Raw genomic sequence first — 72,089 nt, forward strand, 5'->3', positions numbered from 1 at the left:
GAGTCTTAACATTTTTGATTACTGGTCTGGAGTATCTTTTCTACATGTGCTAAAATTGTGTTTGCTCAGTAAACTTGCATGCCCATCCTCTCTAGACTTTAAAGGAAATAGAACAATACTTGGAGCTGCCTCTGCTCCACCCTTAATTCTGACATAGCAAAAGACATCACAAGGAGTCCCTAGGAATCATCATAGGGTGAAAAGGATTCAGTTGGAAGGTATTCCAAATTCCAACTTTGTTTTTCAGCAAATAAATAGATTGTTGAAGGGGAGTGTTGCCAACAAATCCTGCTAGCAAAAAAGAAGTATAAAATAAGGTGTTCTGTTTAAGAAAAAAAAAAGTGCCCATAACAGGCAAATTATTATGTGTCCTACACAGTGGAAATGGGACCCAAAAAATTATTAAGAATGTATCTGAAATTCAGATTAAATTGAACATCCAGTGTTTTAATTTGCTTAATCAGCTCTATGTTCATTTTAAGAAAGTGCTATTTTCCTGATCACAAATAAGCATAAAATATGTGATTTCTGATGGTAATAGAAATTATCCTATCAGGTGTTTTGTACCAATTCAAAGTTACTCTGTGTTTCTTGAGTTATTCAGCAGTGATAATCTGACTATGCTAAAGGATTATGTATAGAATTACATTGTTTTATATGAAATTGATGGAGGATAATTTTTATTTTAATTTATTAAAATAAAATAAAAATTATCGCTATACATGTCTCACCAGTGAGCTTCCATTATTGCTAAAGAAAGTTGATGTGAGCTCAGGTAAATAGCCACTATGACACGTATGTCAGTCACTTAGGCTCATAGCCTTCACTGCTGCACTTGATAAGACACTGAGCCACACTGGAAGCTTTCTGGCAGAGCATTGTATGTGGTGATGAGACACGCACACCAGCTTTTTGTGTTTGGGATGTCCTGTACAGAGGACTTCTGAATGAGACACCAATCTAGTTCATATATTACATTAAAATGTCAAAGCCATATTATTTCTTTAAAAAAGCAGTGAGGGATGTATTGGAAGATAATACATTTTTGACATTATGGGAACTTCTAGAATCCTGGGTTTTTCAAAATTACTGGATGACAATCATCTTTATAATTTTCTTAGTAATCATTTTTGAGATGATATTTGTAAAAATTCATGCATACGTTCAGAAGAAGACTGCACTTCCAGAAAAAGGTAGTTCTTACACCAAGAAGGTATGCAGAAATGGTTGACTTCCCTATTTTTCAAAATCTTACCTGAGAATTATTTGTAAAAGTTCTGAACTTTGATATTTGGATTACTTCTCTAATGTTTTGTTTTCCCTCTTGAAATAGAATGAAGACAGTAGCCTAAGGCACATGAAGCATGGTAAATAATACATATATATATGATTTCATGTTTTCATTTAAGACTTGTTCAGCCTGATCTTCCATTGATACTGTGACTTTTTAATTCTCATTTAGCTCTAAGGAACCATCCAGTTATTCATCCATCTTCAGCAGAAAGGTAAGTGATATATTTTGGAATTAAATGAAATAGTTCTTTGTGTTCTTTTAAAAAAGGCATTGCTTTTGAATTTCAGAGAATGATTTCCTGTATGTATAATAGTCCACAGCTGTTCACCAGCAATCCAGGAGCATGTGTAGTTCTTAGTCTTAGAGGCCAGTCTCACTTCCCTGGTATGGAGAGGCCAAAGGATATTTCACAAATAGGGCAACATGCCTGGTGTTTAAGAAGGAGCTGTTTGCCTTGCTGTAATCAACTCCCTTCTATTTCTGCCTCCAAACTTCACTAAACTCAACCCCATTCATGAGTGTTTGTATTTGATTGATTTAAATTTATTTTATTTTTATTTATTTGAAAAGGAGAAAGACAGAAAGAGCTCCCAAATAAAAATGAAATAACTTTAATGAGCAAAGAGATACTTGATAAGAAGAAAGAAAGAGCTCCCATCATTTGCCCACAATGGCCAATCAGGGTAGGCTGGACCAAAGGTGGAAGCTGGGCATTCAATCCAGGTTTCCCACATGAGTGGCAAGAACCCAATTACTTGAGCCATTAACCATTGCCTTCTAAGGCCCACATTAGCAGGAAGCTGGATTCAATAACTCCAGATATTGAACCCCAGTACTCCAGGTATGGGGGACATGAGTGTGTTAATTGTAAGGCCAAATACCTGCCCTTGTATGAGAAATTTTCTTTCCTCCCTGAAGTTGAGTAAAGGGTTGAGTTTTTGTCTGGGTGAGCTTGTTGGCAGATGAAGGTTAGCGATCAGAAACCCAGAAGTGGATATGATCATTCAGCAAATATTTACTGAGCGCCTACTCTGTGCCCAGCATGGTTCCAGGTCCTTGGGATATACCAGTGAATAAAGCAAATATTCCTGCCTTGTGTTTGGGGAGGGAGGTTTGTAATAAATAATGACAGAATAAATAAATTATATATATCAGTAGGTGACATGAAATATAAGAGAACCGTGTTAGCCAGGCAGAATTTCAGTGAGCAAAGAAAACTTGTTCTTACATTAAACTGGAAGGAATGGTCTGTATCACAGTTTCCTTATGCTAGAATTAGATCACGTCCATTCCTAACCTAATCTCTTGGAAATGGAATTACTGTATTACACTAATCCGAATCATCTGAGGTAGAATAGGGTGTTGGGGAATACACATGATTATTATTGCTACCCCAAACTTTGTCTTAGTTGTAAGGACAAGACTTGCTACCAAAGATTTACCAAAGTAAAGGCTAGATAATACTAACCAAGACTGGAATCAACCTAGTCAAGAACAAAGATTACATTTGTTTGGGGATAATAGGATTGCAACTTGGGAAAACACAAACTCCAGCAGCCTGGAAAATGCTAAAAGATTTTACAAAGTGGTGGTTAATTTAAAGCTTAAAATTGCAAAGTGGTGGTAGCTATAGCATTGGCTTGCCAGAAATTATTGGTACTAACAAAGAGTCAAGCTATTTTGTAAAAAAGGGATGAGATGTTGACTCAATCTGTAGTTAATTTAGGAGACACAGAGGATTTTACAAATGGTTAATAAAAGCTGGTGAATTCTAGTTTACCCACATCAAGGGTAAATGTGCACCCAGGTACTTTCAAGCAGCCTAGTTCAACGGTTGAGTGTGAACATGTCTGAAACCTGATTTAACATAGCCTCTTGACTTCATTTTAAGTGCCCCAAAGCAATGCCATTCCATTTTTTATTTTCTTCCTAGACAATAATAAAAATGTGTACATAGTGTGTGTTAATTTGAACCGGCCATCATAGCACAGGACCACAGACTGAATGGCGTAAACAGCAGAAGTTTGTTTTCTCATAGTTCTGGAGAATCAAAGTCCAGGAGTAAGGTGTCAGCAGGTTTGGTTTCTCCTGAGTGCTCTTTCCTTGACTTGCAGATGGCCACTTTCTGTGTCCTCACATGGCCTTTGCTCAGTGCATGTCCCTGATGTCTCTGTGCGTATCTCTTCTTCTTAGAAGGCATTAATCATATTGGAAAGGAACCTCCATCCTAAAGTTATCAGTTTAACTTAATCACCCTTTGAAGGCCTTGTCTTCCAATACAGTTGTATGGATTAGGGCCCACTCATATGACCTCATTTAACGTTAATCACCCATTTTAAAGTCCCTCTGTTCAAATATGGTCACATTTCTGAGGTCATGGGGGTTAGGAATTGCAGATGTGAATTTCAGGCAAACACAATTCAGCCCAGACACAGCCTATAATTTTTTTATTATAAGGAGAATGGATTTCATGTATTTCATACACACAATTCTAAGAACATAATGAAACTTCCCTCTTTCTCGCCTTCTCTCTCTTCTTCCTTCCTTTTTTTCTTTTAATTTTTATGGTAATATATGTTTAATTTATTTTATAATCACAGGTTTAATGCTTAATTAAATATAGTTTTCAACAAGTAAAAAGTGGAAAGACCACTGTTCCACAGAAATATAGACAAGGGCTATAAACAATAATCAAGGATGTCATTTTCACTTTTATGCATTCAGGTTTGTAGATTTTTTTAAAAGATTATTTTATTTATTTGAAATGCAGAGTTATAGAGAGGTAAGGGGAGAAGCAGAGAGGGAGAAAGAGATAAACAGAAAGAGAGATTTGCTGATTCCCTTCCCAGATGGTCACAATGGCCATGGTTCGGCCAGCCAAAGCCAGAAGCCAGGAGCTTTTCTCCTGGGTCTCCCACATGGGTGTAGGAGCCCAAGCATCCTCTGCTGCTTTTCTCACACCATTAGCAGGGATCTAGAAGGGACATGGAGTAGCCAGGACTCAAACTGATACCCACATGGGATGCCAGCATCGCAGGCAGCAGCAGCTTAATGAGCTACGTCACAATGCCGGCCACCATTCATGGTTTTTTTGTACTCTATATATATTAGCTATCACAAATCAGAGAAAATACATGATATTTGTCTTTTTGGGTCTGGCTTATTTCACTAACATAATGGTCTCCAGCTGCATCCATTTTGTTGGGAAAGACAGGATTTCATTCCTTTTTATAGCTGAGTAGTATTCCATTGTGTACATGTAAGCCACATTTTCTTTATCCAGTCATCTGGATAAATTTATCCAATCATCTGGATTGATTTGTTATCTTAGATACTGGGAATTGAGCTACTTTAAACTTTGGGGTACAGATAACTCTTTCATGTACTGATTTCATTTCCTTTGGATAAATTCCTAGGAGTTTAATGACTGGGTCATATGATAGATTTATGTTCAGAATCTCCATACTGTCTTCCACAATGGTTGTACTAGTTTACATTCCCATCAATAGTATATTAGGGTACATTTTTCTCAACATTCTGGGTAGCATTTGCTATTTTTTGATTTTTGGATGGTAGTCATTCTAACTGGAATGAGGTGAAACCTCATTGTGGTTTTTATTTGCATTTTTCTGATGGCTAGTGATCCTGAGCATCTTTTCATGTGTCTGCTGGCCATTTGTATTTCATTCTTTAAAAAGTACTTGGCCATGTCCTTTGCCCATTTCTTAACTGGATTATTTGTTTTGTTGTTATTGAGTTTCTTGAGCCCCTCATATATTCTGGATGTTCATCCTTTATCAAATGCACAGTTTGCAAATATCTTCTCCCATTCTGCTGGTTGCCTCTTTTCAGTTTATTTCGTGTTTGCTGTGCAGAAGCTTCTTTTTAAATTTTTATTAATATAAATAGAGCAGATTTCATGTATTTCGGAAGTATAGTTCTAAGAAGTTAATCGTTCTTCCATCCTTCCTCCTATCCCTCCCTCAACCTCCCTCCTTTCTTCCTTTTAAAAAATTTTTGCAAAAAACATAATTTCAGTTCACTGTATTATCACGGGCTTAGTTCACCACTAATCATAATATTCAACAAGTAAAAAGTAGGAAGACCATAGTTCAGAAGCTTCTGATGCAATCCCATTTGTCTATTTTTTGCTTTTATTGCCTGTGCTTCTGAGGTTTTATCAAAGAAATCTTTGCCTATTTGATGCCTTCTATGTTTCCCTATGTTTTCCTGTAGTAATTTGATGGTTACAAGTGTTAGGTTTAGCACTTTGATCCATTGTGAGTTGAATTTTGTAGAGGTGTAAGGTAGGGGTCTTGTTTCATATTTCTGAATGCAAAGATCTAATTTTCCCAACACCATTTGTTGAAAAGACTGTCCTTTATCTAGGGAGTGATTTCAGCTTGAAGTCAAAGATTGGTTGGTTGTAGATGTGTGGATTGTTTTCTGGGATTTCTATTCTGTTCCACTGGTCCATGTGTCTGTTTTTGTGCCAGTTCCAGACTGCATTGATTATAACTGCCCTGTAGTATGCCTTGAAATATCTAGTATTATGATGCCTCTAGCTTTGCTTTTATTGTTTAATATTGCTTTAGCTATATTTTGTTTCCATATGGATTTTAGGATCTTTTTTTCTAGATCTGAGAAGAATGTCCTTGGTATTTTGATTGGGATAGCATTGAATCTGTAAATTGCTTTAGGTAATATGGACATTTTGTTGATGTTAATTCTTACGAGATCAGACGAGATCAGGTGCGTTCAGGGTGGTGTGGCCGTAGACGTTGATGTTAATTCTTTCAATCCACAAACATGGAAGATTTTCTCATTTTTGTATGTGTGTTCTATTTCTTTCCTTAATGTTTTATAATTTTTCATTCCAGAGATCTTTTACATCCTTGATTAGATTTATCTCAAGGTATTTAAAATGTTTGTAGTTATTTTGAATGGGACTGCTTTGACAAGTTCTTTCTCATCTATAGCATTGTCTGTGTATTCAAATGCTTTTGATTTTTGTGTGTTGATTTTGTATCCTGCAACTTTACCAACTCTCTTATGAGGTCGAATAGTCTCTTAATAGAGTCTTTTGGTTCCTCTTTCTACATATATAGGATCATGTCATCTGCAAACAGGGACAATGTGACTTCTTCTTTTCCCATCCCCTTGATTTTTTTTTTTTTTTTGGCCTAGTGGCTCTGACACAGACTATATTAGAGGCTAATGAATACTCTCACAAGAGAAGTTGGAAACTGGCAAATTTTATTCACCTAATATTTTGTTATCTATAAAAATGTAACCATAATATAGTCTAAAATACCCCAGATTCTTTCTCTCTGTCTCTCTCTCTCTCACTATCCACTCTGCCTGTCAAAAAAAAAAATACGCCGGCGCCGTGGCTCAACAGGCTAATCCTCCGCCTTGCGGCGCCGGCACACCGGGTTCTAGTCCCGGTCGGGGCACCGATCCTGTCCCGGTTGCCCCTCTTCCAGGCCAGCTCTCTGCTGTGGCCAGGGAGTGCAGTGGAGGATGGCCCAAGTGTTTGGGCCCTGCACCCCAGGGGAGACCAGGATAAGCACCTGGCTCCTGCCATCGGAACAGCGCGGTGCGCCGGCCGCAGCGCGCTACCGCGGCGGCCATTGGAGGGTGAACCAACGGCAAAAGGAAGACCTTTCTCTCTGTCTCTCTCTCTCACTGTCCACTCTGCCTGTCAAAAAAAAAAAAATACCCCAGATTCTTTTTTTTTTAAAGATTTATTTATTTATTTGAAAGTCAGAGTTACACAGAGAGAGAAGTTGAGGCAGAGAGATAGAGAGAGAGAGAGGTCTTCCATTCGCTGGTTCACTCCCCAGTTGGCCACAGTGGCTGGAACTGTGCCGATCCGAAGTCAGGAGCTGGGAACTTCTCCTGAGTCTCCCACGCAGGTGCATGGGCCCAAGGACTTGGGCCATCTTCTGCTGCTCTCCCAGGCGATAGCAGAGAGTGGGATCGGAAGTGAAGCATCCGGGATTCGAACTGGCACCTATAGGAAATGCCGGCACTGCAGGCAGCTACTTTACCAGCTATGCTACAGCAGTGGCTCCACCCCAGATTCTAATTAGACAAATCCAAATTAAGGAGATTTGCAATGTGTCTATTTAACACAAGGTTGGCTGGATCATGATGATTTCATGGACTACCTTCACTGCTGTGTTTGACTGAGGGTTGTTTAAAAGTAAGATCACACTTCCAGGAAAGTGTGAGATAACCTGTATTATCACAGATAGCTAGTAAGATGCTAGTTTACCTGAGTTTCAATGTTTTATTTTAGAAAATCCCTTCCATAAAAAGAGTGATTCTTAAAACTTATCATGTATCAGGGTCCATCTGGTGAATGAGTAGTACAGTGGTTACAGTGTTGCTTGGGATACTTAGTCCCGTATCTGAGTAACTCTTGGTTGAAATCCAGCTTCTCCACTTCTAATCCAGCTTTTTGCTAATGTGCCCTGTGAGAGCACATGACGGCTCAAGAATTTGGGTCTCTGCCCCTCACATGGGAGACCTGAATAGAGTTTGGGGCTCCTGGCTTCGGCCTGCTGCAGCCCTGGGTGTTAAAGACATTTGGGGAGTCAACCAGGAGATGGAAGATCTGTGTCTCTCTGTATCTTTGTCACTCTGTCTTTTCCTGTTACTCTGCCTTTCAAATAAGATGAAAATAAATAATTTTTAAGAGATTTATTTGAAAAGCAGAATGACAGAGAGAGAGGGGGAGAGAGAGAGAGAGAGAGAGAGAGAGAGAGATCTTCCATTCACTGTTTCACCCCCAAATGGCCTCAATTCTGGACCATGCTAAAGCCAGAAGCCAGAAACTCCATCCAGTTCTCCCATGTGGTTGACAGGGTCTCAAGCACTTGAGCCCTCTTCAGAAACAGAGCAGCAAGGACTCCCAACTGGTACTCCATCAAGGGAAGCCAGTAATAGGTGTAATCCTCTGAACCACATGCCAGCCCTCCAAATAAATAATGTTTTAAAGAACTCTTAAATTTCTGGGTCCTACCCACAGAGCTTCTGATTTAAGGGGGTTAGGGTGTGGCCTGAGAATTTTCATTTAATGTCTAACAAGTTTCTAGGCATACTAGATTTTTCCAAAGAAACACAATGATTGAGTGAAAGAAATATTGAGTGAGTGAGTGAGTGAGATTTTAAATTAGCTCATACAGTTATAGTGATTAGCAAGTCCAAAATGTGCATTTTAAATCCAAAAGCAATCTGTTGGCAGAATTCCCTTACTCTGGGGTGGTCAGACTTTTGTTTTATTTAGACCTTTAACTAACTAGGTGAGACCCACTCAAGTTATGGAAACTAATCTGCTTTACTCAGAGCTAACTGATTTAAATATTAATTTCATCCAAAGCATCTTCATAGAAACATCCCAGATAATGGTTGGCTGCATTTCTGGGCATCATGGCCCAAACTGACATAAAGTTCATCATTGTGGGGCCGGCATTTGGCCTAGCTCTTAAGATGCCCACATGCCGTACTGGAGTGCATAGGTTCGGTTTCCCACCCCAGCTTCTGATTCCAACTTCCTGTGCATGGAGACCCTGGAAGGCAGCAGATGATGGCTCAAGTAGTTGAGTCCCTGCCACCCACATGGGAGTACAGAGTTCCTGACTCCCAATTTTGTCCTGGCCCAGTCCTGCCCCTTGAGGGCATTTTGGGAGGGGAAGTAATCCAGCAGTTGGGAGTCTCTCTCTCTCTCTCTTTTTTCTCTTCCTCTCCCTTTCTCTCTCTCACCCATCTTCCCTCCCTCCCATTCCCCCCTACCCTCAAAATTTTTTTTAAAAAATCACAGCAGTAGTGCTGATGCTGTTGATCTGAGTAGTTATTAGACTGAAACTTATCATGGGAGGTAGACAGGTGGATATTGGCAAGCTCACTTCTATGATCGTTACTCTAACTCAAAATTGTGCTTAGAAACACTTGTCTAAAATGTAGACTTTTCTGCTCACCACAAACAGCTGTTAAGATCATCTGAACTTATCTACAGAAAACTGCAGTTTATACTATTGTACATTCTTCTGTTATTCCTACTAAATTTCCCCAGGAATTTTTCTTATAAAAATTTTCATACGAAGAACAGAAATAAACTCCATTGCTCATAAAGGAATGTAATTTTATTCTGCAACTTTGACTCATTGCTGTCAAGAATAGTCTTTTAGAGAAGTTGATGTATCTCATTCTCTAAGATATATAAATTATTAATTTCACTTTGTTTTGATCAGTACATTAAGTGAAAGGAACTAGATAATGAATTACTTTGTAATGTGGATAATTACTTTCCACTGTATATTGACCTGTTTTCATTTACTATGTTGCTTCCTTAAATGAAAAAGAGAGCCTTGTAAGAGATATATCCCAAATGACAGTTCATTTGCACAATTTTCTTATATTTTAGAGATGACATCTTTTCAGAAAGAACAACTACATCATTACTTACACCTGAAAGAAATGATGGTAGCTTCGAAGATGAAGTTTTATTGTCAGGTGAACTAAACCGGGCAGGCACCAATGAAAGCCAATATCATGTAAGTCACATTTGCAGAAGTCATGTGACATCTTCAAGTGAGACCAGCTCATCTTTGTCATTGTTTCACTCAGAAGTAAAGGAAATTTTTCTAAGGAACAGACAGCATCCAGAAAATGAATATGAAACAATACAAATTTCTTCAAAAAAATTATTTTCAATAATGAAAACCAACAAAAATAAAAATTCAGGGTTTTCTTCTGATGCTAGTTTTTCAAAAACATCTAAATTCTCTATAGAGAATGAAAATCTAGATGTGACACCATGCCCTCCTGCCCATTTATTTCTTTCTAGAGACCAAGTTAGACTTCTGGAAGAAACTGTGAGAAATCAAATTCCTTTACATCACAATGCTACACTAGAGAGTGAAGCTATTTATCTATGCTCGAGATCTAGAGAGTCCTTGGTTCAGAACCAACATTCTGTTGGGATGGTTATTCTTGCCCAAGCACAAGATTCTTCTCCAGGACAAAATGCTATTCAGAATCAAAGTTTTTATGAAACTCGATTCCCTAGTCAAGACCAACAGTTTATTCACAATCAAGAATCAATCAACAACCAGCCTGATATCGGTGCTACTAGTTATTTAGCTCTGCCTCAAGACTTGATGAAAAAACCATTTTCCACAAGCACACGAGACTCTCTCCTGGCCCGCAATGTAGATACAAGCCAAAATTTCATCCCAGTCCAATATACTGTGGAAACACAAGAAGATTTTATCAAAGGCAAAGGTTCTGATATACACTTAGGTGAAAACCAGTATCCTGTTTCTTTTGAAGAGTCAAACAAAATTAAATATTTTATCAACAGGAAAGATACTGTTTTTAAAAGTGCAGAATTTCTGGGTCTAACTCTAAGTCCAAATTCAGTTACTGAAGATATGCCACAACTAAAGAGTGTAAAGTCAAAAGACAAGCAACAAATGGCTTCGTCAGAATTAACCCAGTATTCTCTACATAGTTCAATGCCTCTTTCACCTACCATGAAAGGGCAGAAAGACAAAAGAAAAACACTTGACAATAAAAGCAAACTCAATCTTAACATTCCATCTCTAAAAACAAAGAAAACAACCTCATGGGTATTTCAAACCACAGGATTTCACACTTCAAAAAACAGGAATGAACTGGCATGTAAGAATAACTCTCTGAAGAAAGAATTGCATCAAAGGAAAGGTCTCTTAGGTATAGCTTTGCAGCTTATTTCTGTTCCCACGCTTATTCCTCCATACATTAAAAAGTATTCTAGGAAAAAACTAATGGAAGTCATGCAAGGCTTAATCAAATGCAGACATTTTCTGCAGAAGCAGAATGAATTACCAGATACACAGGAAATTGATCATGTAGGTTCTGCTGAGGAGAGAGGTCTCTCAGGCATTACTGAAAGTGCACAGCAGCATGAGAAAGAAAATATAGGAATAGAAGATGTTTTGCTAAGAACGTCACCTCAGCTAGAACAGTCTTTCGTGGTTAACACTGATCAACTAAAAGTACCTTGTTCATTAACAGAAGCAACCAGGAAAAGCCAACAATCTCCTGAAGACCCAATTAAACAAGCAAAAGAAATTAGTATTACAGAATTGCATGCCCCAGTGGACAAAAAAGCAGTTGACCTGCATATTCCAAACGATGAGGCACCTTCAGAAGCAGCTATATCAGAACCTTTGCCCAAACTGGTTTCCTCTCCCAAAATGGAATCGAACAGAAGAATAGAAACACAAGAGGACCTACAAAGTAGAGATAATTCCCATCTTCAGCTTTCAAATGGACAGGAGTTACTAACTAGTTTGCCAAAAATACAGAAGCATTTTTCAAAGGAAAATACACAGAACCCAAAAGACTTTCTGGAAATTGTTCTGGAATTGTCCAATCCTAATTTGCCCATTTCCCTAGGACTCAGAAAGCATGAAAACAGAGAACAATTTGAAGGCCTAAAAGTTCAAGTAAATCTGAAGGAAAATAAACAATTAATATTTAATATTACAGAATGTGGCAGTGTAAGGGAAATTGAGGAACTGGAATGCAACACTAAAAGCAACATAAAACATATTCTTCAAGGTAAAAGCACATCTGATGCATGTCATAATGCCAGCGACACTGAAACACCTGATATAGAAATACATAGCAGAATAAAAACTAAGACAAATACATCAGTAATAATAAGGCTCAATCATTCAACATTGAAGCGTGAAATACTTCCAGGTGAAAAGACAGTACAGAATGAAAAATACATTGATAAGAGCTCTGTACTTAAAAAAACAAAACAATATGACAGAGGGCAAGAGGAACAAGAGGAGGAAAAAGCCATTCCACAGCTGACACCACAAGAGATCAGCTTCAGCATATATCCAAAACAAAAGCCTAAATATATCAAATTCAGAGTGGAACAGATCAGTTTACAAAGTAGAAAAACTCAAAATAAAGAGCTAAAAGTACAACCACAAACTCTTTCTATTCTGGGGACAAGTTCACCCCCCAAGATAGATCCATTTCAAGTTAAGAAGGTAAAGCAAAACACAGAAAGACCTCCAGGTAGCGAAAGTATTATAGATTCAATGAATCCACCTACAATGCCTGAGAACTTGTCAGTTGGTGAACCTTTAATTGAAACAATAGAGCATGGTATCCCATTTGGTGAAAACCTCAGTATTGTAGTAGATAGTGATAATGCAGAAGAAATGGGTGACTCAAAGAGAAATTTACGTGCAGTTGCCCTGGAGTCTTTCAATGTAAGAAGAAAAAAATCAGGAACAAAAAATATACTGAAAATTCAACATGTAAGTATGAAAGTAAAGAAGATGGCAATCTCACTAAAGCCTTGTATCAGTAGACAGGGTATTCCAAGCCATATTAAAAATTTGGGAGACAATTTTGAAATCACAATTAAACAGACACCACAAGATAAAATTGTAGCTGATTTGAATTGCAGTCATATCAGACCAATTCAAGAGACACCCCAACTTGAAGAGGAAGAAAAGTGTTCAAAGTCCACTAGTAAGGACGATGAACCTCCAAATACACTAGAAGCTACATTGCAAGATGAGGTGAAAGCTATTTACCCTCACACATCTGTTTTGCCTGAAGCTAGAAGATGTAGCGGATTAAATGCAGAGAATTTCAGTCATATCAGACCAATTCAAGAGACACCCCAACTTGAAGAGGAAGAAAAGTATTCGGAGTCCACTAGTAAGGACAATGAATCTCCAAATACACTAGAAGCTACATTGCAAGATGAGGTGAAAAGGGACAAAGAAACTCAGAACCTCAGATTGGATGCAATTGCAGAAAAGGAGATTAAAACAGAGAAAGAAATGCATCAACCAATCCCATCAACAGAAGCCACTGTGGACTCTGTTGACTCCCCTCTAATAGATCTATCTCATGTTGAGAGTGTAAAGAAAAGCCTAACAACACAGACAGACTTCAGAAGCACTGCAGATTCAGAGACGCCGCCTCCAATACCAGGGAAACCACTAAGTGGAGACCCTTTAAGCCAAACAGGAGAAAGTGATGTTCCAAGTAATGGAAGTGATACGAGTGAAATGGGTTCCTGTTATGCTGGGGAGAAGGCAGGGTTACTGAAGGATTTACCAGCAGCTCCCCTTGAGACTTGTGATTGCTCCACACCTGTTTTGTCTTATTCTAAAGGAAAGAAAAACAGAGTAAGATTTGCAAGCATGGAAACTTTATTGAGCCCCAAATGTATAAATATGAAAATATTGAAGCCATCAAAGTCACAAGTATCTAATATCACAGGCCACAGAAAAAAGAAATCAGAATTGAACTTTAAGACCGTGGTTAAAAAGATCAATCAAACTGAAGGATTGGTCCCCGACTGTCTAAATACCCTTTACTCTCCCATTCACAGCCAATTGCAGAGCATTTTCTGTCATACTCAGTTAAAGCCATACAAACCAGCAAAGAAAAATTATGTTGATTTCTTTGCTAAGAGTAGTGCATTCTATGACCGGGAAGAAAAATTGCAAGATAAAGAAGAAAAGGAACAAAAGCCTATAGGAGAAGCAGCTCTACAGCACAGCCAACACGTGTGGTCTGATGCATTTCAAATGAAGGAGACCCACCTTAACAAAACAGACACATCACTGGACCGTTTAACACAGGAACTGCAAAGTATGCAGCACCAAATGGGTTTTACAGAAAGTGCCTTGGAGGTTAGCCTCAAAATGAATCCTACAGAATCTGAAGAACTACAGACAGCAAACCAAACAGCAAGTGACATGATGGTTGCTAAGAATGCTGAGATGCCACCTCCCAAATCAGGAAACTCACCACCAAGCGAAATTTTGAACATGACAGAGGGTGGTTTATCATCTGATGGGAAACCTAAAAGAGAACTAGATTCTTACTCTGCGGGGAAAAAATCAGAGAAGCCAGATGTGCAAATGACAATCCAGCAGTCTTCTGATTCCATTATGACACCCTCTGTGTCTAAATCTGAAAGACACAAAAAAGCATTAAGATTCGTAAGGAAGAAAGAACCAGTGAGTCTAAATCATAGAACCATGAGGGAAATAAAGCCATTAATTTTACGTATGACTGATGGCAGGAATAGCAAGGAACAGCAAAGCAATGAAATTCAAATGAAAATGAAAGATTCACAGCAGAAGAAAAAGGTAACAGATGCATGTTTAGACATCATTCACTCTACCATGCCTAACCTTCCCAATATCAAAATGAAGAGAAGTTTAAATGTGGATATAGGTACACAGAGAAAAGCAAGAATTGGTTGTATGCATCTAATGCAGGAGAAATCACCAAATGGAAAAAAAGTATATTACCCAAATGCTATTGATGTGTGTAGTTTCTCCAAGAGTGTGAAAAAGGAAAGAAAAGGTGGACCTGAAGTTCCACAGACTCTGAAGAACAGCCAAGACTTCATATTCAATGCCCATCAAAAGGCTCAGAAAGATAATGAACTAGTCAAGTCAGGTGAGGAACTGAACCAACCAGGAAGTGCAAATATTCAGATACATCCACAAACATATTTTCCACAGACTATTCCAGGTTCTAGTTTGTGTCCTATACTGGATAAGTTTCAACTTGAAAAGCCAGAGAAATGTATCACATTTTCACATTCAAAGTCTGGGGAAACAAAGTCTTATGTATTTTCTGGAAGAGAAAATGGTATCCTATCTGATGCAAGCCATCACAAGAAACACGCTGATGGCAGTATAAAGAAAAAGGCTGTGACTTTTGATTTGGATGTTCTTGATTTATCTACATCTGGAAAAAAGAGAAACTTCAAACAATTTTCAGACATGAAAACGTTAGTAAATCACAGATGTGGGATTATAAAGGCAAAGAAACTACCAATTTCACACATGCTCCATCTCAAGGGTGGTACTAGTCCAAGTCATAGAAAAGAATTGGGATATAACTTGACAAATAAAATAAAAGAAGTTCATCAAGGGAAAGAAGTGGCAGATAAAATGTACTCTTTCATGACTGTTATACCTGATATTAATATGACTAGCAAGGTAGAAACAGAAAAAGATACACAAGCAAAGCAAGAAATATCACCACATGAAATTAGCATTTCTTCAGATGGCATCAAAGAACCCAATCTTAAAGATGAAGAGGAAGAATATGAACAGCAGGCTTTATTAGAGGTAATTCCACAATATAGCCAACATTTTGTATTCTGTTCAGATCACAGGAAGGATCTTGATATGCACAAAAACCAAGAAAGAAGGAAAATTTTGTTTGTTACAGAACAAAGTGTCCCACGGCTATTTCAGTATACAAAAGCAATACAAGGAGAGGAACTTAACAAAAACCTCCAGCCACAAGATGGCGTGATGTGTACACCAAGTCCAACACTTCCTCTTCTACAACCAGAAAAAACACTAACTGGTGAAGTTTCAATTGGTACAAGAAAACATGGTGTCCCAACTGATAGGAACCTTATAGGGGAACTGGGCAGCTGGGATGAAGAGGGAAAGGCAGAGCTTGAAAAAGATCTACAAGCAACTGCTCTGGCATCTTTGACTGCCTCCTCACCTGATCTAATTGAACCCAAAAGACAGAGGAAGACATTCACATGCAGAGCCTTAAGAAGTGAAATGAATCTCAAATGTGTACTTATGAAATCAAGGAAAGCACCAACTTCACATATTTTTAATGTTCCACGGTGTGGTTACCTAAAAAATCTACCTCCAAAACCCCTTAAATCTCAGTTTGTTGAGTTTTTATACTCTGGGGTCCTTTCTGGTGGGTTTCGTATAGTGGTACTGGACAATCTTATCGCAGATAAGAAGAAAAAATTGGCACAAAAATTACCAAGCACAATGCAGGAGTCTTTGGATTTCTCCATGCTTGTTTTACCTGCATCTAAAAGAGAGAGAAACAATTTAAAACATATGGACAAGAAACATAAAATAAATATCAAATGTGTAACTCTGAAGGCAAAGAAACCGCCAATCTCTCAGACATTTAGTATCACAGGACATGGTACCCCAAGCCATAGAAGGCAATCAGAATGCCATTCGAAAACCATGACAAAACAAGGCAAACCTGTGGCAGATACTTTCTTAAACACCATTTCTCTCACCCCTTTGTCCCTTGACATGAAAGTGCCCAACAAAATAAAGGAGAGAGAAATGCCATGGAAAATGAGAGTTGGTCTCAAAGTGGGACAGCAGGAACAATCAGCACATGAACAAGGAGCCTGGTGTGTAGATCTCAGTGATAAGAGCAGAACCTCAAAGGTCAAAGGCCAAGGTGGAGAACCAGTCCCACTAATTTATGAACACTTCAATTTCAATGCTCATATAGTGAAGGGGCCTAACTTTGTGAAATCAGATCTAAAACTGAAGAATTCATCAAGTGAAAAAATGTCAGAAGCACTTACTCAGATGCTGCAGCAACACACAGTTGCCACACAAAGCATGTTAAATTCTATTTTGAATTCAATTCCACTTGAGAAGCTACCCAAAAGAACAAAACCACAAAATGACTTAAAAGATACAAGGAGTACAAATATTTCCTCTCCAATGCTAAGGAAACCAGTTAGTGGATTTTTAACAGTTACAGCGCAGAGTTACAGCCCATCTGAAAGAAGCCCTCAAAAAGAAATTACCAGTTCAGTTCCAGCAGGAAAGATAAGGTTACAAAAGGATTTGCAGGCGAGAATTCTAGCATCTTTTGATTCCTCTATGCCTGCTTCATGTGAATTTAAAGTACAAACAAATGCAGCACAAGTCCTTAAGTCTATAACTGAAAAAGAACAGATGTCATCAATTTTTAAGACAATTAATGTCTCTAGGTATGGTGCTCTTCACCATAGAAAGAAACAAAAATTCATCTTGGAAAATATGCACAAAGATACATCCCAAGATATGTCAAATATATTAGTGAATAATTTTTCACCTGTACTTGTTTCATCTGGTGTCAAAATGCATGAAAAAGCAAAAGCAGTGAAAAGTCCCTTGAGAAAAACAGGCAGTATTATACATCGAAAGCAAAATGAAAGGAAAAAAATGCATACCTATCGTTCTAATAAATATAATATCTCAAGCAGCACATTTGAAGGAAGATCACAAAATGAAGAGGAAAAAGAAGGCAAAGAAGTTTCACTTGAAGCAGGTCTGCAATTCCTGGACAAGAGAGGAGGTAGAAATTATCAAGGTGTGCTTATTCCAAAGCAGGATGTCCAGCCACAAACACTGGGTTCAGGAAACTTACCAGAGTCAATTTGTTCTCCTCTAAAAACTGCATTTCAAATTGAAAAGCTGAAGAAGCACATCCTGCTGCAAAAAGACATACCACATAAAATGGATGAAAAGATCCCATGTCCAAAATCAGAGAGAGCAATGTTTGACAATCTTTTAACAGATGCAAAGGAATATAGCCCTGTATCTGACGCGAGCCTCACAAGGAAGCTGGATGTTCACAGCGCAGTTTCCCTACAACTTAAGGGAATAGAGGAAAACATAAATACACAAGAAGTGATAAAATGCACCGTTGATCTAAATATCCCACCTATGAAGTCCAGGAGCTCAGTGTTTGGAGATCCAGGTAGTGATATCACCAAGAAACATGAAGAGTCACAAAGAAATTTGCTAACGGTAGAGATGATATCAGCTTTATCAGATTCCAAAAGGCAGAAAATGGTGTTAAAATTTCCAGAAAGGAAAGATATGGATCCGAAAGGTTTAACTACAAAAGCAAAGAAGCCTCTTTGTTTACAAATGCTTAATATTACTGAGCATAGTAATCTTCAACAAAAGGACAAACAGGAGGACAATTTAAAATCTGTGATAAAAGACATGCAACAAAATAAATGTGTAGTCAACCCATTTTTGTCTCCCACACCTGTTCCAACTGTTATCATAAAAGATCAAGAAACACACAGCAGATCAAAAGCAGAAATGAACAAACTTAGAATAAAAATATATAATTATATCCATCCACAGACAGAGAAATCACCATATGATGAGAAAATGCAGAAGGCCAGTTTGACTGATATGCAAAGCAGATCTAGCAATACAACAGAAATGCACATACAACATGAAGAAGAAAAACATATCCACATGATATCAGATTCAGTTCCATTTTATAGCCAGCACTTCAATTTCCATGCACATCAAATGAAAGATCCTGGCCCTCACAAATCAGAATCTGAGCGGCAGAGTTCTGAAGTCAGAGGGACTGAGAATTTATCTTATAGGATGGAAGAAACACAACTAAGAAATGCTATTTTGGAGACTTTTTGTAGACACTTGAAGAAGTTTCTTCAAGTTGAACCAGTGAGAAAGAGTCCTCATATGCAAGAAATAAAAAGTATGACAGGGCCAAAGGTTCCATTTCTAAAAGCAGAGAAATCAGAAACTGGGTCAATGCAATACAATATTCCCTGGAAAGAAAATCCCAGAAGGAAATGGGACAGCCCTATTTTTGAGAAAAAGACATGGAAGCAAAAGGATTTACTAAGAACAACTCTCAAACCTCTAGATTTTTCCAGACTCATGTCATCTGAATCTTTAAGCCTGAGCTTCCCATCAGGCAAGAAAAGTATAATGAGTCCCAAGCACATGATTTCAAAGGCAAAGCAGCCACCAATTTCACAGTTTCTTAGTATCAGAAAGTATAGAGGCCATAGAAAGAAGAACCAACAGAGCATTAAGTATAAGATGAGAGAGCCACAGTGTTATGTACATGTGGGAGAAGAGACCTTATTCAGTGCCCCTGAGGGTGCTAAGAGTACATCTCCCAAATTAATGATGGATAAACTCTTATTTGATACAATAGCAAAGGGCACTGTATCTAACAGAGCACTTCAAGTAAATCTGTGTGATTTTATTAAAAAGAAAAAGATGGAGTTGCAAGAAAACTTAGCTACAGCTTTCTTAGCGTCTTTGGATTTCTTCATGCCTGATCCTAAAAGCCAGATAAACACAGTACAATTATCAGAAAAGGAAATCATGTTGAATTACGGATGTTTAACTATGAAGAAGAAACCACCAAGCTTACATATACTTAAAAGCAGTAGACACTTTACCACAAAACATAGAAAAGTATTTGCATCCAATTTAAGAACCAAAATGAAAGCCATATGGCAAGGTAAAAATGTGACTGAGACAGTTCCAAATACCATGTACTTCACACCACAAACTTCTGAAATGAAAAAGCAAAACAAATCCAAAACAGAGACAGACATTAGAATATCAAAGTTTAGTAATGCGCAACTAACACAAGTCGAGTCACCAGTTGAAGGGATAACAAGATATTCCAATTCCATTGACAAGAGTGGTATTTCCAACTTTTTAAAGGAAACAAAGCTAAAATTTATGCATCCTTCTATGTCTATTCTATGCATGAAAGTAAAGGAATCACCTAGAACCTGGGATACATGTGAACAATCTTGTGAAAAGTTAAATGTCTTGAATAAAGCAAAAGATAGGAGAAAAGTAGAGTATGATCAAGAAGTTTTATTGAGAACAGCTCCACAGCATATCCAACCATTTGAGTTTGGAGTAGACCAAATGAAAGAACTTGGTCCTTTCAAATCAGAAGCAACTTCCTTTAGTATGGTATGCCCTGAGAACACCATTCCTCAGGAATCAAAAATTGACTTAATAGATCAAGAAGCAAAGATGAAAGCTGTAGAGAACTTAAGTCCAGAGTCTGCTTTTATCAAAAGTGCACATCAAATTGGAAAGCAGGAGAAAGAATTTAAAACTACAAACTGGAAAACAATAGTAAATCCCACGATTCTTGCCCTGCAAAAGAAACAGCTACAGCCTTGTGTTTCAGGAACTCTCTGGAGGTCGTACGCCTACACACCTCTGTATCCTGAGATCATAAGACATAAAAATAAGGAAAAAATAGCGGTTATAAAAAGTGCTCTGCATATCAAACAGATAAAATTTAAGGGAAAGAAAACACCAGTTTCCCAGCTGCTTGTATATGGTCCTAGAAGCAATAAAACAGAACTGAGAGGTAACACGCAGCAGCAGAGGACATTACAGCTGAGTAAACATGCAGGAAGTATAGTTCTGAAAACTACTTTTGACGCTGAATGCCTTACAATTCACATTAAAAAGCTTGCAGACAGAAAACAGAAGACAGACAAGCTAAAGGAGAGGGTATGCACTCTTCCACAGCTGAAGCTGGAGACATCAAATGAAAGGCAAGTGTCATTTCCAGGATACACTGATACCCCCACCATCATTAAAAAACTGGAACAAAATATTAGAGAAGAAGAGCAAAACCACCAAAGCATTTTAGTAGACATACCCCAACAATATACCCAACCAGTACAGATTAAGTCTCAGCCTATGAAGGAACATCATGTCAAATTAGAAGATTGGCAAAGAAAGGTATGTTCTGAGCCCCCTTCACAGAGAGGAGGAACTGATCACACTGGGCTTGATATCTCAAGAAGTATGAGAGGACCAAAAGTCTACATTGAGGGGCAAGAGGCACAGCAACAGAAATATTTTCCAGTGCAAGAGATGACACACAAATTCAAATTGATTGCTGAGACCAATCTGGAACTCAAGAAGGAACCTCTTCATTTAAAAAAGACAGAAGAATTGATGGCAAAACAAGATTTAAAGCTATCAAAACCACAGAAGAAAAAAGGATTGAAGGTAACTAATAGCCCACCAGGTGCAAAAGAACAATTGCTTATTCCAGGGGTAATGGCACAACAGCAGAAGCCTTTCAAAGAAACTCTTCTGGAATCCATTTCAACTTGCATACTGGATCAATTTCATGCTAAAAAGCCAAAGGAAGAAGTTAACAAAAAAACCATAATTTTAAAGAGTTCATCTCAACAGGTAAAGAAAATCTCAAACGAAGCATACACAAGTATTTCAAATGTGGATGACAGGACAAGAAATATTGAAAGAACACTTTTGCTTATAAAAGAACAAGAGAATAGGAGGAAAAAAAGGAGAAAGGATAAAAAATACGAAATAGAAGCAGGTATGAAAACAACAGTGAATCCCAAGTTAGTTCCAAAGTATTCACCAGCTGGACTACAATTTATTAATGCTAAAAAGAATGTTAACATATTCAAGCAAAGAAAGAGAAAGGAAATGGATGGGAGTACAGCCATACAATGGAGGCAGCAAAAGCTGTATGATTCTGTTCATACAGATGAGCTTATTTCTACTGAAGTTATAAAACACAAAGATAAAGGAAGAACAGCTTTCATGAAAAGCACCCTGCATCCCCAAAGAATAAAAATGAAAGCAAAGAAAGCACCTGTTTTCCAGCTGCTTAATGTTACAGAGTACGGAATCCGAAGCAACAAGAAGGTATTGAAATGTAACATTAGGAAACAGAAGGAGTACCAGCAAGGTAAAACCATAACAAATTTAGTTCAGGATGCTAATTATGATCCTCATTATATTATATCTCAAAGTAAAGAGAATATAAAAGGCAAAAGGGGGAAAGACAAACCAAGAAAGATGACATACATTGCTCCACATCTAAGGCTAAAGAAACCACTAAGCAAAACTAAAAGGCCAATTTTGCAGCTCATTGATAAGAGTGCTATGTTAAGCACTACTAAAACACCATGCCAGGCTATTAGCCAGCAAAAAGGAAAACAAATTGTGTTACTGGATATCCTCCCTCAATATGGAGATCAGTTAGTGATTAGCCAACATGTACCGGAGCCTGACCATGTCGACTTTGATGAAGACTTGGAAAGAAAACCACGTCCTGTTCTATTTTCACAGAAGAGAGAAATCAATTACAGTAAGTTTGACACTCCAAGAATTAGACCAGATACGGAATTTGCATTCTTCGATGCACAAAGTGTAAAGGAGGGAAATGTAGACATTACTACCAAAGGTTCAGTTTCAATTCCACGGAGGAGAAAAAGATCAAACAAAATGAATATTTTCTTAAGTTCAAAAAGACAGAATGTAATTCTTGCAAAGTTGGTAATTTCTCAGCAGAAGATTGGCAAGGAGCAAGGATTGTGGAAACCAAGGCATTCCAAGACAAATCTGGAGCCAGTTGACTACTCTGTTATAGAACCCCTTCATTTGGAAAACACAGGAAAGGTAGCTAAGGAAAGAGACGTGTGTGTTAATAGGAAAAATATTTCCCATCTATCAGGCAGAGGATTAGAGGAAACTAATATCTTACTAGGTTTCAAAGGACAAGAACTTATTTGTCCAGATGTAGAGGTTCAGCACAAAATATGGGCAGAACAGATGAAGCAAAGTAATGTTGCTGAAAGTTCTTTGGACTCTGTATCTTGCCCTACTAGTGACCTTCATTTAAAACAGGCAGTGACTATACCAAGCAAAGAAAATGGCAGCAATGGAAATCCATGGGAAAAAAAGCAATTAAAGTTAAGTGATAGTCCATTAAAGTTAAATAAACAGAAGGCAAACTTTCCAAGAACCTTGACAGTGAAGCAGCAAAACATTTTTAACCAGAATATTTTGGAATCCATTTCCTCTTGCATATTGCATCAACTTCACACTGAACAATCAAAGAAAGAAGTCTTAGCAAAAGAAAGAATGAGGTCAAAAGGATTGAGCCCAAAGGTAGAGAAAGTACCAAATGAAGTTAGTATTCTAGTGGATCAACCTTCAAGTTCAGAAGGAATTAATTTGCATATTAGAAGAAAAGAACACCAACAGGAAAGTACACATAAGGCTTTTCCACCATCTATCTCTCACTCTCCAGTGGATGTTTGTCAGATTAAGTTGCCATGGGTAAAGGAAGCAGTTAAGGCAGAAGATAGTCTAAGGTACTATACTTCAAATATGGAAGGAATTGACCTTTTTATTATAAGAAAGGCAGAACAGCAAGAAAAAACTGCATGTAACACTCTTACAGAACTTGTATCTCACTCCAGAACAGATCTACTTCAAATTAATACTTCATCACAACAAGTAATAACAGATGTGATTCATAGTGACCACTCAACTTCTCAAACTACAGAAGAATTAACACAAATGGATGTCACAGTTGGATATAATAAAAAAAGTAAGAAAAGGCAGGACTTGCTCAGCACAGGGCAAAAGCAGAAGTACAAATCAATTTCCTGTGAGAGCTTTCTGGAGCATAAATCCTACCTACAAGATTATCCCTGCCTCCTGCCACATTTGTTGCCTCAAAGAGAGGAAGCATTATCAGAAGTCAGTAATGTAACAGACAGGAAAAAGGAATTGATTGTGCCCTCAGTTCCTCAAAGGGAAATGAAAAAACAAAATATAATGCTACCTTTAGAATTGTGCAATAGAACTATAAACCATATGAATCTTTTATTTTCAGAAGGAAAGAAATCATCAAATGAGGCACAGATAACTGATTCAGTGTCAAATGGAAGCTCACCCAAGCTTAGAATTAGTAGTGAGAAAGTAGAATCATATAAGGCAAATCAAAAGGTGCACAAAGAAGTATGTCTACCTGGAATATTTTTACATTCTCTTTCTATATGCATGCCTATTTTGAATGCATATAAAGAACAGAAGGACAGCATAAAACAAGGATTTATGAAAGATATAACATGTGCCCATAGAAGAGCTCTGAGATTGAGGAGATCAATAGTTTCACATATACTCAATACTACTGACTGTGGTACCTCAACCCAGAGACTAGACCTGCAGTGGAACATAAAAGAGGACGTCATAACTATGAAACATAGAAAGAGTGAACCAGATCTGGCTGTGGCAAAAAGGTATGAGCCTATTCCTTCTTTACCTCTTCTTAAATTAGATAAAGAGACAATTGATGGTGTTATCTTAAATAATGTAAAAACACAGAGTATATTGAAGAAAGAGAAGGATAGAATGCAAACAGTAAAAGGCTCTAACATTATTTTGAAGGCAAAGAAATCATCACTGTCAAATGTACTTGATGGAAAGGAAGTACCTTCAATTTTGGGCATCACAAAATCAGAGAGTAAGGTACAAAAAGATAAAGGCACACCAGTTAAGCACATAACAAGCTCAAACACTTCCTTACCATCTCTATCCCATCCTAATTTGAATTCAAGAACAGAAGTAGGAAAAAGTGAATCAGAAATACTAAGCAAGTGCCTTCCACCACCAAAGCTCCAGTCGTTATCAGATGTCAGAAAAATACTGTTTACAGAGTCAACTAGTAGAGGTAGTTCAAACAGTGTAATAGAATCAAAATGTTTGCCACAGAAAAAGAAGACAAGTAGAGAAAATATAGTCAATGTGAAAGACATAATGGGCCTCATATGTATCACTTTACAAGGAAAGAAGTCACCTTTTAAACAACCACTGCATGGAAAAAAACCACAGTGGACCTATATAAAAAAAGAAAAAATGATAGAGGGAGACAAAAGTAATCTAAAGATAGTTCAGAGTAAACCCCAGAATGTCATTCCTTCTTCAGCTTGCCTGGCATGGGACCACAGAATAAGAGAAGTATACACACGAGGGATAATGAGATTCTGTCTTCCATCATTAACACTGCAGGAATTAATGGAGGCAACAGGAACATATGAGAATCCAATTGATAATATTTTAAGCAGTATAAAAAAAGAAAATCCTATGTCACAGAAAGACAGGATGGAAATAGCTTTGGAAGAAATAATGCATTCTGGGAGAATAGCTTTTACAACAGAGCAACCTGTAGTGTCCCAGGAATTACAGTTGAACATTGAAGAAAGTGAGAAAAAGATGCAGGAAGATGAAAATAAGCAAGTTGAGATTCACGGCAAATCTGCTGCCATCTCTTTTCTACCTCACTCTGAAGTGGACACAGGAATAAAAGGAGAGGAAGCTATGCAAATAAAAACAAGATTCTCTTTTCTACAACTGAAGCTCCAGGAGTCGTCATATGTAGGAAAAATGGCACCACAAGAGTCTATTTCCGTTCATATCTCAAACAGTGTAAAAAACACTATAGGACATATAATACAGAAAGAAGAGGAGAGAAAAAAAGTAGAAAAAGTCATGCCTTTGAAGAAAAGGAAATCATCAGTTACACAGGAAATTAAATGGGACATCAAAGAGAAAAAGATAGAAAAAATTAAAGGTGAATCCAAAGTGGTTCTGATCAATACCAGCACTCCCATTCCTTCTCCTCATTTAAAATTGGGTACAAGGATTGAAAAGGCAGACTATGTAAGTGACATAATAATATACACTTCTCCAGAATTATTACAGAAGTCATCAGACATAGCAATAAAAGCAAATAAAGAGTCTCATGAAGGTATTACAAGTAAAGTACAAAATGTAAAAAAACTGATGCCACAGAAAGAAGAAGATAAAGTAGAAATATTAGCCAAGAAAGACATGCATTCAAAAGTTAAAGACTCAAAAGGAAAGAAAAAACTTTCATGGGACCAATCATCTTATCCTGCAGAGCAAGGGAAAGTAGATTGGGAAGGCAAAGAACAAAGAAAAATGGATCTAGAAGGTAAAGAGCAGGGGAAATGGGATCAGGAAGGCAAAGGGCAATTGAAAGCAGGTAGAAAAGGTAATGAGCAAAGGAAAATGGATCCAGAAACCAGAGAGCAGGTGAGCATGGGCCCAGGAGGTAGACAGCAAGGGAAAGCAGCTCCAGAAACCAGAGAGCAAGGGAAAGCAGCTCCAGAAACCAGAGAGCAAGAGAAAGCAGCTCCAGAAATGAGACAGCAAGGGAAAGCAGCTCCAGAAACCAGAGAGCAAGAGAAAGCAGCTCCAGAAATGAGACAGCAAGGAAAAGCAGCTCCAGAAACCAGAGAGCAAGAGAAAGCAGCTCTGGAAATGAGACAGCAAGGGAAAGCAGCTCCAGAAACCAGAGAGCAAGAGAAAGCAGCTCCAGAAATGAGACAGCAAGGAAAAGCAGATCCAGAAACCAGAAAGCAAGAGAAAGCAGCTCCAGAAATGAGACAGCAAGGGAAAGCAGCTCCAGAAACCAGAGAGCAAGAGAAAGCAGCTCCAGAAATGAGACAGCAAGGAAAAGCAGCTCCAGAAACCAGAGAGCAAGAGAAAGCAGCTCCAGAAATGAGACAGCAAGGGAAAGCAGCTCCAGAAACCAGAGAGCAAGAGAAAGCAGCTCCAGAAATGAGACAGCAAGGGAAAGCAGCTCCAGAAACCAGAGAACAAAGGAAAGCAGCTCTGGAAAACAGTGAGAAAGAAAAAGAAGCTCCAGAAACCAGAGAGAAAGAGAAAGCAGCTCCAGAAACCAGAGAGCAAGAGAAAGAAGACCCAGAAACCACAGACCGAGGGAAAGCAGGTTCAGAAACCAGAAAAATGGGGAAAGCAGATCCAGAAATGAGAGAGCAACAGAAAGCAGTTCCAGGAACCAGAAACCAAGGGAAAGAAGATCCAAAAGTCAGAAAACAAAGGAAAGCAGCTCTGGAAACCAGTGAGCAAGAAAAGGAAGCTCCAGAAACTACGGAGCAAGAGAAAGCAGCTCTAGAAATCAGAGAGCAAGAGAAAGATGGTCCAGAAACCAGAGACCAAGGGAAAGAAGAACCAGAAACCAGAAAACAAAGGAAAGCAGCTCTGGAAACCAGTGAGCAAGAAAAGGAAGCTCCAGAAACTGCGGAACAAGAGAAAGCAGCTCTGGAAACCAGAGAGCAAAAGAAAGAAGGTTCAGAAACCAGAGAGCAAGAGAAAGAAAGTCCAGAAACCAAAGACCAAGGGAAAGCAGGTTCAGAAACCAAAGAGCAAGGAAAGACAGCTCCAGAAAGCAGGAAAAAAAGAAAAGCAACTCCAGAAACAAGGGAACAAGAGAAAGTAGCTCCAGACACCAGAAAGCAAGTGAAATCAGCTCTAGAAACAAGAGAGCAAGAGATAGAGGGTTCAAAAACCAGAGATCAAGGAAAAGCAGCTCCAGAAAGCAGGAAAAAAAGAAAAGCAGCTCCAGAAACAAGGGAACAAGAGAAAGCAGCTCCAGATACCAGAAAGCAAGTGAAATCAGCTCTAGAAACAAGAGAGCAAGAGATAGAGGGTTCAAAAACCAGAGATCAAGGAAAAGCAGCTCCAAAAACAGGAGAACAAGAGAAAGAAGTTCCAGGAACCAGAGAGCAAGGGAAAACATCTCCAGAAACCAGAGAACAAGGAAAAGCAGTTCCAGAAACCAGAGAGCAAGAAGAAGCAGCTCAAGAAACCAGAGAGCAAGAGATAGAAGGTCCAGAAACCAGAGAGCAAGAGAAAGCAGCTCCAGGAACCGGAGATCAAGGTAAAAGAGGTCCAGAAACCAGAGAACAAGAAGCAGCAGCTCCAGAAATGAAAGAACAAGAAAATGAAGATTCACAAACCAGAGAGCAAGAGAAACCAGGTCCAGACACCAGAGAACAAGGTAAAACAGGACCAGAAACCAAAAAGCAAGGGAAAACACCTCCAGAAACAAGAAAACAGGAGAAAGAAAGCCCAGAAATCAGAGAACAAGAAAGTGAAGGTCCAGAAACCAAACAACAAGGTAAAGCAGCTCCAGAAATGACAGCTCCAGAAATAAGAGAGCAAGAGATAGAAGGTCTAGAAACTAGAGAACATGAGAAAGAAGCTCCAGAAACCACAGAGCAAGGAAAACCAGTTCCAGAAACCAGAAAACTGGGGAAAGCAGCTCCAGAAACCAGAGAACAAGAGAACACAGATCCAGAAACCAGAGAGGAAGGGAAAGCAGCTCCAGAAACCACAGACCAAGAAAAAGCAGCTCCAGAAACCAGAGAGCAAGAGATAGAAGGTCTAGAAACCAGAGAACATGAGAACGCAGATCCAGAAACCAGAGAGGAAGGGAAAGCAGCTCCAGAAACCATAGACCAAGAAAAAGCAGCTCCAGAAACCAAAGAACAAGAAAATGAAGGTCCAGAAACCAGACAACAAGGTAAAGCAGCTCCAGAAATGAGACAGCAAGGAAAAGCAGCTCCAGAAATAAGAGAGCAAGAGAAAGCAGCTCCAGAAATGAGACAGCAAGGGAAAGCAGCTCCAGAAATAAGAGAGCAAGAGATAGAAGGTCTAGAAACTAGAGAACATGAGAAAGAAGCTCCAGAAACCACAGAGCAAGGAAAATCAGTTCCAGAAACCAGAAAACTGGGGAAAGCAGCTCCAGAAACCACAGACCAAGAAAAAGCAGCTCCAGAAACCAACGAACAAGGAAATGAAGGTCCGGAAACAAGAGAACAAGGTAAAGCAGCTCCAGAAATGAGACAGCAGGGGAAAATATCTCCAGAAACAGGAAAGCAGAGGAAAGAACGTCCAGAAACCAGAGAGCAAGGAAAAGCAGTTCCAGAAGCCAGAAAACCAGGGAAAGCAGCTCCAGAAACCAGAGAGCAAGAAGAAGCAGCTCCAGAAACCAGAGAGCAAGAAGCAGCTCCAGAAACCAGAGAGCAAGAGATAGAAGGTCTAGAAACCAGAGAACATGAGAACGCAGATCCAGAAATCAGAGAGCAAGGTAAAGCAGCTCCAGAAACCAGAGAACAAGAAAATGAAGGTCCAGAAACCAGAGAGCAAGGAAAAGCAGGTCAAGGAGTCAGAGAGGCAGGGAACGTGGTTCCAGAAAACATAGAGCCAGGGAACGCAGCTCTAGAAATCAGAAGGCCACAGAATGTGGCTCCAGAAACCATACAGCAAGGAAATTCAGGTCTGGAAACCAGAGAGCAAGGGGAAGCAAGTTTAGGAGGCAGAGAACAAGGAAACATGGATCCAGAAACTAAAGAGCCAGGAAACAGGGGTCCAGAAACCATAGGGCAAGGGAATGTGGATCCAGAAACCAGAGAGCCAGAGACCTCAGGTCCAGTAGGAAGAGAGCAAGGAAAAGTAAATTCAGAAACAAGTGAGCAAGGGAATGTGGATCCAGAAGGCAGAGAGGAAGTGAAAGTGGATTCTAAGAGGAAAGAACAAGGAAACACAGTTGGAGAAGGTAAAGAGCAAGAGAAATGGGATCCAGAAGGCAGACAGCCAGGAAATGCAGAAGCAGAAGGCAGAGTGTTAGGGAATGTGGATCCAGATGGCAAAGTAGAGGATGTGGATCCAGAAAGCAGACAGCAAGAGAATGCAGAACCAGAAGGCACAGAACAAGATAATGTAGAACCAGACAGCAGAGAGGTAGGGATTGTGGATCCAGAAGGTAGAGAAGTAGAGAATATGAATCAAGAAGGCAGAGAGGCAGGGAACAAGCATTCAGAAACCAGAGAGCAAGGGAACGTGTTTCCAGAACGCAGAGACCAAGGGAACCCAGATCCAGAAGACAGGGAGATAGGCATTGTGGGTCCGGAGATCAGAGAGCAATGGAGCATGAATGTAGAAGGCAGAGACCAAGGGAATGTGGACCCAGAAACCACAGAGCAAAGGAACCCAGAAGGCAGAGACCAAGGGAATGCAGACCCAGAAACTGGAGAGCAAGGGAACATGGGTCCAGAAGGCAAGGACCGAGTGAACATGGACCCAGGTGGCAGAGACATAGGGAATGAGGCTCTAGAAACCAGAGAGCAGGGGACTGTGGATCCAGGAAGCAGAAAGCAAAAGAACATGGACCCAGAAGGCAGAGAGGTACAGAATGCAGATCCAGAAACTAGAGAGCAAGGGAACTTGGGTCTAGAAACCAGGAAGCAAGAGAACCTGGGTCCAGGAGGCAGAGAGGTAGGGAAAGCAAATCCAGAAACCAAAGAGCAAGGAAACACAGATTCAGAAACCAGAGAGAAAGGGAAAGCAGAACAGAAAGGCAGGGAGCTGGGAAAAAGAGCTCAAGATAGCAGCCAGCAAGGAGAAACAAATGAAGAAGGTGAAGATGAACAAGAAGTCGTTTTGTTCTTGCATTTACCTTCTGTGTCCTCTGTAATTTATCCTGAATTGGACACAAGAAAAGAAGAAGAAAAAGAAGGGAAACAAGAAATAAGACCTGCTATTTCACAGAACTCATTTGTTGCTGAGAAAATAACAATTAGGGATGATATCTCAAATAATGTATACACAATACAAGAGTCTGAGCCACAGAAACAAGCGGATAGAGAAGAAGCAGCAAGTATGAACTATAACATGCCTGCTGAAGGCATGACTGTCAAGGCAGAGCAATTGCCACTTCCACAGTTACCCAATCTCAGTGGAGATAGTGGCTCAAGATCTACTGTGGTGCAGACAAAAGGAAGAGAAAACTTGGGGAATGTGCAGGAAAGAGAAAGTGAACTAGGTGAAATTCTGACATTACCTTCTATGCCTCACTATGAATTAGACAAAGGATTAGAAATCAAGGATGAGAAACCAGAGGCAGCAAGATCCTTCCTTTCATCCTTACAGCACGTGGAATCATCCAGTGCAGAGGAATTAAAATACCCAGTGTCACCTTCGAATGATATCTCAAGCGATTTTGAAAGAACAAAATGCATGACCCAGGTTGAAGAAGATAAAGCAAATATTTCTGAGAAAAGCATAAGGCATCCCAAGTACAGGGCTGTAGAGGCAAAGAAATCACCCCCTTCCCATATACTCGAAATAAGGAAAGGGCAAGTAAACTTCACAGTGCAAGAGAAGCAGAAGCAGGAAACAGTCATGTCCCTGAGCAAAGGACATTTCTACTTCATTTCCTCTTCAACTCACTTGAAACTAGAAACAATAAAAGAAGAGGATGAGGAGTCAGAATTAATAAAATGTGATGTACTACATCCTGTGTCCCAGGAATTACTGCTTTCAGAACAAATGGCATCTACAGAGTCTACTGCTAGCCAAATAAAAAGCATAAATCAAAACCTACCACAGAAAGAAGACAGAGTACAAACAGTAGCCACAAGTAGCTTAATGCACCCCAATGGGATGGTTTTCAAGGCACAGACATCAGCACCTCCACATGTGCATGGACTTACAGAGCAGAGTCCTCTGAGCAAGAGAAAGGAACCACAGTGGTGCACTGAAGAGAAAGTAGGACAGAAGCAGAAAGGAACAGCAGATCCTGAAGTGGCTCTGACAAAAACTTATCTTTCCACGTCTTCTCCAGCTCACCAAAGATCCTTCCCCACACAGTCAAAGCATCCCACATCAGCAGATACTTTGCTGATTAGCCATGCAGACCCAAATGAAAGTATCAGCTCACATAATGCCATATTAAAAGCAAGGCAATTTGTGCCACGTAGAGGGGCAAATGACAGAGGAAAGACAGAAGATGCAACAGGTAGAATGCTGCCTGAAAAAATAGGTTTCACAGGAGAGACCAATCCACCCGCACATCTGTGTAACAGAAGGAAAGCACCATTGAGTGTTAAAGAGCAAAGAAAAGAGCCTCAGGAGGGGAAGAGTGAACCAGGCATGATTCGGAGGAAAAGCTATGCTTTATTGCCTTTTCTGTCTTACTTGAAATGGGATGGTAGCACAGACGAAAGGGAAGGCACACCAGAAAGAACACAGTTCCATCTTCCACCACGAAGGATTCAGGATCCGTCAACTTCAGGCAAAAAACCATATACTGAGGCGTTGGATAGTTGTATGCGAAGCTACAGAAAAGAACCAATACGATCTACTACACAACAAGGAGAGAAAGACAGAATAGATACACAAGACAAAATGCTTCCCGAATGTATGGGTCAGAAGGTGAGGAAATTACCACTTCCACATGTACTCAGCATCAAAGAGTTGCAGTGGAAAATTAGAGAACGAAAGAGAAAGACGGAAGAAGAACAAAATGAACTAGTTGCAGCTCTGACAAATAGAGCTACAAAATTGTCCCTCCCACAATTACAGTTCCAGGAATTATCAGATGCAGGAAGAATAGCATGCCCAGAAGCAATTGTTGGAGAACTTTCAAATGAAGTCAAAGAATTTAAAAAACACATGCTACAGAAAGAAAAGGCTAAAGAACAAGTTCTGGATATGAGTAGCACAGTGAATCCCAACATGTATTTAAAGACAAAGAAATCACCTACATTACATACACACAGTTTAGGAGGCCTTCATTGGCGAACTAGAGAGCCTGAACAGAAGGTCAAGGAAGTTCAAAGTAAGCCACTAGTGACACTGACTGAGACTTCTGCTTCTAGACCTCGCACACTTTACCTTGGAGTGAATACGGGAATCAAGAAAGAAAGCACACCAGTGTTAGCAACATCCTCTTTTCCCACAGAAAACTTCCAGAAATCCTTAGATTCTGAAGGGGGCATATATATAAAGCCAGCTACTGGTGATATTTCAGTCAGTCTACAAAAAGGAAAACAGTATATGCCACAAAAGAAGGAAGAGGATGGAGTACAAATAGTAAACATCATAATGTTCCCCAGACATCCAGAAATGAAGGTGCAGGAATGCAAAGACGAAGCAGGTGTGGTTTTGACCAAATCCTCTACTTCATTAGCTCCGCTTCACACCAAAGTAGATGAAGAAACACACGATGAAATGCTGAAACTGATAAGGTCTGTTTTGCAGAGAATATCAAATATGGGAGAAACAGTACCTAAAGACTCAATGGCTGGTGAAACCATGGAAGATGTTAAAAACAGAAAGCAAGAAGAGAGGGACAGAGAAAAAATGGTAGACAGGAGAGGCACAGATGTCACTCTGAAATCAAAGAAATCAACTCCTTCCTGTAAAGTCCACAGGACAGAACTGCATGTGAATATCAGAGGGCAAGAGCAAAAGGAATGTGAAGGGCAGGGTGAGCCACAAGGTACAGCTCTAAGAAAAATTTATGCTTCCAAGACTTCTCTAGTTAACCTTAAACTGGATAAAGGTATACAAGTGCAGGAAGAAAGACTTGAAAACAAAACATTATCTCTTGTCCCACTAATGCTTTCAGCATTATCAGAAGCAGAGAAAATAGCAGATTCAGAGCCAATGAGTAGTGACATAAGAAAAGGAAAACAAAAATATACATTACAGGAAGAAACAAGGTATAAAGTGAAAACAGTGGATCTGAGCATAAGGATGCATGACAAAGTGGCAAAAATTTCACAGATTTCACCTATCTTTAATTCAAATGCATTTGTGTTGAATATCAGAATGTCAGAGAAAAAAGAGAATGAAGGTAAAGGTGAATCATGTGTGGTTCTGACCAAGACTTTTCTTTCTATACCATCAGCACCTCTCCTTTATCTGGAATCAGGGAGCAAAACAGACAAAGGCACACTAAAAATTACAGAATCTTCTTGTCCACAGAAAAATCTGCAGGAATCCTCAAATACCCAGAAAATACCAAATAAAGAACCAGTTGAAGTTGACTGTAAAAATATTACTAAACACACAGAACACTACGTGTCCCCCAAAGAGGCAGAGCAACCGTGGACTTCGAACTTCATGATCCGTGTCAAACAAAGGAATGAGCCTTCCCGAGTCAAAGAAGATCAAAACATTTATTTTACAGGATTTGATACTGTAAGAAGTGGAAAAGGGCTGAAGTGGTTCTTTACAGAGCAAAAGGCTAAGTCAAAGCAATATGAAAAAGAAACTCTAACCACATTTCTTTCCTGCCCCACAATGGATGCAACTAAAGTTGGAAATCTTAAGAAAGAAACTGAAATAATGGATAATTTCAACCAGCAAGCAATCCCCAGGGTTTCAGTTCCATTGCCAGTGGAAATATCCAGGGAAATATATGCCACAGTTGGCACTGCTGTAGGTACAAAAGGGTTTTCTGGTCCAGCAAGAGATACCCGACAACCAGGAGCTTCATCAAAAGCACCTCCAGGATCTGTGGATTCATGTAAACTTGATAAGTCACAGAAGGATGTACGAAGGAAAAGTAAACTTAGCAGAACGTGGAAAACCACAGTGTGCCCCAGCCTACAAATATTACCGGGAACACACATGGGTGTTACAGAGTCTGGTGCCAGAAGAGGGCAAAAAGAGCACACATTGCTTGTTTCCGAACACAAGGAGCATGTTGTATGGTCACTCCAGGATTCCCTTCCCTGCCCCTCGACCACTCAGCTTCAATGTAGAGATCTGGAGGATAAAGGTGAAACTGAGACAGACATCACTATAAAGCTGGAACAGAACAAATTAGAAATGGGAAACAACAATATTGTGACTCAGGAAGAAAGCAAATTTAAAATGGACACTTGTAAGGCCGTAGGTCTGGAAGAAGACAAAACAGGAATGCTGAAGCGTGCTGTCAATCTAGAGAAGGAGAAAGTCACAGCAGGCCCAAGTAGCACAGTCAACCTGCCTGAATCTCAAATGAATCAGGTAATTGCTCATGTAGACAACAGCTGCGTGGTCAAGCAAAAGCACAGAAGGAAACGAGAAGTGTCTGGTTCAGAACAAATCATTCAACTACAAAAATTTCTTCAAAGAAGTATTCTGGATTCATTTTATGCCTATATTCCTTTTACTCCCAAATCTGAAGGCCAGAAAGAAAGAGTGATCATATCAGGCCTGCAAAAAGAATTGAGACCCAAATATTTAACTGTGAAAACCCCAAATCACCCAATTCCGCAGGATGCAGGCATCACAGGACATGGGAAATTAGAGTGTGGCACCAACAGACCGAACAACATCATCTCCTGGAGTAAAGGTGCCTCAGGCATAGTTATCAGAAGTCTTTCAATTTCCATGATGAGTCCGCCTCACACTGAAGAAACAGTGGAATCTAAGACAAATGTAGAAAGAGAAAAGAGAAGCTGTCTTTCTAAGTTCCAGGAGGAACCACCACATGTTAGTCTGATTGTTAAGAAAGACACCTTAGCAGTTGTAAAAGGGGAAGATAATTTTACAGACACAGTTGCACAAGATTCCCGGCCTTTTGTGGTAGATGAACAACAAAGGCAGAAACTTCCGAAGTCAGAAGCAAACCTCAGAAGGGAAATAAGTAAAAGGACTTTACCTCCACAAATGAAAGAAAGCATTGCTCCTTGTCATGATGTCTCAAGGATCATTAAAAAACCCGACTTGCATATGCTTGACCAAGAAGGAAAGATGCCAAACTACACTCTGACATCCACAAAGTGTCCATTTGTGTTTGAAGATCCAAAGAAAAAGGTGGAAAATCACATGATAAGGACTGTAAGAGTTAATACTGCACCTCTAGGAGTGGAGCAACTGCAGCGTGGGACTCAGCTGTTTGAACCCGTGGAATGTGCCTTGCTACAGAGGGGAAGAGATGAGAGTGAGCCGAAGTGGGAAACGACCACACGAAAGGTCCCCCAACAGCAACAAGAAGCTCTTCCAGGAATTGTGCACATACCACCTCGAGTTAAAAGTAGTGAGATTAAAACTGTTGCATATAGCAGAAGTGCCGAATATTTACTCCCTATTTTTGAAATAATTAAAAATGTATTTGAAGCTCAGATAAAAAATATGTTCCAAGATAAAGTTGCTTCTGATAAACTGGGAAAAGTTCAAACCTGTAATCCTGATGACTTGAAGGCACAATCTGTTCCAGAATGTCCAGGCACATCAACAACAATACATACCAAACTGCAGCACAAACCCCTTCTGGGGCATTTTACTCTTGAAGAAAAACATAAATTCACTAACCATTTGGAGTTAAAAGCACTCGAAATAAGACAAAATCTGATACCGGAGGTGGCAAAAAAATCTTCACAAAAGTTCAACTTTTATCCAATCGGGGCTATTTCAAAAGAGAATAGCTTTAATAGATTAATGAGTGCTGTATCTCCAGAAGGGGTTGATAAGGAAGAACTTAATTTGGACCACAAATACCAAAAAGATGCACAGCCTATCAGCTATAAGAAGAAACCAATTGCTAATGTTTCAAGTGACAGCAAAGGGGTCCTTACAAAGTTCAAGACCACTGATAAGCTACAGTGTGGGAAATTTCCAGTGCCTGCTGCTGAAATGCCATTGCCCCATGTTCTCCAGATCTACTCAGAAGAAGACAAAGACAAACTTTTCATGCACTTTTCTGTGAAAATATTGGAAGTACAAATGAGAACATTTCCCAAACCTGTGAGAGAATCTTATGCAATGGCCAGTACTTGCGGTAGAACTAAACCTTTATCTCTCTCTCTTCATTCTGTGAAAGTACCAAAACAGAAAAACAGAATCTTCTTACTTTTTGACAAAAAGTCTCTTCATCAAATAGACCTTGATTTACAATACAAACATCTTCGTTTTCTCCTAGGGCTGCCTGTGGAAAGCATGTTCCCTAAGCCAAATGCTCTTCCCAAGCATATTCTTAAATTAAACACAACTGCAGGATGTAAGAAAGTAAATGATAGTGGAGAAAGTCATGCTCTTCCCTTTGATACAGAACTGTTAGAACAACATATCTCTTTCAAAAAGCAGAGTCCTCATGAAAACTCTTCACTCATCAGAAAATTCCTGGAGCCAACCCATGTGCGTGCTTCTGACCCTGGTCTCCACAGCGCGGTGCAGAAAGATACTAGTCTACACAGCGCGGGACAGAAAGATACTAGAGTTCTCACAGAGTTAGAAGCCCGTGTGACCCCAGAAAAAGAGAAACAATATCGTGTCTGCTTTCAAGAAACAAGTATCTATAAATCTTTTAATTTACGGACTCAGGAAAAGGTCACTAGTTTAGTTGGTTCACGTTCAACTCAGATTTCTAAAGATATTACTGATATTCAGACCATTAGTGAGAAGTCAGCTAATTTGGAGGAATGTCCAGTTCCTGAAGTGCGAGAGAGTAAGGAATGTATGTTTTTAGAAGCCAACTCTTACTTAAGTCAAGACTCGCAAAACATTCTAAATGAATTACAAAAAGGCATTCCTTTGGAACATCTCTCCAAGAAGAAAGAAACCACTACTCAGTTGAAGCCATTTCACAGGGAGGGTTCAGGTTTTCATCGTCTTAGTACCTGTAGAAGACATACCTTAATTGTGACATCACCTTCCTCTGAATCCCAGAAAAGTAGGAAACACAGTTCATCTTCCAAAGGGCAGTCTCCTGACATGTTGTGCCGGAGTTCACTAAATGCTGCAGAACTTCAGTCCACGTCGTCTTCCCTATCCTTCGGTGAGGAAAAAAGTTCATGCACAACAAAGAGCGGAACAAGTTACTCTTTAGCTTCCCTGACTGAAGCAAACATTAAATTACATCTTGCACAAAACCAAGACAAGTCTCACAGGCGTTCGGAATACAAAAACAGAAAAAAAGGTAAATTTGATGTATGCAGAAGGAACATTGTTCGTTGGGACTGTGATCACAGTTACGCACACAGTAAAGACAAGCACATAAGAAAGAAGAAAATGAGGGATCATGAGTCAGAAAGGTTGGATTATTTCCAGAGCAAACAGAGATCAGCAGCAAAACCTCAGCATGGGGGTACCAGCTTCCATTCCGAAAGAAAACAGAGCCAGCCGTTTTTTTATGTCTGTACACCAGCAGATTCACTGGATGTTGTACCCAAAACCATTCGCTGGACTATCCCCTCCAAAACCTTAAAGAAGAGAAGCTTCAGAATCCCCATGGTGGCAAAGATTTCAAGTCCTTGGAATATATGGAGTTCATCCAAAAAGTTATGGGAGTCACTCACAGGGTCCTTCCTTTAGTACAGCTCAGCAAAGCTGATGTTACCATCTCCAGAGTGCTCTGAAGTGAGAAGCTGGCCTCTGTGATGGTATCCTGTGAGGAATAAAACAAGAGAATGCCAAATGGTTTCCTCACGAGGTGTTTTCTTCGCTGACAGGCTTTGTTTCTGCAGTAGACGTGTGCAATGGTCGGGGAGGCTAAGATGGAAAAGCAGAGCAGTTGGCTAGCTTTGATCCTACCGTGCCTGATTCTCCTTTACTTTATGCATCCTCCTCTTATTCCCGAGAGGGGAAGTCCACAGACTCAGAAGTCTTCTTTCCACTCTACATCACTGTCTGAAGGTAGAGTGGGAGGATCTGTAGCCTGTGAGATTGAGGGTATCTAGAGATGTAGGAGCACAGGGGTGCAGAAACTGGAGTCAGGGGAACAGTGAAGATTCTGTGATATCAAAAACTGAGTTTTGTCCATCAGTTGGTCTGACAGCCAGATTGACTATCTTAATACTTTTTGTTATAGAGGATTCTGCACACACAAACACACACAGAAGAGTATGACAGACTTCTGTGTATCCATTAACTAGACTTCAAAGTTTTTAAAAAAATAATTTATTTATTTGAAAGTCAGAGTTACAGAGAAGGAGAGACACACAGAGAGAGATCTTCCATCTGCTGGTTCACTCTCCAAATGGCTGCAATAGCCAGGCCAAAGCCAGGAGCCAGGAGCTTCATCCTGGTCTCCCACGTGGGTGCAGGGACCCAAGAACTTGGACCATCTTCCGCTGCTTTCCCAGGCACATTAACAGGTAGCTGGATTGGAAGTGGAGCAACCAGGACATTCACTGGTGCCCATGTGGGGTGCTGGCATCGCAGGCAGTGGCTCTGCCCGCGTGGTGTACTACAACATAGGGCCCAAGACCTCAGAATATCAACCTGTTGCCAAACATGCCTTATCACATTCCATGTGGTTCTCCTTCACTAGTATTTTGAAATAATTCCTCGACATATTTTATCTATAAATATTTTATTATGTATTAGATATGAAAGGCTGTATTTATTTAGAGAAAAAGAAATCACCATACATTTCTATTTTTATTTATTTATTTTTTTCGTTACTTCCTAAATTTTATTCTAGTTTTTACTATGACTTATGTCCAGTATTGGCTAAGAGTGGTTTTACATTTTTTTTAGACTTTTATTTAGTAAATATAAATTTCCAAAGTACAGTTTATGGATTACAATGGTTTCTCCCCCATAACTTCCCTCCCATCTGCACCCCTCCCATCTCCCGCTCCCTCTCCCATTCCATTCACATCAAGATTCATTTTCAATTATCTTTATATACAGAAGATCGATTTAGTATATATTAAGTAAAGATTTCATCAGTTTGCACCCACACAGAACATAAAGTGTAAAATACTGTTTCAGTACTAGTTATAGCATTACTTCACATTGGACAACACATTAAGGACAGAGATCCTACATGAGGAGTAAGTACACAGTGACTCCTGTTGTTGACTTAACAATTTGACACTCTTGTTTATGGCGTCAGGAATCTCCCTAGGCACTAGTCATGAGTTGCCAAGTTATGGAAGCCTTTTGAGTTCGCTGACTTTGATCTTATTCCAACAGGGTCATAGCCAAAGTGGAAGTTCTCTCCTCCCTTCAGAGAAAGGTACCTCCTTCTTTGATGGCCCATTCTTTCCGCTTGGATCTCACTCGCAGAGATCTTTCATTTAGGTCTTCTTCTTTTTTTTTTTTTTCCAGAGTGTCTTGGCTTTCCATGCCTAAAATACTCTCATGGGCTCTTCATCCAGATCTGAATGCCTTAAGGGCTGATTCTGAGGCCAGAGTGTTGTTTAGGACATCTGCCATTCTATGAGTCTGCTGTGTATCCCACTTCCCATGATGGATCCTTCTCTCCCTTTTTGATTCTATCAGTTAGTATTCGCAGACACTAGTCTTGTTTGTGTGATCCCTTTGACTCTTAGACCTATCAGTATTATCAATTGTGAACTGAAATTGATCACTTGGACTAGTGAGATGGCATTGGTACATGCCACCTTGATGGGATTGTATTGGAATCCCCTGGCACATTTCTAACTCCACCATTTAGGGCAATTCTGATTGAGTATGTCCCAAATTGTACATCTCCTCCCTCTCTTATTCTCACTCTTATATTTAACAGGGATCACTTTTCAGTTAAATTTAAACACCTAAGAATAATTGTGTGTTAATTACAGAGTTCAACCAATAGTACTAGAACAAAAAAAAATACTAAAAGGGATAAGGTATTTGAAAAGCTCACAGTGTCAGGTCAAGAAAGTGAAGCAGACAGTCTCTTGAAAGGCCCATAATACTACACACACACACACACACACACACACCACAGCCTGGTGACATTTCATTTCAACAGATGTGTATATGTTACTGGTATCTTCACTTAAGCAAGCAATTCTGAGCCCACAATTATTTGACCTAAGCTATCCATCAAAAGTTACCCATCTGGAGAAGAGGTTGGCAAGGTGCACATCCAAGTCATGTCTGCTGCTAACCCACATGGTCTGGTTCCTTTAGAGACACAAGACTGCAGGAGATTAGAGGCACATACTTCTTCTTGGCCTTCAATATGCAAATTAATAACCTATGATGATGGTGGAGCCATATATCATTAAACTATGGAGAGATTTAGGGTCAAGTTTTAAGGTAATGGAGTGGTAATTCTTATGGGGTGAGGTGGAGAGAATGTTTGTCCTAATACCCATGCAAGATTTAGACTTAGGGTTGAACTGTTAGTTCTGCTGTACACAACTATCCCCCACTCCAAGGGCCTTAACTCACTACGTGCAAGAAATAGAGACAGTAACAGGACTCCATCTTTAAGTCAGAGGTCCCCATACTTCTTCTGTTATGGTATCCTTATTGTTTCAAAATTTCAGTTACATCTCTCAGCCAAAATAAATAGCTAACAATCATATATTAAGTAGCTGAGGTATCAACTGAGTGGTTAAGATGCCCACAACTCATATCTGAGTGCCTACGTTTGAGGCCTTGCCCCACTAATTCCAGCTTCCTGCTGATGCATGCCCCGAGAGGCAGATGTTGGCTCCAGTGCTTGGGTCCCTGCCACCTGTGTGGGAAGCTTGAATAGACTCCCTGGCTCCTGGCTTAACCCTAACTGTGGTGGGATTTGAAGAGTGAACCAGTAGATAAAAGATTTCTCTCTCTCTCTCTCTCTCTCTCTCTCTCTCTCTCTCTCTCCCTCTCTCTCTCAGTGTGTGTGCCTCTCTATCTGCCTCTGCCTTTCAGGTATATGAAAATAAATAATAAAATGGCCAACCAATATATGAAAAAGGCTCAATATCTTTAGCTGTAAAGTAAATGCAAACCAAAACCACAATGAAATTTCACCTCACCTTCTTTGGAATGGCTATTACCCCAAAGACGGAGAACAGAATTTTGGCAAGAATGTGGAGAAAGGGGAACTCTTATACAATATTGGCAGGAAATGAGTGCAGCCACTATGGAAAACAGTATGGAGACTTCTTTAAAATATTAGAAATATACTTATATGACCCAGCAATCCCAGTTCTTGAGTATGCACCAAAAATACATAAACTCATTGTATCAAAGAGATACCTGCTCTATCATGCTTATAGTAGCATTGTTCACAATAGCCAAAATATGGAATAAACCAAAATTTCCACCATAAGATGAATGGATAAAGAAAATATCATATACATACATACACACACACACAATAGAATAGTACTCAGTTATATTTAAAAAGAATGAAATCCTGTCATTTGCAGCAAAATGTTTGAAAGTGGAGGACATCATGTTGATCAGAATAAGCCAGACACAGATAAATATTGCATGGTCTACCTTATATGTGACAGCTAAAATTTAAAAATGCTTATATGTAGCTGTGAACATAGTTTTTTGGTCAAACTTTGGTTTTAAATATGTCAAAAAATTGATAAGGCTTATGTACTACTGTAGTATTAAAATATTTAAGATACCTCAAAAAGTAAATAATATTAATACAATTTTAAAGGAATGGCTTTATTTCAGCATAGGTAAAATCCCAGCATGACAAATAAATTACATTCTGGTAAGGAAATGTACCACCTTCTAATAATAGGAGCTCCTCTGGACCGGACTTTGACGCAGTGTCCAGCAGATGTCGCTGTTATCCTCACAGTTTAAAAACTCCACCTGTCACTGGCCTCCTTTTGGAAATGCTGCCTTAAATTTGTTGCAATGGTTTATTTTCTGCAGTTCATTCAAGAGCAGGTTCTCAAGAAAAATAGGACAAGGAAGTGCGGTATGACTGGGGCCAAGGGGCAACCAAGAGTAGTGAGAGCCTGAGCCTGCATTTATTGCTTTCTGCCACCATAGTCCCTTCTCTCCCTAACTCTCCTAGCCAACATCACACATTCACCTCTCTCCTCAAACCGTGAACACCGTCCACTCCAGACTCACGAACAGGTGACTTTGTACTTCACTGAGAAGCGGAGAGCCTTCACAGTCACATCTCTCTTGCCTACCTAAATAGCATATTCTTTTTTTAAAAAAGTTTGTTTATTTGAGAGGTGCACATACATACACGGGGCAGGGGAGAGTGTGTGTGTGTGTGGGTGTGTGTGGGTGTGTGTGTGTGTGAGAGAGAGAGAGAGAGAGAGAGAGAAACTCTTCTACTACCACTGATTAATTTCCCAAATACCTGCAGTGGCCAGGCCTGGAACCAAGAGACAGAAATTCAATCCTGGTCTCCCACGTTGAGCCATCACTTGCTGTATTAATAGAAAGATGGAGTTAGGATACAAAACCAGAAATTGAGGCCACTCCAAGGAGAGTGTCATAAGTATGTGGCTAAATACCCTCTCCAGATGGCATCTTCTTGCTGTGACTTCATGTGGCAGAAGGGCAATAGACTCCTTTGAGCACTTTTATAAGAGCACTCATCTCTCAACAGCTCCTAAAGCTCCCATCCCAGTTCTATTGCTCTAGGGTTCAAGTTTCAACACAAATTTTGGAAGGATGCAAACATTTAGAGCACTCCACTTACCTACACAAGGAATCACTTTCACATTTCTTCTCTCCGTTACTTTATTATTATTTTTTGTTTTATTATTTTTTTAATATGTAGGTTCTAAAACATTTTACTTGGAAATTTTCACAAGTAGGAAAAACAAAAACAATAAAGAACTTTATTGTCTCGTCCTCTACCAGGTCGTGTCCAAGAGATACATACTGTCACTTCCTTCAAATAAAAATTAACAAAATAAAAACCATCTCCCCGGGGCCAGCACTGTAGCACAGCAGGTTTAAGCTACCACTGCCAGCTCCAGCTTCCCAGAGTACTGGTTTGAGTACCGGCTGCTTCTCTCCTGATTAATTTCCCTTTTAACATGCCTGAAAAAGCAGCAGAAGATGGCCCAAGAACCTGGACCCCTGCCGCCCACGTGGGAGAACTGTTTGGAGTTGCAGGTTCCTGGTTTCAACCTGGTCCAACCTTGGCAATTGTGATCATTTAGGGAGTGAATAAGCAGAAAGACAATCTCTCTCATCTTTCTGTCTTTCCTTCTGTGTCAGTCTGCCTTTCAAATAAAATAATGTAATTAAAAAATCTCTTTCAGCTGGCATTGTGATATAGTGGGTAAAGCTACATCCTGTGACACCAGCATCTCATAAAGGCAGCGGCTTGTTTCCTGGCTGCTCCGCTTCAGATCCAGCCCCCTGCTCATGGTCTGGGGAAAGCAGAGGAAGATGGCCCAAGTACTTGAGCCCCTGTCACCCACCCATCTGAAGACCCAGATGAAGCTCCTGTCTTCTGGCTTCGGCCTAGCCATCTGGGAAGTGAACCAGCAGATGGAAGAGCTCTGTCCCTCTCTCTGTGTAATTCTGACTTTCCAAATAAATGAATCCTTAAAAGCAAACAACGACAACAAAAACCTCGTAACTGGTATTTCCCTGCCAACTACTTCCTCATTTATTTTCTTGTCTTTTTTTTTTTTTTTTTTTTTTTTTTTTTGGACAGGCAGAGTGGACAGTAGAGGGAGACAGAGAGAAAGGTCTTCCTTTTGCCGTTGGTTCACCCTCCAATGGCCGCCGCGGTAGACGCGCTGCGGCCGGCGCACCGCGCTGTTCCGATGGCAGGAGCCAGGTGTTTATCTTGGTCTCCCATGGGGTGCAGGGCCCAAGCACTTGGGCCAGCCTCCACTGCACTCCCTGGCCACAGCAGAGAGCTGGCCTGGAAGAGGGGCAACCGGGACAGGATCGGTGCCCTGACCGGGACTAGAACCCGGTGTGCTGGCGCCGCAAGGCGGAGGATTAGCCAGTTAAGCCATGGCGCCGGCCTATTTTCTTGTCTTTACCATAAGTCCTCAAAAGCATTGTCTTAACTCATTATACAATGTATCTATTTACATTTTCTCATACATCCACAGCAATCATACTTTCTTCCACCATTCCTCCTAAACTTTCCTTATCAAAGTTCCCAGCAATGCCCACATTGTAAAATTCAGTGCTAGATCCAATTCATAAGCACCATCTTTGATCAACAATATTTGACAAAGATGATTTCTCCCTTTTCCTTGAAACAATTTTCTTCCATTGGTTTCCATGACAACACAGTCTTTCAGTTTTCCTCCTATATCATTGGTGCCCACTTTTCAGTTGCATCTTCTGGTTCTTTCTCTTGTCCTTCTTCTACCCTGGCTATCTCATTCAGTACCCTAGTTTTAAAGACATTTTACACACTGGATTACACCCAAATTTACATCATCAGCCTAAACAGCTCTCCTAAATTCTAGACTTAGGTAAGCTCCTAGTCAGTATTGCCACCTGGTTGAATAGCAGATATTTCAGACTCAACATGACTAAAGTGAAGTACTTATCTTCACACACAACCCATCCTATCCATAGTCTCTTCCACCTCAGATAAAGGTAGCTCCACCCTTCCCATTGCTCAGGTAAAAACTTTATGACTTCTGGTTCCACACAACGTGGTGTTAACATATTCGACCATATTTCTTCTTTTAATTATATCTAACATCCCTGCACAAGAGATGTCAAATATCAGTACAATCTGAAAGGTGGTTAAAAGCAGGGCTAATTAACTAGGGGCTTTAGGATTCAAAAAAGGAAATTTGGGGCCAGTATTGTTGCATAGCAGGTAGAACTGCTGCCTGCAATGCCAGCATCCCACATGGGCACAGGTTCAAATCTCAGTGCCTCCACTTCTGACCCAGCTCCCTGCTAATGGCTTGTGAAAAGCAACAGAAGATGGCCTGAATAATTGGGCCCCTGCCACACACATGGGAGACCCAGAAGTTCCTGGCTCCTGGCTTTGTCCTGGTTCTGCCTTGGTAGTTGCAGCCACTTGGAAAGTGAACCAGCAGATGAAAGCATACTCTCTCTCTCTTTCAAATAAATAAATAAATAATCTTTTTGTAAAAGGAAATTTATTTTTCTACCTTTGTTGTTTTCTGGGGATTGGTGAGTTCTACAATCTGGAAACATAAAAAAAAGTGACAGCAAAAAGAAAAGCCCCAATGAAAAATTGCTCTTTCTACCCAAAGGACTGATTTATCAATGGCATCTTTCTTTTTTTTTTTTTTGGTAAAGATTTATTTATTTATTTTGAAAGACAGAATTATAGAGAGGCAGAGGCGAGGCAGAGAGAGAGAGAGAGAGAGAGAGAGAGGTCTTCCATCCATTAGTTCACTCCCCAGATGGCTGCGGCGACCAGAGCTGCACCAATCTGAAGCCAGGAGCCAGGAGCTTCTTCCGGGTCTCCCATGGGAGTGCAGGGACCTAAGGACTTGGGCCATCTTGTACTGCTTTCCCAGGCCATAGCAGAGAGCTGGATTGGAAGTGGAACAGCTGAGACTAGAACTGGCTAGTTCTGGGATGCTGGCACTGTAGGCGGTGGCTTTACTCCCTATACCATAGCACAGGCCTGATATCAATGGCATCTTAAAACCAGCACATTCACAGGGAAAAAAGGAACCATGGCCACTGTGTGCATGGTGGGTAGTGTGTCCTTGGACTAAATAATCTAATATTCGGAGGATTTCTGCTAAAATCCTGAAACTGACATTCTAACAGGAAGAGAGAAAGTCATTGGTTGTCTTAGAATCACTTCATTTTTGAAGTGAAAGGAACTTTGGTCAATCATTGAACAAATTCTCCCAATTTGATGTGATGGTTAGAGTAAAGGAGGGAGCCAGGAACACTACCTTATAGGCTTCCTACACACCCATATAGGGTGTGTGTGTGTGTGTATGTTCACCCTTACCTTCTTCAAAGGCCGCACCAGTCCCAGGAGCTGAGGGAGAGCAATTCTGTTAATTTTTGCAACCTAGTGATAGCTCTATACAATTTAGCATTCTATCTCTGTCTAGAATTCATGATCCCCTGAAGAAAGAACATACTCTGAACATACAGCACTGAAACCATGTTTCCTAATTTTAAAATTCATATGAATTTTGGATCTAATACACTTGCTGGTTTTACTTTAAAATAAATTGTCAGACATCTTTTCCTGTTCCCTTTGACACACCATAAAAACATACTCATGGCTTTTCCAGTAACTCAGATGTCCCCCTTAACTTTATAGAAAAGCATAACACTACTACATCTCATCCAACTTATTAGTAGACTGAGATTATGGATTTCATCATAAGATTACAAGAATTATTACAAAATAAGCCATATCACCTCTCCCTGCTGACAAAAATAGACTGGAACTCTGGAAAGGAAAGTGCGTCCTTCATCCAAGAATCTCAACTGATTGCGAGCTGTTCCCCAGGAAATGTACCAGGCCTCAGCATGACTCTATATCCATTCTAAGTTCACATGTAATCAATTCTTCTAAACTCAGCTGTTGCTGGCATATCAATTTTCTAAGAGAGTAAGTTGCAATCTACATTCTAAACACTGAATAACACCTTCCTCATACAAAGTGCAACTTTGCTACAGGACTATAGTGACCATTAGTAACCCCTTCATTAGGGAAGCTCTGTCCCCATATGTGGGGATAACACGTATTAATCACAAGACACTCTTGATAGCCTTTATGTCATTTAATCCTCACACTCGTTCTGGTATGATTACTTCCATTTTACAGATGCGGGAACCAAGGTTCAAAGTTACCCAGAGTTCCACCCTGGATCTAGTTCCAAGACCTTGTTTGAGAGCACAGTACACGATTCACAACACCTTCAAGTGTCAGATTTTTTAAAAACATCGAATTGAAAAGTAGAATGACGGAGAGGAGAGGGGAGGGGAGGGGAGGGGAGTACTTGGGCCATTATGTTCTACCTCCCAGGTGCATTAGCAGGAAGCTGGATGGGAAGTGGAGGGAGGACTGGATCCCAGGCAGCAGACATGGGATGTGGGTGTTCCAAGCAGTGGGCTGGGCACACCCACCATGCCGAGCACCCTCTTGGAGTAAGGAAGCACTAAATCTGTGACGTTGCTTTCATCCGTTCTCACCATTACCTCTCTATTTTCCTCTTGTAAGATAAGTTCTTTGGAAATGTTTATTCCTAGGAGTTCCATCCTTTCCCTGACTTCCAGATTTAGATAAATGTCCTAGTGGATTTGGGCTACTCTAACAGAATACCATAGACTGGGTGGCTTAGAAACAACAGAAAGTTCAGTCAGAGATCAGGGTGCCAACATGGTCAGGTTCTAGTGTGGTTCTCCCTGTATTTCAGACTACTACTGTCTTTGCACTGTAGCCTCCTGTGGCAGCAAGAGGGCAAAAACGCTCTCTGGGTGTCTTGTAAGGGTATTAACCCCATTTGTGAGGGCTCCACCCGCTGGACCCAAGCACCACCAAAGTCTGCACCTCCTGCTACCATCCTGTTGGGGGTTAAGGTTTCTACACATGAGTCTGTGGAGACACAACCATTCAGTTCATGGCAATAAGTAAATATTTTACTTGTAGGCTTTGAGGGAGGGAGGAGAGAGAGAGAGAGAGAGAGAGAGAGAGAGAGAGAGAGAGAGAGAGAATGTTCCATCTGCTGGTTCACTCCCCAAGTGATCACAACAACAAGGGATTATTCAGGCCAAAGCCAGGCTCCTGGAACTCCATCAGATCTCTTAAATGGGTGATAGGGGCCCAAGCATCTTCTGCTGTTTTCCCAGGCACATTAGCAGAGAGCTGGATCAGAAGAAAAGCATCAAGGACTTGAACTGGCACTCTGATTTGGGATGCTGTTGTCATAAGTGATGGTTTGATCTGCTGCACCACAGTACCAACACTTAGCAAAAAGAATCTTTACCCAGCATTTATACAGAATTTTAGAAACCTAAGCAATCACCAAGAATTTAGGTTTAACCATATATCATAAGGATTGTGGCTCAAAAATATTTTCTGTCCCTTTCATACTTCTCCATCATTAAGTCTGCTTTCCAATTTGTTTGTGGTTTGTTGTACCTCGAGTTGTCTAGGCTGTTTATCACACAGAACGTGGGTGTTGCACTGCCTGCATGTATGTTTTGGTGCCCCTAGGATGAATGGGACCTGAGCTGGGTTGGGACTCTTGGGCTGCAGTCCTTTTCTTGCAGTAGCTCATAGATGTCACTCAATTGTCCCTGGCTTCCAGGGCTCACAGATGAGACTCTCAGCCACAGCCCACGTCTTTTCCTTTGGTTATATTCTTATGTTTCAGTCCAGATCTTTTCAGTTTTGTCTTTATGCTTAGGAGCAAAATGCATTTTTTCAGGCTATGTGTGGATCTGGTTTTCTACAGCCTTTCCTTGGAGCGACAGGAGTGCTCTCAATTGACAAACTAGGGTCCCTCTCCTGCGTAGGGGCCGCTTTTCTATTATCTGTTAAGTTATTGCTTTTCCCCTCCTGGAACTTCTATTATTTTCCAGAAAAGTCTTTTAGGTCTGCTGTCTAAGTCTCTCATCTCCCGCCTTGCCACTTGTATCTGTTGGACATTATCTTCCACTTGATTTCCCAGGTTACAGATTTGTGTCAACAATTGTGTCCTTCAATTCAGCCACTGAATTTTCTTAAAGGAGTCATTATTTCTGCCGATGAAACCAAATGATTTTTCTGTTTCAGGAAAGCCATATTCATAAAGATGTACAGATCATAATTGCTCAACTCGATATAGTTTAGTAGGAACAGACACCTTGTTATCGACCACCAAAATCAAGATATAGACAATCATCTGCACTCCAGAGTCCTCTCTATGACCCTCAAACACAGTCACTATTCTAACCTTCATCACCATTGATTGATTTTGTCTTTTTATCTTTGGATTCTATGCAAATAGAATAATGGACTACATACTTTCTGTGTGTGCTTTATTTCAGTCAACATTTATTTGTGACATTTGTCTGTGTAGAACTTGGTGGCTTATTCTCATTGTTGAATACTGTCCTCACGTATGATTGCACCACCATTGACTTACCCATTCTTAAACTGATAGACAAATAAGTTGTTCCCATTTTTTTGTTATTTCTAGCAATGTTGTTAGGAGCATTTCTATACAAGTTTTTTTGGGGGGGAGGGTATGCATATTTGTGTGCATATCTATTGAGCATCACATGGGAGTACAATTGCTGGTTCATTGGGAGTTGTGTGTTCAGCTTCATTAGATATTGCTTAACGGTTTGGCACAATGATTTTACAAATGTACTGTCCCTCAGCATCAAATGAGAATTCTGCTGCTGCACATCACTGATACCATTTTATTTCTATTATTGGTTTTATAAAGCAGGCCAATGCAAAAAGAACAGGTCTTTTAAAAAAATTATCTTTTATTTATTTGAAGGGCAGGAAGACAGAGACAGAGAGGTCTTCCATCTGCTTGTTTACTCCCCAGATGCCTGGTTGAAGCCAGGAGCCCAGAACCCTGTCTGGGTCTCCCAGATGGGTGGCAGGGACCTAAGTATTTGCATCATCACCTGCTTCCTCCCAGGGCATGCAGGAAGCTGGGATCACAAGTGGAATGGGGACATGAACCCAGACATTCCAGTAAGAACTGAGGGCATCCCAAGCCGTATAACTGTTGTGCCAAACAACCACCTCATTAACCCTTTAGATATGAATTGTGCTTCAACTTATCAATTCTGAAGAATACGCAGTGGTGCCTTGTGATTTGAATTTGCATGTTCACAATTGGTTTTTCATACCATGACCTGATAATCCTGTAAACTTATTAAATGCAATGGTTAATTCTAATAGTTTGCCTTTGTTCTCCCACATACTCATGTCATTTGAAAATGATAGTTTCATTTCTTTTCAATTCTATAGGTGTTGTGTTTATTTTTCTTCCCAGCACCCCTAGTACAATGATGAATAGAAGTGATGACAGCCAGCATTCTTGCCTCACTTTCAATTATACAGGGAAGGATGTCAATATTTCATCATGAAGTATAATGCGCAGTGTGAATTCTTTGTGGATACTTATATTGAAATTAAGAACACTTCATTCTATTGCTATTTTCTGACAGTTTGTTTCAGGTCATGAGATGTTAAATTTTATGGGAGCTCTCTGTGCCCATGAGACAATCATTCCACATTTATTTTTTTCTTCCTGTTAATGTGAGAATTGCACTGACTGATTTTTTTATGTTAAGCCATGCTTACCATCCTGAAATAAGACACATTTGGGCATAGTATGCTTTTATGCCATTTTTATGCATAACTTGATATGATAATATTTTATCTCCTTCAATTTACAATTGAATTTGAAAATACTTTTTGTTTTTGTATTGTAGTCTCCAAAGTCTTGTGTAGTGCATTTGTTATGCAGTGCATTAGTCAGCTTTTCATTACTTTAAAACACTCAGGATCTTCTCGAAAAGGAGAAGGTTTACTTTGGCTTAAAGTGTGAAGGTGCAGGACCATGCAGCCCCATCAGGCTGGTACCCGGTGGAGGTTGGCCATGGTGGAGCAGGTGCATAGGAACGGTCACACGGGGAGCCAGGAAGGAGAGAGAGAGACAGAGACAGAGCGCTAGGCTGAACTTGGCTTAAATAACAACATTCTTGAGAGAACTACCTTCTGAGGGCAAGGCACCAGGGACCTAAACACCCCCCACCAGAGGCCATAATTAGGTGAAGTTTCCACAGTTAATTCATCAGCCTTCAGTGTAAGACTTCAGAGCTTACACATCTACACAAGTTTGGGGAGCCATGTCCTGCTCCATCCATAACATGTGCTTATGTTCAAGTTGCAGACTGCCCCCTTTAGAAATAGCTCTCTTTCACCAGGGACTGCATATTTCTCTGATGGCATTTTCTTTGCTTATTTGTACCTCTGTTCAGTCTTAGGAGTCCAGCCACTGAAGTGCCATAAGCACCTGTCCTGAAAGTCTCTGGAGGAGGCCAGCTTCTTTCCCCACAGCAGTTTGCCAATCCCTACTGGGCTATGGAAGCTAATTGTCTCCTGCCGACCTCAGCTGCAAATCCTCTCCCAGCCCCAGGATTAGGGAAGATTCAGCCCAACTGCTCTTCTTCCCTGCAGGTCCTCAGCAACCAGAGACAAAAGGAGGTAATCCTCAGAAAAGCCTCTCATATCTGTGAATCTTCACAAGCCACGGTCGTTCCATGAGCCAGCTCTGTGTATAACCCAACTCAGCACCCTCTGAGTGCAAGACAGGAAAAGGCTAGCAAGATGCCTCTCCACATGGTCCCTAGCAGAACCTAAGTTCTTTGTGTTGTTTAAGGCCAGTAGCCAAATCCGGAAGCCAGAGAGTCTGTGTTGCCTAAAAGTAGTTGGGGTGGGATGCGGCAAATGCATTTAGGCTGCCATCTTCCCAGACCACCCCCACATTTTCAGCACTTTATTCTTAAAGATATATTTACTTATTCAAAGTGGAGAATGACAGAGAGAGAGAGAGAGAATATTCTGTCCACTGGTTCACTCCCCTAATGGCTGCAATGGCCAGGGCTATTCCAGATGGAAGCCAGGAGCCCAGAACTCCATCCTAGTGTCCCACGGTGGGTGGTTAGAGGCCCAAGTACTTTGGCATCTTCTACTACTTTCCCAGGGAGCTTGTTGGGAAGTGGAGCAGATGGGATTTGAACTGGTACTCTACTATGGAATGAGGGCATTGCAGGCAACAGCTTACCCTGTTGCACCACAGCACTGACCACACTTTCCAGCACTTCTTAAATGCACCTGCTAAATCTCAAAGGATAGGAGCAAATCTATATCCAAATGCAGTTCCCACATTTGTTTTGTCAAATCATTTCTTCTTTTTTCTTCTTTGTTAAAGTAATTTTTTAAAGATTTATTTATTTTGAAAGGCAGAATTACAGGGAGGCAGAGGCAGAGAGACAGAGGCCTTCCATCCGCTGGTTTACTCCCCAGATAGCCTCGATGGCTGGAGCTGAGCCTATCTGAAGCCAGGAGCCAGGAGCTTCTTCTGGGTCTCCCACACAGGTGCAGAGGCCCAAGGACTCAGGCCATTTTCTACTGCTTTCCCAGGCCATAGCAGAGAGCTGGATCAGAAGTGGAGCAGCCATGAATTGAACCAGTGCCCATGAAGATACCAGCACTGCAGGCAGCGGCTTTACCCGCTACACCACAGTGCTGGTCCCTGTTATTTTTTAAGAAAAGCCTGGATAGTATCCTTTCTCCTCTATGTCCCTAAAATGTAAGGACATTGCCTTCATTAGCCACAATGCCACTATCACATCTGACAAAGCTAACAATTCTTCAGAACCATCTTATACCACATTCAAGTGCTCCCAATTGTCCCAACAATACTTATATAGATTATTCAAATTAGGATAAAATCAAAGCCCACCGATTGCATTTGGTGGTTGTGATTTCTAAGTATCTTAATTGAGCTGGATTCTCCTTCTTCCTGTTGTACTGCTCTTGGCTTGCCCCATAAGCCAGAGCAGCTTTCCTCTACAACGTCCCATGTTCTAACTTTCTTTGCTTCCTTGCAGTTTTGTTTAATTTCCTTCTTCATCTCTTAGTGTTTTCCCAAGAGGCTTGGTTAGACTCAGGTTTGTTGGTTTGCTTATTTGTTTATTTAGGCAAGAACCCATTACAGTTGGTGCTTCATATTGTATTTCATCAGAAGGCACCTAATGTCTGGTTTCCATTTTTAGGGATGCTAAGTTTGGTCAAAGGGTGCAGGTGGTGACAGACTGATCCATCCATTATAATTCTCCACTGACCAATCATCAAGTGGTGTTATCCTTTGATGACTCTTACATGACACAATTATTTCACTGGGGGTGGCAAAGTTTTAATTCTCTATCATTCTCCATTCATCTCTTAGCTAGAACCCTCTGGTAATAATTTTCTCCCTTTAATTAGGGATATTGAGTATACAGAAAGGCAAGCTCAGTGCCAATTTTTTTCCTTTCCTTTTTTTTTTTTTTTTTGACAGGCAGAGTGGACAGTGAGAGAGAGACAGAGAGAAAGGTCTTCCTTTTGCTGTTGGTTCACCCTCCAATGGCCGCCGCGGTAGGCGCGCTGCAGCCGGCGCACCGCGCTGATCCGATGGCAGGAGCCAGGTGCTTCTCCTGGTCTCCCATGGGGTGCAGGGCCCAAGCACTTGGGCCATCCTCCACTGCACTCCCTGGCCACAGCAGAGAGCTGGCCTGGAAGAGGGGCAACCGGGACAGGATCGGTGCCCCGACCGGGACTAGAACCCGGTGTGCTGGTGCCACAAGGTGGAGGATTAGCCTAGTGAGCCGCGGCGCCGGCCAATTTTTTTCCTTTTCACCAACTGAAATGGAAGTCCTTTCAAATGAGCTGGGGCATTCTCTCTCTCTCTCTCTCTCTCTCTCTCTCTCTCTCTTCCTTATAGCCAATTTAATGAACATATTTTTCTTCTTAGTGCTCAAATTGTGCACCTTTTGCCTTTGGTTCTAAACCTGCTTCTCTTTTTGTCCACACTGAAAGCTTTGCCTACTAATAACATCAAACTAATTGTTCATTTCTATTATCCTACCACAAGTAAAAGTTTCTAAACACTAGTAACAATATATCTGTTTAAATTAGACTAGTGAATTAAATTTAATATTTGCTTTCACCACTATTTGTCTTTCTATTTCAGTAACAATGTATATATAATCAAAATATTATGTTTTAAAATCACTTAAAGCAATTCTTTTATGCCCATCCACAACTTTATACACATTAAGATTCATTTATGATAGTATGCTTTTAGTTTTTAAACTTTTATTTATGAATTGTCTCCAAAATCAAAGTTCTATAGCAGGGGCCAGCACTGTGGCACAGCGAGTTAAAGCCCTGGCCTGCAGTGCTGGCATCCCATATGGGCGCCGGTTCGAGTCCAAGCTGCTCTGCTGATCCATTTCTGATCCAGCTCTCTGCTATGGCCTGGAAAAGCAGTAAAAGATGACCCAAGTTTTTGGGCCCCTGCACCCACATGGGAAGACGCAGAGGAAGCTCCTGGCTCCTGGCTTCGGATCAACTCAACTCTGGTCACTGCGGATGGAAGTCCTCTCTCTCTGGCTCTACCTCTCTCTGTAACTCTTTCAAATAAACAAAATAAATTTTTTTTTTAAATCTATATAGCAGATTTCTTTTTCTTTAACTTTTATTTAGTAAATATAAATTTCCAAAGTACAGTTTATGGATTACAATGGCTTCCCCCCCCCATAACTTCCCTCCCATTCACACCCCTCCCATCTGCCGCTCCCTCTCCCATTCCATTCACATCAAGATTCATTTTCAATTATCTTTATATACAGAAGATCGATTTAGTATATATTAAGTAAAGATTTCATCGGTTCGCACCCACACAGAAACATAGAGTGTAAAGTACTGTTTCAGTACTAGTTATAGCATTACTTCACATTGGACAACACATTAAGGACAGATCCCACATGAGGAGTAAGTACACAGTGACTCCTGTTGTTGACTTAACAGTTTGACACTCTTGTTTATGGCGTCAGTAATCTCCCTAGGCTCTAGTCATGAGTTGCCAAGGCTATGGAAGCCTTTTGAGTTTGCCAACTCCGATCTTATTTAGATAAGGTCATAGCCAAAGTGGAAGTTCTCTCCTCCCTTCAGAGAAAGGTACCTCCTTCTTTGATGGCCCCGTTCTTTCCACTGGAATCTCACTCACAGAAATCTTTCATTTAGGTCTTCTTCTTTTTTTTTTTTTTCAGAGTGTCTTGGCATTGCATGCCTAAGATACTCTCATGTGCTCTTCATCCAGATCTGAATGCCTTAAGGGCTGATTCTGAGGCCAGAGTGCTATTTAGGACATATGTATATAGCAGATTTCACTCAAGAGAAATCTTACAGTCCTATTCCCTTACTTTTTTTTTAAAAAAAAGATTTATTTATTTTATTTATTTGAAAGACAGAGTTACATAGAGAGGTAGAGACAGAGAGAGAGGTCTTCCATCTGCTGATTCACTTTCCAGATGGCCACAATGGCCAGAGCTGTGCTGATCTGAAGCCAGGAGCCAGGAGCTTCTTCTGGGTCTCCCACACGGGTGCAGGGGCCCAAGCACTGGGGCATCTTCCACTGCTTTCTCAGTCCATAGCCAAGAGCTGGATCAGAAGTGGAGCAGCCAGAACACACTGGCGCCTATATGGGATACTGGTGTCTCAGGCAGTGGCTTAACCCGCTGTCACAATTCTCCCTTTGTTACAGATTTAAGTTGCAAGGTCTTTTCCTAGTTTGCGTAGCTATGTTTTCCAAGTCTGCATTCACTGGAAGCCCCTGCATCATAACGCAGATCCCTGCGCTCTGCACCTGGCAGTGGCCGTGAGTGCAGAGCCCCCACATTCAGCGTGATGACAGGGCCTGGCAGCAATGTCGCCATCTGGCCAGTGCAGGTCTTGTGAGTGACCCCAGTGGTTCTCTCCCCAGTCCTCAGCGTTTCTACGCTTTGTGCCCCTACCTTGGCAGGCTATGAATCTGGAGTCTAATTTCCAAGTGGCAAGGCAAACATCTAGCTGTTAATCTCAGTGCAAGGATAACTTTAAAACAAGACATGTTTCCTCAGGGGAGTTCCTAGCCAGACGTGAGAGCAGAGCCGTGGACCCTGGCAGAGGGCTTCTCAACCACAGTCCTCAAGGTCGTCACAGGGTTTCGGTCTAGGCAACCCAGCCGTGGACAGGCACAGGCTACATCCAGGGGACCCTCTGTGCACTGATGGCTCCAGGAATCTGCAATGTGGCTTCAGGTGGTACGGGGGGAGGTGACAGGGCCCTAGCCAACATGCTGCTGGGGCTAGCGTGGCTGAGTTCCATTTTCCAGGCCAGATCTCTCGGTCCTTTGCCCACCGTCATCGTCACTGAGTCTGAGCTGACCCACCTCAAGATGAGAACTTCTGTCTGTCGAGTCACAAGGCCCTCCTGGGTCACAGGTGTGGCTTTGACTGGAGTCCATGTCCTAGCCAATAAGAGTGTGTCTCGTGGTTGCACCAGGGATGCGTCAAGTCCAGCAACTCCAGCCTGGACGCTCACTTCCATTGCCAGAGGCTCCAAGCGGCAGAATCATTAGTCACAGGATTCTGTGACTCCCATTCTCTCCAGGAGGCGTCTCCTGATGCAAATCATTGCCTCTGCACTCACTGGAGGGATGACAAGCACACAACGTGTCCATTCCTGCCATATGTAGGAGGTGCTGCAACAGTGCTAACTGTATGCCTTGTTAGGAAAATGAGTGTCAGATGCCTGTCGTAAGGGATGCACCTGTTTCTGCTTGGGTTCAAGGCAGAAGAAACTACCCAGCAAGCTGAACAGGGCAAGTTGAGTGTAAGGAACTAGGAAACTGAGACGGTCATTGTGGCACAGTGGGTTAAGTCGTGGCTTGGGACACCCGCAGCCGCTATCAGAGTAGCAGTTCAAGTCCTAGCTACTCCCCTGCCAATCCAGCACTGTGATCATGCACCTGGTAAGCAGAAAATGACAGGCCAAGTATTGACTCCTTGCCACGCATATGGGAGATGGGGATGGAGTCCCTGGCTCTGGGCTTCAGCCTGGCCAGCGCCAGCTGTTGCAGACATTTGGGGAGCGAACCAGCAGAGAAAGATCTCTCTCTCTCTCTCTGTAACTTTGCTTTCTGATAGATAAGTACATATTTTTTTCCCCCAAAAGGGAATTATCTGGGTAAAGAGAGAAAGGAACAATTTACTACAGAGAAAAATAACTGTTTGGGGCAAAAAGCCTTGCTTAAGTTTTCATTATTATTACAATTACTTTAATTTAAAATGATTAAACCAAGTACATGGGGAAAATGACACTATAAATAAGGAATATTTATAGGAATGAGTGATAATCTAAATACAGTGATTAAAGTTCGGTGGCACTAAAGCATTTATAAGTGATGTATGATCCTGCAGCACTCCATCTTGCCAGGAGCGCTAAAAAAAGAAAGGCTATCTTTGGGTTGCTGTCAATTTCCAGGCTATCCGCTAATGCTGAAGGTTTTGAGTGGTTGGGATAACTCGCCGTGCGTTTCCGATGAGAATCACCTCATCCTGGGACACATGACACCGAAAGCTTTAGTGAAATGTGCATTTGGCCACACTCTCCTCCTCTTAAGTGAAAGGAATGTCACACTTCTGCGCTCTCTCCTGTTTATCCAGGCTTCTCAAAGAGCCGGTGCAAGATCAGACCCCTGATCTCCATGCGTGTGCAGCTGAGTATTTCCAGTCTTCTTGTGTATGTATTGAAGCATGCCGCAGCCTTTTCCTTCGGGAGAAGTTGCTGTGTTGTTCTAATACCTAGAGTGATTCATGCATCTGGAATGAAAAGATGATCCCACATCGGAGCCACTGATAATGCCATCGTTACCGCTGTGCTGGGAGAGAACCAAGGCTGTAACTGAATCAGCTGATCTTTAGCACACGTGTAAAGCACTTAAGCCACCCGGCAATTCAGGGTTTCAACTTGCAGCGACCTGACGATTGAATTCTGATTTCCACTCAGAGTTTTCTATTAACATTGTGAGAAAGGATTAGTAAAATATTGACTTGTAAAAATCCTTGGAAACTACTTGATCGGTGCAATTAAAGTCTCTTAATGAAAAAACTTGAGGATTTTCATTCCCATTTACTTTTATTATATTTGGAGTTTTCTTTAAAAATTAACTATTTTTTAGGACAGTTTTAGGTTCAAAGGAATATTGAGGGGGAAATGTAGAGAATTTCCATATGCCCCAAGCACCATGTCCCACTCCCTCCCCAGGTTCCCTCATCAACACTTCTCGGAGAGCGGCAAGATGGCGGAATAGAAATGGAGCACACTGATTGTCTGGGAAGAGACAGTTTAATAAAAGTGGAGATACTACAGGTTCAAGGAAGAGTAGGGGAAGAAACAGCAGAGGAAACTCTTCTGGAACTAGTGATTCACAGTGGACCTGTGTGGAGAGCGTGGGAGCCCAAGTTCGGGACACCAGTGGCAGACTCAACACACCAGCGCTGGAACGCGAGGTGAGCCGAACCTCAATAGCCCGAGACACCAGCGGGAAAATGGAAAGAAGAGACTAGAGGGAACGAGGCTTGAAACTCCGTGGGGAAAAGTTCACCAGGCTGACTAGAAGAGAGAGAGGGAAAAAAAAGTGACCAATACGGACACGAGTTTCTCTCTCTCCGCTCACCCCTCAAAGGCAAGCAAGACAAAGAGCAGGCGCCATTTTGGACATACGTCATAAGCAGGGCGACCTCAGGTCTGCACTGGCCCTGAGCCTAGCAGAAAAACCTGACTCTGGGGGTGTGAAATAACAGGAGATTAGGATCTAACTAGGCAACCCAGTGGGAAACTGTAGGAGAATTGGAGCCCACACCCAGGGCAGCAGAGATTCCTTGTGTGGTCCTTGGGAAAGAGCTTCCGATCTCTGGCTCCTGTGGGTATATCATTCACCTGCTAACTACCTCCAATTACATTCAGCTGTGTGGAATTACTTCCCTCTTGAATCAAAAAAAAAAAAAAAAGAATGAAAGAAAGAGAGATTTACCACGCCTAACCTGGGAGTGTCACCTTTGACACACCCTCAAACCTGAGGAACCAAACAGAGCTCTCAGGCAACACTCATCTCAAGCCTCTGAGGCTCCACCAAAAGCAGACAGTCCACTTAATATAAGCCATAGTATAACAAGAAAAGAAACCAAATATCTCCAACATGCCAAACAACAAATGCAAAACCGAGGTAACAAGAAAAGGAAGACACTATGATGCCCGTAAATGATAAAGACACCCCAATTCGAGATTATGAAGATGATGAGATAGAAGAAATGCAAGAAGCAGATCTCAAAAAATTGATAAGAACATTAAGAAGTTCTCAAAAACAAATTCTTGAACTACAGAAATCCTTAATGGACAAGATACAAAATCTCTCTCATGAAAATGAAATATTAAGGAGGAATCAAAATGAAATGAGACAACTAGTAGAACAAGAAACTGTGATAGTGACGAGAAATCATAATGAAATGAAGAATTCAATAAATCAAATGACAAACACATTAGAGAGCCTTAAAAACAGAAAGGGTGAAGCAGAAGAGAGAATATCGGACTTAGAAGACAGAGAACAGGAAAGGAAACAGGCAAACCAAAGAAAAGAAGAGGAAATTAGAAATCTAAAAAATATTGTCGGGAATCTACAGGATACTATTAAAAAACCGAACATTCGGGTTCTAGGAGTTCCTGAAGGCATGGAGAGAGAGAAAGGATTAGGAGGCCTGTTTAGTGAGATACTAGCAGAAAATTTCCCAGGTTTGGAGAAGGACAGAGTCATCTTAGTAAAGGAAGCTTATAGAACCCCTAATAAACATGACCAAAAGAGATCCTCACCACGACATGTTGTAATCAAACTCACCACAGTGAAACATAAAGAAAAGATCCTAAAATGTGCAAGAGAGAAATGTCAGATTACTCTTAGAGGATCTCCAATTAGACTCACAGCAGACTTCTCATCAGAAACCCTACAAGCTAGAAGGGAATGGCAAGACATAGCCCAGGTACTAAGAGAGAAAAACTGCCAGCCCAGAATGTTATATCCTGCAAAGCTCTCATTTGTGAATGAAGGTGAAATAAAGACTTTTCATAGCAAACAGAAACTGAAAGAATTTGTTGCCACTCATCCTGCCCTGCAAAAGATGCTTAAAGATGTGTTACACACAGAAACACAGAAACATGGTCACCAATATGAAAGAAGGTAAAGGAAGGAAACCTCACAGCAAAAGATCACAGGAAGCTCAATTTCTCTTTGACATAGAATTAAAATCTGATTCTCTGTTAAAGCAATGTGTTAAAGTAATCTATTATGTTCTGTTGATGTCTGTTACATTCTAATTGTTCAAAAACAGCTGAATTTTTATTAAGAGCTATGGGTTATTTAAATATGTGCTTATTTTCAAAGATTTGAATAATCACCTTGTAACAATGATCAAATTTGGTCTATGTTATGTCATGATTTTAAGGAATCTTATTTCAACCAGATATTTTGGATTTTGAGCCTTCTTGGCATTCTTGACAGGCATTCAAAAAATCAAAGTTTCAAACAATCTGGCCTCTAAAATTTCCAGTAAATCCTGGACTTTGATTTTTCCAGTTTGGGCCCAACTGAAAAAATCGAAGGACCTATGTCTCTCATCTTATAGAGACACCAACTAATCAGTCTATTTGGATTATATTAGAAGTACTGTCAAGATGTGACATGGTACTAAATTTTAAGTTTCTATAATGGAAAATGATATTAATACAAATGTTTGAGAATTAAAAAGTCTAATGATCTTGTGTTACTAGACATGATAGTTATCTTAATGAGAAAGCCCCAGAGGCCTAAAGGGTTAAATACTTGTAAAATCCTACAGGTGCCTTCAAAAATACTGTGAAGTAAGCAAGTGCCTCTTGTTGGTTGATGAGTTTATAATTTTAAACATGGCGACTTAAAGTCTTTTGTCATCCACAGTTATATATGATGTGCTGCTCCTAAAACTAAAGCGTTGTTGGTTCTGTGTTTAGCTGTCCTCCTATAGGTTCCTATGGACTTTTTCCAGCCACTTTTATTGTATTCAGTACTTTGGGTTGGCTCTGTAAACAGATGAAGCCAATAATGTATTAACAGTACCAACTGAGAGAAAGTATGGTTAACTGAGGTTACTAAAAACAAAAAGCAATTCAAATCAATTGGCAATCTACAAAAAGAGTTAAAAATTTTAAAAGCTATTATTAAAATTGCTATATTGGTCTATTATGTTATGTTATATGTGTGTACATATTGTATTTCAACATGGGAAAATTTTATTAAGAATTTATTTTAATTGGCTTATAGATAAGATTGTCCATAAATTTAAGCTGCTAAAATTAATCAAAGATACATTTTAATTCATGTGACCTGAATCTCTGCATCATATGTTTTATACTTGTTGGTAGAAATAAACTAAAAACATTTTATATGGTTGTGCTTAAGTTTACTGGTTAAACAAACTACATCATGTTAGATATTTAAGAGGTGTCTTCAAATACATGATTCTTAAAATTTATAGAAGGCATTGGACCTTCTGGTAAATGTTTTCTTAAGTTGTTATCTAATGGTTGAAACTGTTTGTTAAGTATTCATGTACTATTGCTAGTGTCAGCAAGCGATCTAGGACTTGCTCCCTCATTTCTCTATTCTAAGCCCAACTTGTTCTTTCATTTCTCTATTCTCTTCAAGGTAGGAGACTAATTCTATTATAAAGGAATCTGTAGGATGCACAATTTAATCTTTAGACCTTATAAAAGAGATGGCTAACGTTTTTCTGTAATAGCATAGCCCAAAATAAGAACTTAAATAATAATCTCATAGCTAGATTTACTTTGCCATCAGTGAAGTAAACAGTAAGTAGAAAAAACCTCCCTTTCAGACCAAAGGGAAAGAAAGTTTTAAAGTGAGAATATAATTTTCCTCATGGGCATTGTCTACCTTAGAAAAACTACTACAGAACATGCCTGTGACTATAGACTTGTAGTTCAGGCCACCGAAGATTAGAGATGGGACTTGGGCACTCCCTTGACTTGCATCCTCTGGTCTGCTTTAACACAAACCAGGAGGAAAAGAAAGCTCGGCATCAGAAGCAATGGGTGGCAGGCCTATTAATGGCTGATCTGTATAGTGATCTGCCCTCAAGGAGACCCAACAGGCCAGTCCACTGCAGTGGCTTTCAAAGTGGTAAGCCTGGGCTTCAGCAGAAGTCAGCTTGTGAAGAGCCCTGGCAGCTCTGCCAAGAGTTGGATCACTGGAAATGGACCTGCCCTGGAGTCGAAGGATGCCCAGGTCAGAGCCACAGATCTTATTGGCTCTAAGCTGAAAAGCCCTTCACTCAGCCCAACTTCCAAAGTGACCACTGCAGCTGAGGGGACGGCCAAGTAGGGTCAGCAACATTGCAGGCAGAACTGTAAATTTCTTGTTAGAGATGCCACCTGCCTTCACCTGGCCAGCTCTCCTCCCAGGCCAGCTAAGTAATGAAAGTCAACAGAGTGCCTTCCCCTAGGAGGTTCACACCTCCCTTAGGATATACCCCATGTGAAGAGATAGATAGGTCTGGGCCTCTTAACTTACAAGGCCTAAAGCCCAACAGATTATTATCAAGCCCCTTCTGTCAGGTTCTATTTGCCTCTCAATCAGAAAACTTAATTGTAGCTTAGACAGAACCTTTCTTAGCTCCTCTAATAATGACTCTGTCCTTTGTTCTAGACCCTGTCTAGTGCACTTGGGCCTCATTCCTTCGTAATCATAACCTCTACTCTACCACCAATGGCTCTACTCCCAACCTGTGTGTACTGATGATCCTCTTCCACACTTAATGCTGTATAATTGTTCAGACCTGGTTAATGCCACTCTTAGGATCATTGGTTACTACCCTCACCCTGTCTTTTATGACCTTGTCTAAATATGATCAGAGTCGGCGAACTTGGAAGGCTTCCATAGCCTTGGCAATTCATCACGACAGCCTAGGGTGGTTACTGGTGCCATAAACTAGAGTGTCAATTAGTTGGGTCAACAACAGGAGTCACTGTGCACTTGCTTCTCATGTGGGATCTCTGTCCTTAATGTTCTGTACATTTTGATTTAATGCTATAACTAGTACTCAAACAGTATGTTTCACTTTGTGTTTCTATGTGGGTGCAAACTGTTGAAATCTTTACTTAATATATACTAAATTGATCTTCTGAATATAAAGAATTGAAAATGAATCTTGATGTGAATGGAAGGGGAGAGGGAACAGGAGAGGGGAGGGTTGCGGGTAGGAGGGAAGTCATGGGAGGGGGAAGCCATTGTAATCCATAAGCTGTACTTTGGAAATTTATATTCATTAAATAAAATTTAAAAAAAAAACACTTCTCACCAACACCACCTTCTTGTTACAATTGGTGGACCTACAGTAATGCATCATCACCCAGAGTGTGCGGTTCACCTTAGGGTTCACTCATAATTTCCTACATTCTATGGGTTTTGGTAAATGTGTTCGTCATCACAGTGTCATACAGAGTATTTTGCACTACGAACCCTCTCGATTCTGTCAGTTTCTCCTTTTCTCCCCACCATCCCGGCTTCTCGGTCACCATAGTTTTACCTTTCCCAGCATGTCATATAGTTGGAATCATACACCCTGTAGCCCTTCTATAAGGCTTCGTTCACTCAGTAGCATGCATTTAAGAATCCTCCATGTCTTTTTATGGTTTGGTGGCTCATTCCATTGTCTGTATACGTCAGTTTATTTATCCCTTCATCTACTGAGGGGCATCTTGATTGCTTCCAAGTTTTAGCAATTATAAATAAAGATGCTGAAAACATCCATGTGCAGGGTTTAGCATGGATGTAGGTTTTCAGCTCATTGGGATAAGCCCCCAGGTATCACATGCTGGGTCATATGATAGGAATATGCTTGGTTGTGTAAGAAAGCACCAAGCTACCTTCCAAAGTAGCTGAACCATTTTGCATTCTCACCAGCAGTGGTAGAGACTTCTCATTGCTTCATTTCCTTGTTGGGACTTGGCATTGCCAGTGCTGTGGATCTTGGCCATTCTGATAGTTCTGTAGTAGAATTTCATTTTAATTTGCAGTTCCCTAATGACATATAATGTTGGGCATCTTTCTTGTTTTAAAAAATTATTTATTTGAAATACAGAATATCAGAGAGGGAGGGAGAGACAGAGAGAGAGAGAGAGAAAGAGAGAGAGAGAGAGAGAGAAATTCCATTCACTGGTTAGCTCCCCAAATGGAAGCAATGGCCATGGCTGGGCCAAGCTGAAGTTAGTTGAGTGGAACTCCATTAGGGCCTCCCAGATGGGTGCAGGGGCTCAAGCTCTTGGGCGTCTTCCACTGCTTTCCCAGAGGCATTAGCAGGAGCCAGATCAGAAGCAGAGCAGCTGGGACTTGAACCAGCACTCTGATACGGGATGCTGGTGTCCCAAGCAGCAGCTACAATTAACTCCCCATGCTACAATGCTGACCTCCTGGACGTCTTTCCATATGCTTACTTTTCATCTGAATATCTCCTTTGGTGAGATCTTTGTTTAGATCTTTTTACCCATTTTTTTTTTTTAATTTTAGCTGTTTGTCTTCTTCTTGCTGAGTTTTAAGTGTCTTATACATTTTGGCTAACAACCCTCTATCAGGTATGCCTTTTGCAAATGTGTTCTCCCAAACTGTGGTGCGTCTCATGATGGTTTTTGCAGAAAAAAAATTTTTCATTTTAATGACATCTGGCTCCTTGCTTCTGTCATGGATGCAGTCTGTTTCGTTTGAGTCATTATTTTTCTTACCATTCCGATGAAGATTGCTGTCCTGTAAACACCCTGCTGTCCTCAGAGAGGTGGCCAGCAGGGAGGGACATCTCCCCTCCTTGCTCTGTCCCCAGTGTTGACGGTAAAAATTTTTCCCTGTTTTCTTTCATCTCCTGCTTGACATTTTCCTTTGACAAAACTAAATGCAGCCACAGTTAGCTTTAACAGAATATCGAAGACAACAGAAAGCAGAGAGAGAGAGAGAGAGAGAAATGAATATGGAGATAGAACCAGAAAACTCCAGTGAGTAACCCGGGCACCTGGGGTTTGACATGTTCCGGCCTGCAGGCCTGGCCGCAGGGTGGCTAGAGTCCAGAAGGCTTGTTATGACTGCTGCTGGTTGACGTAAGATAGAAAGGGAAGGGGGCAGGAAGAGCAGGAAGGGTAGGGAAAGAGCAGAGAGAGGGAGGCAGGAGAAAGGCAACACATGCAGTGCCGAAGTTGCTGGTTTACCTTGCTGAAGATCTGCTGGTGACCTGTGGGAAGAGAGGTGTCACTGGCAAATGTCCTAGCCAGGTGGTTTCTGACAGCTCCTGTAGCCTCTACCCCACTGCCCACAGAGTATTTGGAGCTGCCTGTACCAACTGCAGGGAAAGATGTTGAGAAAGAGACCATTTCGTTAACCTCTTTCAATAGACTTATTCCATGGTATCTTGGCACTTTTTTTATATGAAATTGGGGTACATTTTAAATTAGCCTATCTAAGTTTTTGTTCTTACTGTATAAGAACACTAGCTTTGTACAAGATCCACAACTTTGATGAACTCTTTCATTAGCGCTAACAGTTTGTCTAGAGAACTTACTGAATATTCTATGTAGAAAATCATTCAGTCCACAAGCATGAGAATTTTATTTCTTCTTTTCAAATCTTATATTTCCTATTGCATTTTTGTCTTTATTGTACTTTCTAGACCCTCAGGAAAAAGATAAATAGGAAAAGTGATAACAGACAGCTTTGTCTTTCCCCTGTCTTTATTTCCTTTCATCTAAATTGTGTGTTGTGAACTTTCAGTGGATCCATTCCATTTTGTCATGTTTGTGTTTGCTTAAAAATTTCATGCTCAAGGACAGCGTTGTGGCATAACACGAAAAGCTGTTGCCTGTGACGTAGGCATCCCACATGGGCACCAGTTCAAGTCCCAGCTGCTTCATTTCTGATCCAACTCCCTGCTAATGTGCCTGGGAAAGCAGCAGAAGATGGCCCAAGTGCTTGGGCCCTAGTACCCACATGGGAGACCTGGAAGAAGCTCCTGGCTCCTGACTTTGGCCTGGATCAGCCCTGGTTGTTGTGGTCATTTGGGGAGTGAACCAATGAATGGAAGATCTCTCTTTCTGTCTCTCTCTAACTCTGCCTTTCAAATAAATACAATAAATCTTTTTTTTTAGGAGAGAATTTTATTTAAAAGTGTCATCTTCAACTGCAAGGATGTCCATTAAACATCACAATTAAACATGCCAAAGGAGAAGCCATGTTGTCAAAATGCCCACTTAACCCACCCAAACATCTCAAACTCACCCTTTGCTGACCTTCTATAACCCCATTTTTTTAACGTTTTTTTTTTCTTTTTTTTTAAACAAGAGAAAGTAGACAGATACATGTTGGTAAATGCTAACTGTCCGTATTCACATAGAGACACAGTGTAATCTCTGAGCCCAGTATACAGAGAAAGGAGGAGAAAAGCTAGAATTCTATGCACTACCACACAGGGGCCTGGCACCCTCCAGCTTCCAGCAGAGCCAGGAGCAGGAGGGTTTCTTTTTCCCGCAGAGCACGGTGGTGTTGATTCCATACAGTTTTTGTCGAGACAAGAGGGATAAAATGAATTTGGAACAGAAAGGGGTAGAGATTCTTTTCCCATTGTATTTTGCTTCAGGTATTTTCCCCACAATAAGGTGAGAACCATGGTGTAGAGAAAAGAGACCTCAAAAACAGGGAGACTGAGCACAAGAGGGAAAAAATAAAAAGACGGCAATTTGCTCCCAGGGACTGGAGAAAATTAAAAAAAAAAAAAAAAAGTAAAGTTGGAATCCATCAGTGTTTTCTATTAGTCATCTTCTCCTTCATCCTCCTCCCCTTCTTCCCCTTCATCATCATCTTCGTCTTCCTCCCCTTCATCCTCGTCGCCTTCCTCATCAATGTCTTCCAAGCCTTCTTCTTCTTCATCATCATCATCATCTTCTTCTCCTTCCCCTTCTTCATCATCCATATCAGGAACCAAGTAGTCCTGTAATGGATTCGGCCAGATATCATCCTTGATCACCTCTCCTAACTCATCCGCACCTGCGTCAGAATGGTCAGTACACCAGGTGAAGAAGCTCTCTGGCTCCTCGTGCTGCCTCTTCCTGCTGGCTTTGTTCTGCGTTTGACTTGAACGTTTCGTCAAATCCTTTCCAGATTTCCATTTGATTTCGGTGGACTTTGAAGATGGATCACCACTCTCATTCAGATGAAATTCTTTGGAGAGAACTTTATTTTCAAAGTAAGGATTTTCATCAAAATAAAAATCTATTCTGTAACCTGATTTAATATCTTCAAATTCTGTCACTTCCACTCTGGTCAGATAATGCAGCGCCTCTTCATCCTCCTCCCCAAGCAGTGCAGACACTTGTGGATGGTTGACAAATGTTACCCAGAAATTTGGGATTTTGGCGATCAGTTCTGACTTCTGAAAAAATGGTTGGCGGAGTTTGTTATATTTCTGTTCTACTTTCAACATCTCCTCACTGGCTTGTTCATTAAGTCTGTCTATTTCATTCGGTACTTCATCAATATGTTCAATTGCTTCTTGTTGTTCTTTTTCTCCCGTCAACAAACCCCGAGAGGCCAATGTGTCCGCCGGCCTCGGGCCAGGAGCTGCTCTTGGCTTCTTCGTTTGAGGAAGGAGCAAAGATGGGCATTTGGGGGCCATGCTTCCAGGAAACGCTGACCCTAGCGCCAGGCAGGAGGAAGCTGTGAGGACCAATACAATAAATCTTTTAAAAATAATCATGGATGATGTGGACTGGTACCACATTTAAAAAAAAAATATTTATTTATTTGAAAGGCAGAGTTAGAGAGAGGCAGAGGCGGAGAAAGAGAGAGAGAGAGAGAGAGAGAGAGAGAGAGAGAGAGGTCTTCCATCTGCTGGTTCACTCCCCGAATGGCTGCAATGGTCAGAGCTGGGCTGATCTGAAGCTAGGAGTCAGGAGCTTCTTCTGGATCTCCCATGTGGTTACAGGGGCCTAAGCACTTGGTCCATCTTCCACTGCTTTCCCAGACCATAGCAAAGAGCAGGATAGGAAGTGGAGCAGCTGGGACTTGGACTGGCACCCATATGGGACGCCAGCACTTCAGGCAGTGGTTTTATCCACTATGCCACAGTGCCAACCTCATTGTACCACATTTTTTTTTTTGACAGGCAGAGTTAGACAGTGAGAGAGAGAGACAGAGAGAAAGGTCTTCCTTTTCTGTTGGTTCACCCCGCAAATGGCCGCTACGGCCGGTGTGCTGCGCTGATCTGAAGCCAGGAGCCAGGTGCTTTCTCCTGGTCTCCCAGGTGGGTGCAGGGCCCAAGGACTTGGGCCATCCTCCACTGCCTTCCCGGGCCATAGCAGAGAGCTGGACTGGAAGAGGAGCAACTGGGACAGAATCTGGCGCCCCAACTGGGACTAGAACCCGGAATACCAGCACCGCAGGGGGAGGATTAGCCAAGTGAGCCACGGTGCTGGCCTGTACTACATTTTTTAAAAGGCGTTTTTCTTCTCTAATCTGTGAATGGGAAGAATAGCAGGGCTAAACATTTTTCTCAACAATGAAGATAGTTTTTTTTATGATTACTTCAGTAATGCACATTCCTTGTAGAAAATGAAGCCAGTATGAGGGGCTTCAAAAAGTTGATGGAAAATAGAATTAAAAGGAAGTCTATTTTGGTGCATGAAATTTGTAACCCATGCATGGTTTTTTTCATAGCACACATTTTCCATTATTTTACCATGAGCTCACGTTTGAATAGGTATCAGACAGCTCTCTTATGGCACTTTAAATGCTCCTGCCCCTGCTCCAGCTGTGTCAGCCTGACCCATGAAAGCCTCAAGACCATCATCAACCAACTGGACAGCACCTCATGCACCTGTCCTGTATCCTGATGCCAAGCACCTCTAGTGCCAGGGCCTTGGGTACCCTGGGGAGCCTGCTGGTTCTTTTGCAAAAGCAACTGAGAAACACAGAGTTACACTCATGGGCTCCCCCATGACCATGAGCAAGCAGGAAAAACAGGAGCTGCTTCCTGCTTTGGTCCTCTGGGTGAGTAGTTCTGAGATGCCTCCCACAAAACTCTGAAGGTCCCAGAGTTCAGTCCCAGTGACCCAGAGCAGTGAGCAGCCAGAAAATGCACCCTTTTCTTGGCTTTCTCATCTTCCTTGTTTCTCTCCGCATTCCCTGGCACCATTTCTACATAAACCTCTCTGGAAGAGCCCAGACTAATTATCAAGAAAAACTACACAAAATATGACCACCTGGATACATTTCCCATTAACATTATAGTTACCTTCTAGTCATGTGAGGAATCATAACTGATTTTCTAATCTAGCTTCGATTATCATTATTATTACCATCATCATCATCATCGTTAATGTATCACCCTCTTTCTTCCACCTAATTCCCTCTTCGTTAACTCCCAAAAAAGTATGCTTTTTTTAAAAAAAAAAAAAAAGATTGATATATTTATTTGAAAGAGTTACAGAGGCAGAGAGAGAAAGTAAGAGAGAGGTCTTCTATCTGCTGGTTCACTCCCCAGATAGCTATAATGGTCAAACCTGGGCCGATCCGTAGCCAAGAGCCTGAAGCTTCTTCCAGGTCTCCCACATGGGTGCAGGGACCCAAGGACTTGTACCCCCTGATGGCCTGTTTTCCCAGGCCATAGCAGGGAGCTGGGTCAGAAGTGGAGCAGCTGGGACTTGAACTGGCACCTATGTGGGATGCTGGCACTGCAGGTGGTGGCTTTACCCATTACACCACAGTGCTGACCCCAAAACACATACTTTCTTCACATTCATGTAATTGTAGTCTGACCAGAGCATGCACACAACCACATGCATAGCCCATCAGTCAGACTGGACTGAAAATATGTGGAGTAACAAAATCCCCAACATCTCAGTGCTTTGCTCCACAGAGTTTGGTTGTAGTTGTTGTTCAATGACACCAATCTGTATTTGAGGTGGAAGAACAAGGGCTGGGTAAAGAGGAGGAGCTGAGTGGACCTGTATCTGCTGTGATGCTGCTACAGTCCTGGCCACCTTGGACAGGAAAGCATCACTGTCAGTTGATGTGAACGCTTCGGTACCTTCCTGTAGTTTGAGGCTATTTCAAGGACAATGTGTGAGCTGGTGAATCTATAACCAAGTGGATATGGAAATGCCAAAAGAAACCAAACCCAAAATGTGCTTGTGCTGCAGTTATTTCCTCGGCCTTCCACTCCCATGAGAAAGGACCTCTGCAGTCCAGCAGGAGGCGCCATCATCTTGCGTCCTATCTATGGGATTTCCCAGGGAGTGAGGCTGCACTGGTCTCTGTGCAGGACTTTGCACCATGGAGGATGTTCTAGAAAGAGGCCCCAGATATTCTGCCATGGGCAGTGGCCAGCCACGACCACATCTCCTCCTGGATCAGATACTCACACTTCAGAGTGAAACAGAAATCTTTTTCCATACTGTTAGCCAGCTTTTCATCATAACAAAACACCTGAGGCAGGCTAAATTTATAAAGGAAAGAGGCCTATTTGGGTGTTCACAGTCCCAGATAGGGCAGGCCCCACAGTTTTCTTTTGGCAGAGTCTTGAGGTGGCACAGGGCCCTGCATGGCAAGACGATGAGTCAGGTGTCTGTTTATGTCTCTGTTAATCTGTTCCTCTCTCTCTCTCTCTCTCTCTCTCTCACACACACACACACACACACACCCCTTATAAACACACCAGGGTTCAATTATGGGGCTCCACCCCAATGACTTATTCCAATCTCAGTCACTTCACAAGAGCCCCATCTTTGGTACCATGGACTTAGGATTTTGGGGTTTAGATCCTTTGTAACTTTGGGAACCAAATCCTACTCAAACCACGGCACGCACATGCTCTATGTTTTAAAGCGCTAAGTTAAATGTACGTCATCATGACCTCCTTGAAGTTTATATTTGAGGTTGCACACAGAGGTTATCTAATAAAAATGCAATTAACATATAAATATCTTAACAGATATTAAATCCCTAAACATCTTTAAGTTAAGATCAGAAAGAGAGGGTTTTTTTTTTGTTTGTTTTGTTTTTTTTTTTTTTGACAGGCAGAGTTAGACAGTGAGAGAGAGAGAGAGAGAGAAAGGTCTTCTTTCCGTTGGTTCACCCCCCAAATGACTGCTACGGCCGGCGTTGCGCTGATCCCAAGCCAGGAGCTAGGTGCTTCCTCCTGGTCTCCCATGCAGGTGCAGAGCCCAAGCACCTGGGCCATCCTCCACTGCACTCCCAGGCCACAGCAGAGAACTGGACTGGAAGAGGAACAACTGGGACAGAACCAGCACCCCAACTGGGACTAGAACCCAGAGTGCCGGTGCCACAGGCAGAGGATTAACCTAGTGAGCCGTGGCACTGGCCCAGAGAGCTTTTATCACTTGATAGCTGCATCCTGCCCCACTTCCTGTCAGATGACTCTGGGTCTCACTGGTGGCTTCCTTCCTTCTACGCAGTGTCACCTCCTCCGAGGGGCCTTCCAAGCCCTCCCATCTGTGACAGCATTCGTTAAGTCCCCCTGCCCATCATCTCCTGCCCCAGTGTCCCTCCGTGGCATTGGTCCTCACCTGGAACATTGTCTGCCTGTCTTTCCCTTGTCCCACCAAGCTAGAACACGAGCTGTGGGTGAGGGAGGAGGGACTGAATTTTGGTCGGTCTTGTTTCCCAAAGACACAAAAACAATGCTAATCATACGGTGAGTATCCCAAACAAAACATGACTTTCTTTAAACAAGTAGGCTTTGAAATAGACATGTGTATCATTTTAATTGGCACACAATAATTGTGCATCTGTATTGGATTCGGTGTGCTGTTTCTCTACAAGCATACCATGTGTAACAAAGCCACAGAGCCTTGTGTGGATCATCTGAGATCGGCCGGGTGCAGGGCAGCTCTTGGGGCAGCTGTCATCGCGAGATGACGCAGCTCTCGGGCAGATTTACAGAAGGACTCTCGTGTCTCACCCACTGCCTGTTTTCACTAAGGAAGGGGAGAGAGGCGGGCCTGGCTGGGGGTTTTCCTTGCAGAGCCTCGTGTAGCAGGTAGGAGGCATTGTTGTCTCTGACAGACAAAGGAACCAGGCTCAGAGCTTAAGCGACTCGTCTGAGGCCGTAAGCTGGAAGGCAGGAGGGGTTAGCTCCAGAGGAACCGCCAGCTGCCCCTGAACTGGCATTTAAACAATTCAGCTCATTCCCTGCAACCACGGCAGCACAGCCTTGCAGGAGAGCGTGTTTCTCAGACTGAGTCTGCCCTAGAATGAGGGAAAGAATGAAAAAAATTGCCCACTGTGACACATCCCAGAACAGTTCTGCCAGGGAAACACATTCTTTCCTAATAAAAATCTGTTGGGAAAAATGATTGTTCTGAACAGCGGGCAACTGCTGTTGCTAAAAGGGGAGCATGA

General features: G+C 41.2%; 2 protein-coding genes across 2 annotated transcripts; one reads left to right on the forward strand and one right to left on the reverse strand.

The window, feature by feature from the left end:
• Positions 1–982: 982 nt before the first annotated feature.
• Positions 983–37,789, forward strand: CCDC168 (coiled-coil domain containing 168). Its single transcript, XM_062195561.1, has 10 exons — positions 983–1,213; positions 1,334–1,367; positions 1,463–1,505; positions 9,726–12,778; positions 12,890–14,131; positions 14,720–15,948; positions 16,276–20,645; positions 22,068–26,431; positions 26,570–35,205; positions 35,317–37,789. The coding sequence occupies exons 1-10, from the start codon at positions 983–985 to the stop codon at positions 37,699–37,701; spliced, it is 25,587 nt and encodes an 8,528-aa protein (XP_062051545.1). The 3' UTR covers positions 37,702–37,789.
• Positions 37,790–66,114: 28,325 nt separating this feature from the next.
• Positions 66,115–67,344, reverse strand: LOC133762248 (protein SET-like). Its single transcript, XM_062195259.1, has one exon. It carries the CDS (start codon positions 67,342–67,344, stop codon positions 66,481–66,483), a length of 864 nt encoding a protein of 287 aa, XP_062051243.1. The 3' UTR covers positions 66,115–66,480.
• Positions 67,345–72,089: the final 4,745 nt, after the last annotated feature.

This window comes from Lepus europaeus, chromosome 6 (genome assembly GCF_033115175.1).
Source record: "Lepus europaeus isolate LE1 chromosome 6, mLepTim1.pri, whole genome shotgun sequence".
NCBI classification, from domain to species: domain Eukaryota; kingdom Metazoa; phylum Chordata; class Mammalia; order Lagomorpha; family Leporidae; genus Lepus; species Lepus europaeus.

Bases quoted from the DNA above. Each gene is read 5' to 3' on its own strand.
- LOC133762248 (XM_062195259.1), bottom strand. From the start codon at position 67,344: ATGGCCCCCAAATGCCCATCTTTGCTCCTTCCTCAAACGAAGAAGCCA.
- CCDC168 (XM_062195561.1), top strand. From the start codon at position 983: ATGTCAAAGCCATATTATTTCTTTAAAAAAGCAGTGAGGGATGTATTG. The intron at 1,368-1,462 runs GTAAATAATACA...ATTCTCATTTAG, and splicing joins CCTAAGGCACATGAAGCATG to CTCTAAGGAACCATCCAGTT. The intron at 14,132-14,719 runs GAAACTCACCAC...GACCTGAAGTTC, and splicing joins GATGCCACCTCCCAAATCAG to CACAGACTCTGAAGAACAGC.